The following is a 72,089-nucleotide window of genomic DNA, read 5'->3' as shown; positions in this document are numbered from 1 at the left end:
TTTCCAAAACTTGCCCCAATTAGACTGTGGGGGGACAACTATGTGACCAGTGTCCTCTCGTGAGAGTGCATTGGATGACCTGCATTGGCCCCACAGGGGACACAGGAAGGGCCCCCAGGCCTGACGGGGGTCCCAGCTCTGGAAAGGAGCCTGCACCAGGTGCTGCCATCCCCACCCACCTCAGGTGCTGCTGGGGGGCAAGCCTGGTCCTCAGGAGTCCTGCTCAGGGTGGGGAGGCCAGAGCTGCTCCAGCCACTCACTTTTAGCCATGAAGTTGGTCTCGGGCCATTTCTGGGTAAGCAGGTTGGCAGGGCCATGGCCACCTGCTGTGAGGAGAGGACAAGCCGCTCCCATGCGGGCCTGGCTCAGGCCTGGGAAATTGCTGGGGCCCAGGTCGTGCCCCCACTGTGCCCACTCTGCTGGGGCCAGGACGGGGAGCTACAGTCCATCCTGCATGATCTGTGTGTCTGACTGGGCATCCCAAACACCCCATGAGTGTCTCCCGAAGTCCAGGGGCCCCCACTGCTGCAGTTGCATGGCTGTACACGTGGCACTCTCATTGTTTTGATCCAACTTCTTGCCTTGCTCCTGGGATGGAGCCTGAATCACTGGATCCCATCAACCTCTAAACACATGCCTGAGACCTGTGGGGGGTAAAATACCTGAATGGTCCAGAGCAACCCACTCTCACACCTTCTGATTTCCTTCGCTTCACCATTCCATCAGTCGGTGGGTCATTCTTTTTGGCTCCTTTTTTAAAAGATCCCTTCCCATTCTTACTATGACATTGATTTTTCCCTGATTCTGAGATAATTGCAGTAGATACAGAGGTGAAGATATGCGCTCTTTCCTGAGGAAATATGCTACAAGGGAGGCAGGCATGGGTGCAAACACTGAATGCAATGCAGTCTGCACTGAAAATTACAGTTATAAAGTGAAATGAGCAGCTCTCAGCAGCAAGGCAGCCTTGGAGAAGCTCACATGCTCACTCCTCAGGACTTTGTGTGCCAACTGATGAACTGATTTAACCCTCACACATGTGATGGGCCAGATGAAGCCCACATGGTGAGCAGCACCCCATGATGACACCATCTCATGGAACCCGAGAGCTCTGCAGAGGAGGCAGGTGTGGGCCAGTCCCCACGCCAGCTTGGCCAGCATGTTCTCACTAAGATGCAGCTGTGAGCTCCTGGGGTGGCCCGAGTGTGTAGGGGATAAGTGGGTGGTGGAGTCTACTAAGAATCATTTAATGAGAACCACTAACGCAAAGGGTCCTAAAAGAAATGGAATTTGGATCAGGGATAGATATAAAAAAACAGGCTCTGATTGTTTTGAAAACATGACTGCCACTTGTCAGGGGAGAAAAATGTCAAGTAGAGAGGGTGTAGGTTTCCAAACTCCCCATTACAGTTCTGGGTAATTTTCATTTATGTGCATTTCATGTCATTTCCTGCCTTTACAAAGACTTAGCTTTGCTTTAAAACCTTAATGTGACCTTGCTTTAAAAAGAACAACAACATAATTTAGATTCGGTCAAAAAAATGGGAAGAGCAAATCTGAACTCCAAAAACAGATACCTGGCTCTCCCCTACTGTACTTGAGCCCATTCGCCCAAGTGAACTAAAGCAAACATGTTTGCAAGTACTGAGAATTTTAATGTATTTTCTATGAGAGCTGTTTTCACCAAAAACACTTCTAAAGATTCTCAAGAATATGTGGGATTTGATACAATTAAAAGAAAAACCTGTCTTCTAAATGATTTCCTGTAGTACCATGCTGTCTTCTAACTGATTACTCTGAGGAAAGCAAAAAATCTACCTCTCTAGACCTGAGGGTTTCCTTCCCCAAACACAAAGCGCATCGCTCCAGGCTAGCCTTCTTCTGGGCACCAGCATCTGCTCTAACTGAAGGTTCATCTGAAGACATCAAGTCCAATGTGATTCCAATGACTCTGAGACAGCTGCCAAAGCTGGAGGGAAACATGCTCATCCCACAGGTACTTCCTGCAGGTGACCCTTGTTTGGGGTCAAACCTGTGAGGGCCTTGCATGTGATAAACCAATCAAATTAGCAAGAACAAAAGGTTATATATATATATATATATATATATATATATATAGAGAGAGAGAGAGAGAGAGAGAGAGATTGATAGAAGATGCATGTTCTTCTCTGCAGCTCTCTTCATCAGATAAACCAAAGGATTCGATGAATACTTTCTTAAATTGTAAAATGTCAGTCTGTTTACAATTGCCTCAAAAGAAACAGGAATTGTGGTCAGTCCATAGAAGCATTCCATTTTCAGTCATATGTCATGTGCTTTCATTAGAATCACATGGTGGTGACACTAGATGAAGAGGTGGGCTGCCATCTACTGCCCAGGCATACTTTCCCCGACAGCTCCATGTTCCTTATCTGAGAGTGGGTGGAGTGAATGCCCTCTACCATCGTTGGGGAGAGATTCATGGCAGATATTAATATGATGCTCCCATGTTCTACCTTATCAGTGGAGGGAGTTGCAAACCTTTTTTGGGACAAAGGACCTTCCTTGCTGATGGACCTGAAATCTAAACTGTCCATACCTAATTCAGACCCTGATACCCCCTGACATTGAACCAGACTTGAACTCTGTGCTCTAGGTGAGAATGCACATCCTTTTATGTAGGTTGCAGATGTTTAGAATGAAGTGTTGGAGCTCCTGTCTTCCCTAAGGAAAGCCTGAGCAAGCAGACAAAATCAACATAGGGTCTTAGACATGGAAATCAGTTAGCATTGACTTGAAAAGCCCTAGCTGTCTAAAATAAGGGCCTTAAGTTTGACTCTAAGCTTATAAAAAAGTCCCTTATTCTTCAGAGCTCTGTGCAGGCTGTGACTCTCAATGACAACATCAGGAGTTTCTGTTGCCCATTTAGGAATACCGCATCTGGCAAAATCCAAAGGAGTCCTGGAGACCCCTTGTTTTAGTTTCTTAGGCTGCTGAAACAAATACCCCATGAGATGGGTCAGGCTAAACAATCTGAATTTATTTGCTTATTGTTTTGAAGTTAAAAGAAAGTCCAACTCAAGACACCTTCAAGGTGATGTTCTCAAAGACAGCTGTTGGTGATTCTTGGGTCTTAGCTTTTCACACTGCGATGCACATGGCGACCTCTCTCTTCTCTTCCAAGTTCCATTGAATTTCAGCTTCGTGTTTCCATGGCTTTCTCTTTCTCTCTCATCATTTCTGAATTTCATTCTGCTTATAAAGGGCTCCCATAATAGAATTAAAACCCATCCTAATTGGGCTGGCCATACTTGGAGGGGGTTCACACCCATAGGAATGGATTGGTAAGCACATGGTTTTCTGGGGTACATACAGCTTCAAACCACTATACCTAAAAGGGGGGTGCAATGAATTGCCCGAGGTGTGATCCCAGTAAAAAGCAATCAACAGTTTCCTTACTTCCATCTTCATGAAAGGTTTGACTCATCACACCAATCACCCCTTCCCAAGTGGCACATGACTCTCATTATATATTGGGAATCCACAGTAAAATCTAACACACTTCAAAAAACTTTTTGGAACACTTAAATCTATAAAATAAGACATACAACTCTCTTAAATATGTTTCATATAAATACAATGCATTCTATTAGAAAGGCTGTTCTCTGCACTGTCTCTATTTTTTACTCCAATTAGATTATAAGCTACTGAAAGCCAAAAGCCCAGCCTTTCATTTTCAGTATTCTGTGTAGACCTACTATATTAAGTGCATCAACCTGACTGACCTTTGGTAAATATTGATTGAATCAAATTAAATTGCAGGAAAGTCTCTCTCCAAGAGTGATTTCAGAATTAAAAACAGTGTCTACCTTGTGAATTTAAGAAACATATTTCTAGGGACTAGAGTACCAATGTGCAAATAGTGAATTTTATCCTGAATTTATGATCAATCATACAAACGCTGAGATCTGGGCCAGCCAGATTATGAGTTAGTTGTCATTATCAACTATACCCTATTAAAGTTTGAATAATATTTGGAGTCTGGCCATTTCCACACGGTAGCCCATGGTTATGTCTGCCTCAGAACATTCAAAGCTTAACCAGATATCTCCTTCAAAACCACACCCATTTTCTTTGCCCCACACTGGCTCACCCTTCACTGATGTCAACTTTAGGATGCACTGATTCCCAACCCACCCCAAGCTCTTGCTCCCTACCAAATTTTCATTGCTTGGAAACATGGCTCCCCATTGCCAACACGATGACCACTGGCATGACACACAGACTCCCCACAGCCAGGGACTGCCCACTTGCCCAGCCTTTTCTTTGTTGACTTGTTCTCCATTCACCTGCTTACATACAAGTCCCACAAAGGCTCTGGCACACCCTCAGTGCAACAGGGCCCCCTACACCCCTCTGCATTTGTGTGCACCATTCCTCAGTGGGCTGATGTGCTGTGATGACCCACCTGCCAATCCTGTCATCCAACACAGTCTCGCAGACCATAGTTCTTCATCCTTCCCAGGCATGGAATCTGCTCACAAAGTCCCCTTTAGCTCACTCTCAAAGCTTCTCACCAAGAATATCAAATATAATGTCATGTTTCCCTTTAAACACCATTAAAAAAGGCCAGTTCTTTTTCCTCCTATGTGACTACATGCAGGAGGTTGTTCAGTTGACTTTGGATATTTATCTCCTAGATACTGAAGAACAATGAAGTTGCTAATATGTCTGTTCTCAGAAGCCATCATAATGCTGGACAATGATGGCCAACTGCAGCAGCACTGATGGAGGTGGCATTGTTGATTGAGCTGTGCCCCTCAAAAAGACATTCAAATCCTAACCCCTGGTCTAGCAAACATGACTTTATTTGGAAATAGAGTCTGTGAAGATGTTATTATGATGAGGCCAAACTGGAGGAGGGTGGACCCTGATGTGACATGGCTGGTGACCTTATATGAAGAAAAAAACTGAAAACAGACAGAGAAGAGAACTCTGTGGGTCACTGGGAAACCACCGCCAGACATCAAAGGACAGACATGGAGCAGAGTCTTCCCTGGAGACATCAGAGAACACAAGCCCCCTTGCCAACACTGTGATTCATGACTTCTAGCCTCCAAAACTGTGGAACTATAAATATGTATTATTTTAAATCAAACAAATGCAAATACTTCTTAAAAGAAAATAATTTGCACCAATCCCCACTCCAAAAATTGATGTGAGGAAAGCACAATCTCAGTAGAGGGGGCAACAGTCTCCAAAAGGACCATCAGTCCATTTGCCCTTTTTTTCCCTGTTTCACTGTGGACCAGTGAGAACCCATCACAGGTAGTCATTTGACCATAGCCCTGTGCTGACACATTCCTGAAGCAGGAAAATGGGATGAATTGAAACTGGGAGATACAGACAGTGGGAGCAGCATACGTTCTGATTGGAAAGGAAAGGGTGTACATGAAGGGTGATCAGGAGCTTCAGCGATGGTAGCATAAGGAGTGCATCAGTGTGCACTGAATACTCTCCCTTTGGTCCTCAAGACTCATCTCAGCATTCTTTTCCCTGATCTGTGCCCTAGGAAGCTGTTCTTTACTGAAAGCTTCAGTGGACTCCATCCTCTGGTTTCTGTGGGTTGAGGCCAGTGGAAAGCACGTACAGAATGTCTGAAGGGAGAAGGCATGTGAGCCCCTCTTGCTTGCTCTACCAGGCTACAGGGTGCAGAGACTACATTCTTTTTAGAAAACCATAACTCCTATCTCAGGACTCTCTCTTCCATTCTCTATACACTGATAGTCATTCCCTTCCCTGGCTTCTTCTGGCCTAAAATTACAAAACTTCCTTTCTTCTGCTAATCCCAGGGTGTGGCACTATCTCTTGTTGACTGTCCTTAACTCCACCCTCTAATAATCTTGTAGATATTCCTCAATTACCCCATTATCATGCAGCAGGGGGGTTCATGCAAGGACTTGACAAACATGGGTAAGACTGTGGTAGAGAGGAAGAATAGGTGTGGAGCAAAGACATCCATTTATTACTTGTGCTGGAGATGACATTCAGCAGAGAAGGAGAAGACACAGGGGAAAGGGTAGTTGAGTGAATTTTATATCTCATCCACATGAAGATACAGCTTCCTCATTAAACACACACGCAGACACACACCCTAATCCCAGAACTCCAGCCAACCCTCAAGTTCAGGAATGGACATTACAAATATACAAAGTAGGGTATGTGAAGATGAACCATCCCTGAGTGCTTACTGTCTGCCTGGCACTTTTCTAGATAGATACATAGACCAATAAATACATAGATGAATAAGATAGATACAAGTAGACACTTGTGGATAGACAGTTCATACAGATCAATACCTCATTGACAGATGTACAGATGGATATTGTATGTGTAGATATCCATATACATATATGGAAATATAGATGTTATATATGTTTATTTGTACATCATCTGAGTTTACTCTTCCAAGTGGGAATTATAGTCACTATTGTACATATTAGAGATTCAACAAGATGACAGAGATGTAGCCATTTAGTGTGGAAGTGAGGTTCAGAGGCTGCCCCAGGGATATTACTATCCTTCCAATGCAATTGCTGCATTTGCTTCTATCAATTAAACATTATTATTCATACATCAGTTTTATTTTGACACATGAATGTCATCATTAAGCAATTACTGGAAATCTATGACATAAGAGGCATTTAAATCATGATTATCAAACCCTTCAATTCAACTCAATGTGATATCATTGAGCATCTAATTTGAAATAAATAAAATCCTAGGAAGATGTACAAACAAAATGGAAACAGACTGACTATTCAGGAAAGCCAATAATATTGAGGAAAGTTTCAAAGAGGCAATATTTAAGATCATCCTTGAAGATTTCTCAGACTATGAGAATTTGTGAGTTTATAAAATAATTCCACCCTATTGTAACACCTGGAATTGGTGTGGTATATTTGTTACAAATAATGAAAGTATACTTTTACAAATGTACTATTAACCTTAGTCCATGGTTTACCTCAGTGTTCATGTTTGCATTTATTCGAATTTTGACATGCGAAGTTGGAACAAAATGGCAGTAAATGCAGAAGGATCATCCTGAACAAAGCTCTATAGTCTGAAAAGGTAAGTTTGGTTATAGATTCAATGGAAGGAGTCCCTTGAGGCACAGACTTGGAAATTGTAAGTGTACACCTGGAAATGCTACCCAGATGGGGTTGGAAAGAGCTCCTTGGTTTGGAGTTTATCCTGAAGACGGTAGGTTAAGAGTCCAGAATCCAGCATTGTATTTGCACTTTAGGAAACCCTGTATGGTGGTCCTGTGGAGGACACATGCAAGGGAAGAGGGTGTGGGCAGAGGCTCTCCTGGGGATTGCACTGTGACCAGCAGCCAGAGAAGACACAAAGAAGGCCTGGGTTAGGGCAGGGGTGCTGGGACCTGAGAGAGGAGAACCAATCGTGACATGTTTCAGGTACAAAAGACTGACATGTTGTGGAGGGAAAAAGAGCAGAAGTCTAGGATGACTTCCAGGTTTATGTCTTGACAGACAGATGGTCCCTACTGGTGCTTTACAGAATCAATTTAATAAGAGATGAAGATTTAGAGGGATGTAATGAATGCTTGAAGAACTATCAGATTGAAATATCTTGTTCTGCAGGAAAATGTGTGTGTGTGTGTGTGTGTGTGTGTGTGTGTGTACAGAGGAGGGCAACTCACTCTAGAGCAGTGATTGAAAACCAGAAGCAATCTCATCCTTCAGGTGACATTTGACAATGTCTGGAGACATTTCTATTTGGGATGCCACTGGCACCCAGTGGACACCCAGCATCTCCTAATGCACAGCAAGGAACTCTCGAGCCCCAAATGCAAAAAGTTCAAGGCTGAGAGCCTGCTCTGCAATTTAAATGGAGCAGCGGAAAGAATGCTGGCCCCAGGGGAGGCATACCTGGATTCAGATCTACCACATGCAGGCTGTGTGGCTTGGGATGAGGTTCCTCTACCTGGGGTCTCAATTTCTGCACTTGGAAAAATAGAGTGAGTGCTAGCTTTACAAATATTGCATGGGATTACATACGCTAGGTGGTTGGATGCATAATAAATGTGTAGCTAAAGCCACTTTCCCTGCCCTTCCTTGAATATATTATCTTCTCTCCTGGTGTCCCCTGTCGATGCATTCAGCACCTTGTTCATAGGGATCATGTGTTTGTTTCTCAAAGTCGAGATGGTGGGTCAGGAATATGGTCCTACTCAGCTCACATTTCCATGACTTGGTATGAGGTCTGGTATGTAGCAGGCATTTAGCAAACATGTATTTAATGAATTATTAGATATGGATGGATAAAATGGTATTCTCTGTAAATGATTGTCAAAGGCCTTCCCAAACCTTCACTGCTCTTGTCTCCAGTCCCATTTTATCAACTTAATTTCAGACCTGAACATTTATTCATCTCATGTCATACTTGTTTGATATCTTATATACAATGTTTCTGAAGTTAGCCTCAGGATTTTCTCTACTGAACTTATTTCCTGAGTCCCTTGTCTATATTCATAACAGAACCTTTTCCCAGTTATCTCAACTTGGAATTTTAGGGAATATATATTTCTCTCTTGTGATGGCAGCACACATTCAAACAGCCAACCCACCTCACGCTGGCATTGCCCCTGCCTTCTCCCCCATCCCCACCCTCACTGCCATCACTATGGCTCATGAACATAAACCACAGCTTCCTTTCCTAGAGCACTTATTCTCCCAGACACCAGAGACCCAGCTTTAGACTGCAGCCACCTCCATCAGGACTTCATTAAACTGCATGGTTTCCTCCTGGGGACTCACCCCATCCTCTACCTCCTCACTTCAATCTTATTCTTCTGCTCAAAATCTTTCCCAACTCCTCCATAGACTTTAGGGAAAAGCTTGAACTCAACAGCCTCTCCAAGCCTCACAGCTGGACCCTATCCTGAAATTTTAGTCTCAAACCCCTTTCCCTTCATGATTGAGCCCTTCCATCTGCCAATCTGCTGGCTCTACTTGCTCTTCTTCAACCCCATTTCTCAGTAACAACCGTCCTCAGGAATGGCCCTCTTCGCACTGACTCCTGCTCACCCTTCCAAGTCAGGTTCAGCTGCCTCTTGTACTGTGTTCCTGTCAAAGCTGGTAACTCTGTGAGGCACCCACACCTAACTGCACTAGCCAGCACTCAGGCCACCAGTACTATTTATCGAGAGGAGGAAGAATACACCTAAATATACAGACCTGTTTCACTTTGGATTCGTGGCTCATATCATAAATGGACATTCAAATATTCTGTTATACAACTGTATCTTCTTTTCTATAACATTTATTTCACCCAAACAATTGCATAATGCACATCATATTTTCCCCTTTTTGTTCCCCACCCCAAGGATGATGATACTGCATCATTCTTCCTTGAGTGAATAAAGCTCTCAGATTTACCTTTCCATGTCAAATGTACAGTCTATTTATATTTGCATCCATATTCTCTTCCTTCCCTCCTTCAAGACAAATTAAGTTTTCCTGTTTTTAACAAAGGCCAATTGACCAGCTTTCCCAGCTCTACTCTGAATCCTATCAGATCTTCAGTCTCAACAACTTTGCCCCAGAAGTTATGGCTTCTCTCTCCTGTGCCAGTGAATGCATTTTTCTCAGTTGTATCCACTTCAATATATACAAAGCTTTTTCATCAAGTATCCAACATTACAAAATATTCCCTTGACTGCAGTCCTGTTGCCAGTCTGGTTTTTCTGCATCTCTTTCCTGAATTTTTCTAAAGACTTTTTGATAGTTTATTGTCTCTATCTCTTTGTTCCATATCCCCTCCTGAGCTCTAAATAAGGCTTTTCTAGTAAAGCTTCTTCAAGGAACTTTTAAAATCATTTTGCATGTAGTAAAACACTAAATTTTAATAATGCTCATATTATTATCTCTAGTACCCCAATTTTACAGTGGAGAAAACAGACAGAGGTTAAGTAAATTGATCAAGGTCCCCAAAGTCTCCATACCCACCCCACCACTGAGGCTCTATTTGGTAAGGTCAACAATGCCCAGTGATGACCATTTCTATACTGTTATATTATTTCATCATCAAGCAACATTTGAAATGATTGGCCCTCTCCTCCCATTGGTAACATTTTTCTTGGCTTCAGTGACAAACTCTCTTAATTTTTCTCCTTACCTTTTTGGCAGATCCTTCTCATTCTCCATTGTCAATGTTGCCTCCTCTCCAAACATCTAAGTGGTGGGGGGTGTCCAGCTTTCAACCTAGACCCTCCAACCCTCTCTGCCTATAGACTCCCTTGAAATGTTCTCATTCTCCCTTAGCCTTAAATGGCCTCTATTTACCAATGTATTTTCCTCCTCTGTGTGGAGGAAACTGATGGCTATCTACTCAGTAGTCAATTGCCCCTCTTGTTTACAACAGAATACTGAACATATTTAGCGTGGATATATACGAAAAATGCAAGCTGTGCTCATGAGCCTTCCTTGCAGACAGACATGGCTTTTAGGACCAGAAATTTATTGAGTTGCGCTTCCAAGAAAACTTCCTTTATCCCATTACGTCCTTCTTCCTCAGACAAGATTGTTGAAGCTTCATAAACCATCTTTGACTATGAAACCAACTTAATGGTTGAAACTTCTTAAAGATTTGTAGAAACGAAAGACACAAGAAACTTAGGTTCCCAATAACACTGATGGCTAAACTGGCTCAAGATTTCTTTCTTAGGGGTATTGTTAATAAGGGAAAACAATAAATTTATGTTTTGTTTAATTCATTGTTATTTTCATCTCTGTTAATAGCAGCCAACAACAACATCTAGCTGGTACAGACTCCAAGTTTTATGTCTATAGCCCTAATCCCTGTCCAGAATTGGTCTTCATAGATATCCAATGGACACTTCAGGTAAAATATGGCAAAAACAAAACCTTGTCTTTCTTCCTGAACTCTTGCTCCTCTTACAGTCTTCCCAATCTTGGCATAGTAGGCCATCCCTCCTACTACTCAAGGCAGCTGCTCTAAGGGTTGTTTTTGATTCTTCTATTTTGCTCTTGTTCTTCCTAGTATTTTCATCAACAAGCCATCACACCTCATTCATTGCCCAAAACCCATCCTCCATTGATTGATTTCTTTGTGATCACTTCTACCCACTAGTCCAGACCATCATTCTCTTTTCTTGACAACCATGATAGCCTATTAACTGAGCTCCCTGCTTATGCTTTTCCTTGATGACATTCTGATATCCGTGCAGCAGTCAGAGTGCCTGTAACAAATGTATACCCACTTTTTACAATCTCCTTGCTCGAAATCCATCAGGGCCCTTCCATGGCAGTCACAATGGCACAGCCCCAACTGTCAGAGTCTGCCCCATTACACCTCTTAGACCTTATCCCAAACCACTCACCTCCACTTATATTCCCAAACCACTCACCTCCACTTATATACCCCAGCCATGTTGGTTTTCTAAGGATCATTTGGAAACTTAAAATTCTTAAGTTTAACTCTTTTTAAATTTTTTCCATGGCATTCATGAAGAATGCATGCATTTATGCCTATTTTTCCTTTATTTTCCAACATTCATTTTATCATTTTTAGTATCTTTATCTCTCCATTGACATAGAGACTTTGCCTCTGCCATTGGTTCCTATATTGCTGTGTGCTGGAATAGGCCTATCATATTCATGGCACCACACACAGTATATTTTGATTAAAGCAATGAAAACAGTTATCTTTGATTATGTCAGCTCTTTGGCCTCCAAAACCCCTCACTTTTCCTCTCTGTATCAGAAATTACTTGAGTTGGTCTCTCAACTTCTATCTCACCAGCTAGGTTGCAAGCTTCTTTAGGATGATAATCATGCCTCATGTTTCCCTGTACCCCACATGCCTCACACTGTACCACACTCCACCCAACCCTATACCTGACCATGCATAACTTACCTTCTCCAAACCCAATTGTGCCTCAGTTTCTCATGCTTCTCTGCTTTTCATGTATTCTGGGTCCAGATTTCTCTTCTCCTTCCAGCCCAGAGGAAGACCCCCCTGTCCTTCAAATCCCAGATGAAACAATTGCAAAATCTCCCCTTATCCCTTCAGCAAGACAATCACTGGTGTCTTTGATTCATATAGCACTTTTTCCTGCTGCCTTATTATTGTACACTGTTCTTATATGCCTGCCTTTTAATATGCATGCCTACTTCTCTAACCAGATTGTAAGCTCTTCAAGGGCAGAGACATGCCTCCCTCATTTCCCTAATTCCACTTCCCAGCTTAATATCTGTCACATGGTCTCAATGCTTCTTTTTTGAATATTGTTGGATAATTATGTTCTGATTTGTCCTTCTCATACATTTTCATTGAATCATACTTTTTCTAGACTAAATATATTTCCAGTGACTCTCTTAAGAGCTCCTTATTTTGTCTTAAGACTATTATCTCTGACATCCATTTCTCTGGTGACTTACTTTTGGACCTCTGCATGGCAAGATCCATTTCCAGATTAAGAATGGAGAATGAGGGTGAGGGAACATATATCCTCCTTCCTTTTTTTTCTTTTTGCTTTAGCCATAAAATTCAGAATGAGTTGTGATGTGATTACAAGAGACACAAAATTAAAAAATGAATCACATACTTTTCACAGACACTGATTTCATCTTTTGCAGTAGTGAATACTGACCCAGGGCTTGCTGGCATTGACTGAAAGGTGTCTGTCCTATAAAGAGCTGCGGTCACCACAGACACACAGTCACATCAGGAAGCCTCTTTTCCTGCAACCATGAGAATCACCTGCCATGTTGAGATCTAGAAAGAAACTTCAGAGTCACCTGGTTTAACCTTCAGAAACAGAGGAGGTGATAAGAGTGCCAGCCTAAGGTTTACTGTCAGGTTAATGGTGCAATGAGGACCAGAACTAAGTCCATTATGTCCTGCCACTCTTTCTACCCCATCAGGCTCCTCACGTAGCTGAAATTCTCTTCTGAGGTTTATAATCACTTCAATTCCATTTCTTCCATACTAGATTGTAAGTTCTTGAGAATAAGAATTGTGTGTGTCTTTTTCCTCTAGACCCCACATGCCCAACATATTGTTTATCTTGGGGCATATACTTGATAACTATTGAATGAATGCAGGAATAATAAACTTGTGTTCACTTTTTTGAGATAGAAGACTAAACTAGACTATGCTTCCCTAAACTGCCACAGAGGAGAATGTGAATTATCAGCCTGTTCACCCCAGGGAATGCATGAATCTGTCTAATTAGAACTTTATATTTAATAAAACTTCAATCATTATTACCTATTTCCAGTTTTCCTGGAGATTAGGAGCAGGAAGGTACTATTCTGGAATCATAAGCTACTTGAGAAAGTAACCAACTATTTGATAGTGTCCAAAGGCCCTGGGTCTGCCCCTGCCATGTGACTATTTTCTCCCTGTAATGGGAAGAGAGGATATTAATAGAGTAAGACCACTATTCTTAGGCAAAGTTGAACAAGTGGCACACATATTTCCCCATATAATATCTACCAACTGAGAAAAACGATTAATGCATGAATAGTTTAGTTAGTTCACTTGTTTAAGCACATATTTATATAGAAGCTTTGGGGGAAATATGTCATTTTAATTCCAAGTAAGGCAAAAAGGAAGTTGATCATGGAGCCCACCATGAAGCCGCCATTTCCACCTGGGATAAAGTAGTGATGGCTTCTCAAAGACATCCACAGTGTAATCCCCAGAACTTATAACTATGTTACCTTCTATGGCAAAGAAGAATTAAATTTTTGTGTGGCATTCAGGTTGCTCATTGCCCACCTCTGAAATAGAAAAATAGCCTGGATAATCCTGGTGGGCCCAGTGCTATCACAAGGGCTTGAGAGCGGGAGAGGGAAGCAGAGGAGGTCAGGGTGGTTCAGTTGAGAAGAACTTAAGATGCCACTGCTGGCCTTGAGGATGAGAAAGGATGGCAAGTGACCTCTGCAAGCTAGAAATGGCAAGAAAATAGATTATCCCCTAGAACCTCCAGAGTGACTCGGCCCTGGTGATCCTTTGATTTTAGCACAGGGAAACCTTTGTTGGATGTCTGAGGTACAGAACTGTAAGATAATACAGAAGAGTAGTGAAGATTCAGGGAAGCTGCTGTCAGTGCTGGAAGGACAGTGGAGACTGATTGGGTGTGCAGCTGTTAGGCCAACTGGCTGAGGACAGTTCCTCTGTAACAATCTACAGGCACCCAGGGAGCAAGGTCAGGCCCCAGACCAATTCCAGTGGGCTGAGATTCTCGTCTTCAGATCAGTGATGGAATGTAGAGGGGGCTTATCTGATTGACTGCACCAGGCAGGGACCGCACTCTCCTTTTTATCTCCACTGCCTAGGTCAGCGCAGGCAGTGTATACATAGAGAAGTGCTGTGAATGAATGACCACTATTTGATCACCCCAATGGGCCTGTCATAAGAAGTGTGTAAAACTCTTTGACTCATCTTTGTCATGTGATGTCCCTAAATTTTGGTCTTTTATATTATTAAGAAAAATCAAAGCCAGGTCACCACTGGGGGGTGGGGGTTTGAATGTGTGTTGCGGGGGAGATGCCTTCCCACTAATCTGATATCTCAGAAGTCAGGAAATTGAAACTTGCAATAGGTGTGTCTTTGCAGAGCGGTTACAATGCAGACACTCACCCTGTCCTCCAGCGAGTCCCCTAGCCCACTGCCCTCTGGGGCTGGCCACCAATGAGGCTGTGAGGTCCAGCCACACAGCACAACCCATGTCACATGGCCTCTCATGATGTCTGGGTCCTGCCCCTGAGGCACAGGGATGGCATTCTCCTGCACAGGCCCCCCTGCTCTCCTGCCTCCTAGATTGCTCCTGGACTGGCTATGTGCATATCCATCTCTGCCAAAGTAGAAGCTCTGGAAGCTCAGGGTCACATCCAATGAATACCTTTAGACACCAGCGTTTACACACAGCCAGGCAGAGACTAAACAGTGTTTAAAAGAAAAATGTTTTCAAGTTGAAGATGGGATAATAAGGAATGAAAGTAAATTCACAGTTTCATATTGGTACAGAAAGAGAAGAGAGCATCTGGGATAGAACGAAGTGCCTCTCTAAAGTGGGGAGTGAAGACTTTGGCACAGGTTACCTGTACAGGTCTTGGCTAACACTTGACTTCCTCAGGGCAAGCAGGATGATGCAGGGGGCTTTGCAGTCTAACCTTGTGCTGACAGAATTTCAAGAAGTCCTTGCAGCTTGAAGAAATGCAGAAGATTCTCTATGACATTTACAGAATTCAAGCTTACAGACACCTTAAATTAGATGTAACATAGTTCTCCACTGTGCCATGCTGTGCCTCTGCTCAACTCTCAGCTTGACAGTTGCTTCCTATGTGCCCAAACAGGAAGATATTTTATTACATGCATCCTCCAACCATGCCCTGAACTGACTCTGTAAAACTTCACTTCGGGGCTCCTGAAGTCAAAATGGAAGAGCTTGATGGCAGGAAGCATAAAAATTTAAAGTTTCAACAAGATCATCTCCTTCAAGATTAAATGAAATAATACATTCCTGAACTATTTTGAGTTCATCTGCAAAATCTCTGAATTTATTACAATCGACCTTTACAATGTCCTCAAGCTACCCACCAAAATGTGTCAAACTCCTTCCCTCTGATAGGTATGGTCCCAGACACGGGTTCCTTTCTTCTGCACACCCCCAGCTCCTTCCCCATGCATGTTTTCACACCTGTTTCACAGAATATGAAACTGAGGTCCAGAGATTGTTTCCTCCCACTACTCAAAGCTATCTCTCTCTCTCTTCTGTCGTGAACTATTTTCCTCTTGGAAATTCAGAAGCTTAGAGGGTGACCATGAGCCAGTGTTAAAACTTTTCTGCATTAGAACCAATTGCTGTGGGTGGAATGAGGCTAGAGGGAAAAGCAAAAGCAAAAACAGGAGCTTGAACAGAGCAGCTCACCCTGCCCAGCAATACGAATTAACACTCATTGAACCTCCCTCTGTGCCAGGCTGGGTGGAGAAGCAGGGATACATGGAGTGATTAGACATAGCTCCTGTGAGCCATGTTAAAATGCAGGAGACTTCTAGGTGCACAGAGAAAGACATTGCAGATAGGGACGAAGAACAAGCACTGAGCTCCCATGTTAAGGTGCTGGGCCCAGATTCTCCCCAGGTAAGAGTCTCCACACCAAGAACCATTTAGTCCAGGGAATTGACCCCAGGTGCATACGATCAGACACTCCTAATGTGGGAACAGCAGACAGAGATAGGTGTGGAAGGAAGAATGTGCTCAGACACAGCTAAAGGAAGACTTTGGGTCAGGAGAAACAGACTTTGGGCTATGTATTAGTTTGCTAAAGCTGCCAGAATGCAATATAACAGATACAGTACTTTAAAAGGGAATTTATTGTATTACAAGTTTACAATTCTAAAGCCATAAATATGTACAAACTAAGGCAGAGAAAGACATCTTGGCTCAAAAAAGGCCAGTCTGGGAGGGCACATGGCTGGTGTCTGCTGGTCCTTGTTCCCAGTTCCATTGCTTCCAGTTTCTGATGCCAGTGGTTTCCTCTCTAAGCATCTGTGGGCCTTCACTTATCTCCTCTAAGACACAGCTCTGGGTTATGGCCTGCTCAGCATCTCATGGGAAGGTGCATGGTGGTGTCTGCTGGGCTCTGCTCATGTTTAGGCATCTGCTCTCTCTGTTGGCACTCCAAGCATCTCCAAACATCTGTGTCTCTGTCAGCTCTGAAGCAACTGTTCTCCAAGCATATGTATCTGAGGCTTCTGCAAATTATTTCCTCTTTTAAAGGACTCTAGTAAACTAATTAAGACCCACCTTGAATAGGAAAAGTCACATCTCCATCTAATCTAAAGGCCACACCCACAACAGGGCATGTCACATCTTTGAGGATATAATCTAATCAAAAGTTTCTGCCCTACATGTTGAATCAGGGTTAAAGGACATGGCTTTTCTGGGGTACACAGCACTTTCAAACTAACACATTCCACCCTCTGTCAATAAGCATCATTAGATGATTGGTGGGCTGTTCCATTCCTGGTTGTTCATCCTGGTTGTTCCTGGTTGTTCATCTGTGTTACCCAGTTACTATGTCTCACGATCCTCTCTTCTCCTCCTTTTTAAAGATCTCTCCTCTTGGCTTGGTTTCTCTAGAGAACCCTGACAAATACATATAGATAAAATATAGGAACTAACCTGGTTTAGAGATTAACAAAGCATTACCCAGCAACACTCACTTGTTTCCAGTTCCATACTTGTTTCCAGATAGCATCAGGGCTTTTCTCTGTGTAACAGCAGCAGGTACTACAGTCTCCCTCAAACTAAAATTGGTTTAGAGAGTTTGGGCCAGTGCAAATAAGGGTATCATTACTATCTGACAAAAGAACAGGCACTGGGAAGTGTTCAACAAATCTTTTTTTCTAGGTTTCCATAGTGTCTTCCATCCTAGTATCCCCAGCATAATTCCCAGACTCCACTGAAAGCAAAGTTAAAAAGGCAAAAAAAATAAAATAAAATAAAGTTTTAAAACCTGAAAAGGAGGAAGGGACATAGAAAGAGTTGGGAAGTCATCTTAAAGATTTTGAAAATCTGCATGGTAGTATGTCTTTATATAAATTTTAAAAAACACAGCATATTCTATTGCCTGCAATTTCACCATCATTACAAACTTGCTTTTTCATACTTGGAGACCATTTTGGTGCAATTCAGCAGAGTCCTGATTAAACAAACTGTTATTCCTTTCCCAATTATGAGATTCCATGATTAAAATTAAAAACTAATGGTTACAAATAAAATGTTTCATTATTCCTCTGGATGTTTAAGATTTTGTGATTTGTATTTATTCTCATTAGACCAGCACAGTGTTCAGTACATAGCAGATGCTCAGTGACCCAAGCCTGAGTAAGTGAGACAAGAATGCACAAGTGAATGAGCACATTAAAAGATTGATCCGGATGCTCGAACATGGTGCTGGGCTCTGCCAGTTACAGACCAGCATCTGCCTTCCCCGTGATGTCGAGATAGATGCCTTGAGAAGGCTGGAAAGACACACAGCCCTCCTCCTGCCTGGCGTTTCCCAAGCACTCACCGCACACAACCCACGAGGCTGCAGGCAGAGCCCTGGCTACTGCACATGCTCAGACATATATTCTGAAAAGCCAAAGCAACAGCAGGGAAAGCAGTAAGAAATAGAAACAAAGTGGCAACTGCATCCAGGGACCTTGCCCACCCCTAACAGCAGGGTTTCTAATCTATCACCAGTTGCTTGGACTGCAGGGAGAGGTACATGCCATCACCTTGCACACCTGAGGGCGGAACTGCCCACCTATCCCAGGCCCTTGCACTTGTGGTTTTTCTTCCTTACAGAAAAAACAGCATCATATGTATGATTTCTCGTTTGTTCTTTGCCATTAATTTACTATGTTAGTCCTCCCATTGGTTTATCTCGGACCTTGGTCTCTGCCACATTCGACATGCTCCTGCTCACCACATCCCCCTCCATAGCATGCACTCCATGAGGATGTGATGACCTCCTTCCTCCTTCCTTTTTTACTTCTGAGCAGCAGCTGGCACTTGGCCTTTTGTCAGGACATATCTGATGTATGATGGGCTGTAGTTCTGGGCAAGTCACCACAGGCTGTCTAGCTGTGCATTGGATTAAATAAGTGACTTCCCTGGGTAGTGAATGTAGGATCCAAGAACAGTTGTCATGTTCTCTTTAAATATCAGCCTAGGAATGCCACTTGCTTCCATGCAACAGAACCACCACCATCATCATCACCGCTTTAACCCCATCCCCTCCATGTGACCTTGAGTGGCATCACTTGTTCCCACATCTCTCCAGAAGCACAGCCCAGCAGACCTCTGGACCAGCCTCCTCAGAAGGAAATCTCAGGAATGCATGAAGCAAAGGTGGCCCCGTCTTCTCACAACATGGAGGGGCAGGTCTCCGAGGAGTCCACCTTTGACAGGAATGGATGGAGAGTGCAGATGTGTCTCCCACTCTGAGTGGAAATTTCCCTATGAGTTTTAATAGAAATTTTCCCCAGAAAAATAATGCCATCTATGACTTCTCAAGCCTCACTTTTTTCACTCTTTCAGATGAACATAATTCACATCTGCCATTCCAGTCCACCCGCTGTTCCTACTTCTTTCTTCACCTCCAGGCCTCTGCTCACTCTACTGCCCCCTGAAGGGTCCTGCCCCCAAGCGTGCCTTCACCTGGGCATTCTCATTTTTCCCATGTCCACCTTTGACCCCAGCCCCCCATGAAGACTGTGCTGGCCCCTCCTACTGCTCAGTCCATGGGGGCTGGAGGCCGCTCCTCTCAGGTGTGCTCCACTTTTGCACCGAGACCCCACTTCAGGCAGCAAAGCAACTCTTCTCGGGCCACCTGGGGCCCCAGTGGGGTGTCCTGCAGAGCCCTAGTTCTGTCACACTGTAACCAACCTGGGTCTCCCCTGAGCAATTTGGGCAAGGCATTTTGCATTTACCTTTCTGTGCACAGATCATAACTCAGTAAACATCTGTGAACTGCAGAATCCAACAGAAGATGCTTTCTCCCCTTCCCTGATGCCTCCCCCACCACTGAGGCATTTACCCAGCCCCAGGGGAGCCTTCCATCCACATCTGCTTTGCTGAACTTATTTGGATCTTGAGCAACAAATATCAATTAATCTCAATATTAGTAATGTTTATTCTTAACTGGTTTGGAGAAACTTCACATATAATAACAAAAAGCAAAAATTATGCTGAGAATGAAGACATATTAGACCATTATTTTGGCAGGCATTTTGTTTATAATTTTTATAATCAATAATAGAACGTCCCTGCTTTACAGTATATTGCATATATTTATTTTATGTATATAAATCTAATATATATTAGATTTCTATACTTCCATAGAAAGAGACATAAAAAAGGCTTTTCAAATGAGGTGTGACACACATCTGATGCTCTTATTTACAATATAGAGATCTACTTACCACACAATTGCAATAGAAGCTCAGAAGCCAGAGGGGTTACCAAGACAGCAGAGCACCCCCCTAAAAAGAGGTGCACCACGCAGCTGGACGCTTATTGCCATAGTTCTCCCTATGCCCAGACAGCACGTTGAAGTTCAAAATGGTGTCGGGCTGTCTGCAAAGACGACCATCGCTGATCGGCTCCATGATGCTGGCTACAGGTCTCTCACATGACAAGGGATGACCAGTGTCACTGGTGGGAATTGGAAACGAAAGGAAATGAGCTCCTTGGGGATCAGGGCTCTTCAGGTGGCCACAAGGAAGATGCTATGAATGACGACCCTGTGCGGGGCACAGGCACTGCTCTAGGCAAGGGGACACAGCAAATCCCCGGCCAGAGGCCAGGGGGCTCTGCTCACAGCCAGAGTCTGCATCCAGTACAAACTCAAGAACCTGGAGGGTCACCTGGTGGGAAAGTGGCCAGAGGACTTGCACAATCCACATGTGCTCAGACTAGGATACAGGGAGCATTCAGAGCAGACTCTCAGGGAAACCCTAAATCCACCGGCAGAAACTTATCTCTGTAGAGGATCTGACCTGCTCCTGTCTTGCTTTTCTTCCTGATTTTATTTTAAAGCCTTCCCCAAGCCTTCCAGAAGAAGGCTGTCCTGTGTCAGCCACCCCAGCTGTCCTGGCACACCTTCTCCTTTAGGGCAGCCCCATCTCTCTTCAGTCCCTTTAGCTCAGAGTGTGCTCAGGCACCAGGACATTTTCCACCCTTCTTCTTGGGTCTCTTGCCAGTAAAGGTATAAGCTGAGTCCCGGATCTGGCTCTTGTTCTCTCCTCTGATCTCACCTCTGTTCCTGACATCTCTCAGTTTTGATCTATGTTGACCATTCATAGCCCTTTATTTTCCTAAGGCAAGGAGACATTTCGATTGAGAGATAACCAGCATCCTTCTTAGAGCCCCCTGAGGTTTCAATCCAGCAGTCCTCCATTGAGATGCTTTCTCCTTCCATGCAGAGGAGAAGTGGCTGGCCATGTTAATGGTTTTAATTTTTTGCAGTTGCATCAAATGCTAACAGAGCATTTCCTTGGAAGCATATCAGCAGGAGCTTCACATGTGCCTGCATTAAGCTCAATGTCCCCTTCTGCCAGGTTTAGTTTTGAATCCACATCCCTACTGCAGACAGAGATGTGAGCAATCACAGAAATCACCTGCGACCAGGGTTCTGCATAGAGAAAGCCTGAGGAAGGAGGTGAAACAAAAGTGTTACCTATGATTATTTTTGTCCATAATAAACTTGAATTTACCAATACCAAACTCCTGCTTACATTAAATCACCCTTCCTCACTGCTTTTATGAAATAAAACTGGGATTTATGAAGCATTCCTTTTCCCTTGTTGAGAAACCACAAAGAGAGGACGCGAATGGATAGCGCATTGTCTTGAACAGGTGGCACATTTGAATCTACTAAGGATTATATTTACAAAAATATGCTCCACTTCTGCACAGAGTTTAACCTGAGTTCTGAAATGCTTGTGTGCACTTGACTTAATCCAAAGGATGAAGCCGTGAGTTAGTGACATGTTGGAGAAATCTGGTTAAATTGGAGCATCCATCCATGAGTCAGTGGTGGTACCCGCTGGCCTGGGCAGTCTCTCCTAGCACTCTGCCTCCCTCTTTGGTCACATCCCCTAGAGAGGAGAGCATCTTGCAGGCAGCTCTGCTAATCTGAGCCAGCTTGTTTTCTCTTCCCATTGGCTCAGCTTTCCCAAGTCTCCAAATGGAGAGGGCTCTCGTGCCCAGCCCCACCTGGCCACCCCCATGGCACCTGTGCTCGCATGTCTACACCCTGTGCCGGCCTCGGAGCACACCTCCATGGGATATACAGCTGGCTTTGCACAGCTCTGGCCAGTCCCCACGGCCTGGTCCCCAAGGCTGCTACTTGAAGTAGTTGAGTCCAGCCACCAGGAAGAACTTCTCGAGGAAGAGCTCGGAGTCCAACATGGTGATATGGGCTGCTCGGCTGATGAGGGCATATTGGCAGTGCCGGGCAGCATGTGGAACACGTTGTGTTGGATGAGAGTGCAACCCTTGGCCTTGGCCAGAAGTGCCAGGAGGTTGTTGACCATCTCGGCATAAACCAGTCCTGTGGGAGGGAGGGGGCACAGATTCAGTGTGGACATCAGAGGAATGAGGGGAAATCCTGGACACCAGCAAGTTCCTATTCCCGGGGTAGACCTCCTAAGTGGGTTTCCAAACTGCTCCTAATATTCATGAAACAAACAAGAAATAAAACCAAAGTCCTGTTTGTCTAGGTATTTTGCAAAACTGTTGATGTTTGTGTGTGCATGCTTTTGTGTGTGTGCATGTGTGGGTAGGACATACCAGGCTGTGCATGTACGCCTGCTGATGTTTGCATGTGTGTGTGCCTGTGAAAGTGGTGTTTGGCAGGTGGGTGATATGTGGGCTCACTGCTGAAAGCTGCACTCAGTGATGCTCCAACTTTAGTCCAAATCTACAGACCTGGGTGCTAGAGCAGAGCCTCCCAGAGGCCTGGAGAAAGCTCCTCCACACGGGGCCTGAAAACTAGGAAGTGATGGACACCTGCTCTCCAAACTGAAAAGCCTGAATGGATGGGCAACCAAACCCATGTGAAAGGAGAAGTGACTCAGCACACCTGGTGCTCGTTCACGCTGACTGCATCTCAAGCCTCAGAAAGGGAGACATGGAACAGAGAAGTGGGGGTGGGGGGTGGGAAGGTGGGCTGGGGGTCCAGGAGGTGTACCCCTGGCCTCCACCACCTGCCCCTGTGGGTGGGGGGCAGAGGTGACAAGACCCCCTTTAGGTCTGGGATCTCTGAGTCTGCTTCACTGCCCCTTGCCCCAGAGCCCAGGCACAGGCAGCCTCCCTGGCAGCCCCTGGGCTGTGATGTCACCTGAAATCATGGACATGGGCTGGAGTCCCCACTGAGGGAGGCTGTGCTGCCATCTACACTGGTCTCAGAGAGGAGACAATGACCAGGCAACCCCTTAGCATGGCCGAGCTGAGGGACCCCCAGGGTCAGGAGGATGCATGTGAAGCAGGTGGGCTGGGCTCTGATCCCTGCAGAGGCAGGAGGTGGGGTCCCTGGGTGCATGCCTGAGAACAGAGGCCCAGACCACCTGGGGGCCTCTGATCAGGGGCCAGGGAGGAAGGGGCATGCAAGGAGTACACAGGGTCCACCGAGTTCTCCTTGATGGAGAAACAGAATTTGACACACACACACACCCTGCGTGCCTGCACACATCCTGCAGCATTTCACAACTGCACCCACCTGGGAGACCAGGGGGGGCAAACTTTGGGGGGGGTTTATCTTTCTAACTGAAAGTACGATGGACTTTCCCACCTTAAAGTGACTCACTCATGTTGTGGCACCTGCAGCAGGTCTCGGAGCTGGGCAGTTTAACTGCACCCCTGAGAAACAATGCATCTGCCCGCTGAGCCTACAGGTTGCCCCCACCAGCCTCATGCACTTTCCTTCTGCAAAACCATTGATGAAACATTTATATTGCACAGAAGTCTGTGGAGGCATCCCAGGGATGGTTTCCTTTGACTTTCTGGAGTGACACTAATATGTGTGGCAGTGAGAAGCTCCCTGGGTGCCAAGTGCCAGGCCTGTCTGGAGTGCAATGTGCAGTCCAAGCCAGAACTTGGAGGGGCAGCTCTGGCCCCAAGTCCACCCTGGGAGCTCCCCACACCTGCAGTACCTCAAGGAGTCCCGGCAAGGCCTACAGCACCCCAGCCCTGGGAGGACATGTGAGGTGGAGGAAGCTGAAAATGTAAAACTGAGATAACAGGGATTGGGTTGTGAAAACCTGTATCCTGGCCATGCTGACTGGGCTGCAAAGAACGTGGGGTGAGAGTAAAGGCATGAGCTGTCCCAAGAACACACTGATTTTAGAATACTAGTCACTACAATCCAAGAAGGTCCTGGAAGATTGTCACCCCATACCACTTTTGTGCAGAAAGTGCTACTTTCAAGGACGGGGAACAGAAGCCAGCATCACAGGAATGGGGAAGTAAAGCACACTGCAGGGACTTGGTAAGGGCTGTGTGCCCCTTAAAATGATGTGCATGAAAGCTGTATAATCATAGAAACACTATGTGACCTTCCCCAATAAGTGGACATCGTCACCTCACCAATATGAAGATTTGTTAAAATTGTATAAGCAATAAAGACCAAAAGGTTATTAAAACAAACAAACAAAAGAAAAGAAGCTGCTCAAAATGGAGTGATTTTTCAACCAGCTCACTTTTTGCTGAGAAGTTATATGGTGCCCCAGGCCTTCCAAGGCAACCCTCCGAAATACATCACATAGATGCCAAACTCTTATTATCTTTTTCTCAAATGAAGTCCTGTTTTCATTTGGACTGACTTTCAGGGTGGGGCAGATTTTGTAAATGAAAATGTACCAGATAATTTGGGGGTCATGGAGAGAAAGAGTTGGTTAGGAAGCATCTTATTTCAAAATTTGAAAAATAGAAACATCTGTTTGTCTTTAAGGAAAAAGAAAACAAAAGCAATAATGACATATAAAGTCAACTCCATATCAAACTCCCCTAGATGTTTAAATGAATTCATTAATTAAACCATACTTCTTTGATGCTCATTAAAAGCTACAGAAAATATGATATTAGGAAATGGAAGAGGCCACTCTTTTCTTTCAGTAATGACTGCCAGGGTCATTACTCAGTTAAAGTCATACATGAAATCCTTTGAAGAATAGCAAGTTTTGGGAAAAAGACACGAGCTCTTTAAAAATGGAGCAAAGAGTCACAAACTAATCTTAATCCACAAAAACACCAGGCTGTATTTCAGGAAAAATGTCACAGAAGCAGGGAAGGTGGCAACTGGTCAGAGCCAGGGACACATGGCCTGGGTTTAGGGCTCGGCTTCAGACTCTGTGTCTGCCCCAGTCTCAGTCATCTCATCTGTGACACAGGGACAGCAGCAGCCCCCTCTGGGATGGGATTTGCAAAGGCTAGATGAGATGGTGCAAGCAGAGGGCATGGTCTATCCTGGAGCCTCATCCCTGATGCAGGACTTCACTAATCTAGAGACAGGGTCACCAAGGTCCTCCTGGAAAGGGCAGGCAGTGAATGTTCCAGGCTCCATCCTTGCCTGGAATGGCCTGGGAGCAGCCAGACACCCCATAAAGGGGTGTGAGTGTGTTACACCAAGACTTTATTCACACACCTGGGGAGGATGAGTTTGGCTTGGGGCCATGGTTTGTTCAACCTTCTTAAGCCTTTACCACAGTTAAAATGTCACCAAAAATGCTGCTCTGTGGCAAGGAGAAGGGAGAGTAGACAGAGAGGTCAGTAGGTGCCCACAGAGGGGAGAAGGTTTGGGAGCAAACTGTACAGACTGTGTTTTTTAAAATTCAAACTGAAAACCAGGTCACTGACTCTTTGCTTATAATCTTGGATCTCAGTGTATAATAGAGTCCTGAAGGCAACTGGAAAAATAGAAATGGCCAAAAAAGAAAAAGAAAAGCATATATGTCAGAGAAGTGAAGCTTAAAAAAATTATTAGCAATTATCTTTAAATAAAGTTTAAGCTCAGACATGAGAGAGTCACTGACACCCAAAGGGTAGAGCTACAGCTGCTATTATCTATTTAGAAGACAAGACATCAAAAAACTTCAAGAGTACTATTAATCACTGATAGTTTTCTTCTAACAATACTGCTACTAGGAATCTATTCTAGTGAGATCACAGAGATTTGTAAGAAATGTGCACAGAAAGGTTTCCATCCCAATGTGATTTATTATTTTAAGAAAACTTCTGAAGCAAGCTGTATGTGCAACAATAGGAAAATTGGTTACTAAATTGTAGTATAAACATAATAAGGTAAATAGTCATTAAAATATGTTTGTATTTGTGACATTTTATTAACATGGTAAGATGATTATGACACTACACTAAATAAAAAAACAAGATACAAAATTGTAAATATGAAAGAAAAATAAAGAGATTAGTAGTGGTAGAGGTAGAATCTCTTGAGATAAGATCAAGTATGAGTACAGTTATTTTAAACAGCACTATCTTTTCCACATGCTGTATAACTGAACACTTTCAATCAGAAAAAATATTATTTTGTAATGTGCCTTAGGGTATTTTTCAGTACATGTACTAGATGGTAAAAAGCACAATATATTTTATGTGGTATAGTTAATTTTTTAATACTGTTTCATCAAATCCTTATAGGATTTCCTCTGTTCTGGTAGAAGTTTTGAATACACCCACATACACATTAGTACCACATCTCTGGACCTTTGACAGACTATTTTTAAAGGCCTTAAAATATAACAAAAATACTATTTACTTAAAATCTCAAAGTGCCAGATAGAAGTAATTAATTCATCAAGGGCATCCCTAAATGTCAGCCTATCTGCCTGTCTTGATAACCTGGAAGACTCCTAGTCACCCGTTAAAACCTGACCCAGATGTCATCCCCATGGATCCTTGTCTGGCTCTGCTCTTGGCCCTGTCCCACCTGTCCAGTGCCCTGAAGCACGGTGCACCTTGTACCCAGTGACTCAGTGCTTTGTACTCCTTGCTCCCCACCCAGGCCACAGCACCCAGGCAAGGCCTGCCTCTCTCTGGTCTACACCCCAGAATCGATTCTGGCACACGACAGTTTCCCCAATCTAATAAGCACACAACTTTTCATTGCACATCAGTTTATTCATCCCTCAAAATGAAGCTATCCTAACGCTCAGCTCCGGGATTAAACACAGCCCTATGCTACCATTTTCTGAGAATCTCTAAGTGTCCTACTCATTTTTATGACCATCCTTTTACTTTTCAAATCAGAAAATCCTCACCAAAGGAAGTGTGGCTTACCTGTGTGTCTGTCTTTGAGGGCAGTTTTACACATTTCGATACTGGCTGAATGAAATGGCACATAGCAGTCTTGGGGAGAAGCGACCAGCACATTTTAAAAATACTGCAGCCCTGTGACAAGAAGTTGGGTGGGTGCTTTTGACCCAGTAGTTTTGACTCACATGCTCTGGTGTGCACAAGGACCTAGGAAACACACTACTTGTGTCTGGGATCTGATGTGCAGGGGCAGCCAAGGGCAGGGGGTACAGTCCATGGCTAAGGGAGGGCAGCAGGTGGCAGGGAGGGTTCACTGCATGGAGGCCCCTGTGTCCTGCAGGGAAGAACTTTTGATTCCTGTTGGCCAGGGATGCTGTGCAATCATGTGGAAGGCCACTCTCCCCAGGATGGATAAGCAACAATTAAGTGGCAAGTAAACCTTCTGAGCTTCCTTAAGGAGCCCCTCAGGTGATGAATGTGAGAATTCTGCTCTCCCCCAGCATCCTCTGCCCTCGGAAAGCAGCCCTGGGGTGCCCCGTCTGCAGTGCCACCACCTACCCTGCTGCAGAAGTGGGTCTTGTGCTTGGCCTAGGTGCATGGCCCTCATGCATAGGGACTTGGGACAGCAGCAGTTCCCTGGCCCAGCCACTGGTCAGCTGCTCCCGACCTGGGCCTGAGGGCCCGAGCTAGGCACCTGCTTCCCAGGTGGCTGCTTCCACAACCTTGGCTGACCACTAGTCTAGGGCAGAGTGGGCTTAGGTGTGGCATGAAGCTCAAATAGCCTCCAGCCAGCAACCTCGTAAGGGACACACTGGACCACCTGGGCAGGGACAGCCCTGCAGGGCAACATGGTTGGACATGCATGTGGTGGGACCTGGGGGAGGGCAGCGGTGGGGTGAGGCAACTCCAGGTGGAGATGGGCATGTGGGTGGGTGGGGGGCCTGCAGCAAGAGGGCAGAGCTGTGCATATGGGGCCTCCCAGGGCCTCCTAGGGTCTCCCAGGGCCTTCCAGCCATGCACATGGGACCTCCCGGGGTCTCCCAGCCATGCACACATGACTTCTCAGGGCCTCCTGGCCATGTACACATGGCCTCCCAGGGTCTCTGGACCCCTGCAACAGTGCCTCTGGAGGCGGGGTGGATGGCAGTGGTGTGGGTCAAGTCTCAGGCTGGCCATAGCTGGGCACCATGCACGGAGCACCCACCTGTCTTCTGGCTCAGCTGGTAGAGGAAACACTTGCACAGATCTGCATTATCCCTGAAGGTCAGCTGCAAAAGGGACCCAGACTTCTTTAGCTTCTGCATGAGCCACAGACCTGGGGAGCCCCGAAAAAGAGTGGGAGGAAAGGATGAGTTAACTGTGGTTTTAAGGCAGACATGTCAGTAAGCACTGGGCAGGTGGAAGGAAATACTGTTGGGCGGGGGCAGGGAGACTGCGGCAGCCACGAAGTCCCATCTACACCCGCTCAGACACCCGGGCACTGAGCCTGGGCTGACAATCCTTGGCACAGGACCTCAGATGCCCCGAAAGGCACACTGAAGATTCCAATGAGCAGAAATGCTTTGTCCACATCATCCCTGGCCATGTTGATGTGACATCCCGAAAGGAAAACAAATGTGCCAGGAACCAGGGAACCTGAGGAAATGAAGGTACCTGGAAGACACACGGGCACCAGGTGGACACGCAGGCACCAGGAGGACATGTGGGCACCAGGAAGACACACAGGCACCCAGATGACACGTGAGCACCCAGAGGACACGTGGGAAGTGGGAGGACACCCAGGAAGCAGGAGGACACACGGGCACCGGGAGGACAAGTGGGAAGCAGGAGGACACGCGGGAAGCAGAAGGACACACGGGCACTGGGAGGACACGTGGGCACATACACTGTTGCTGCAATACAAGTATGTGCACGTGAAGAGAGTAAAACGGACTCACACGTGAAGAGACATGCTAGAAGAGAAGAATTATTGGCAATGTCTTATTTTTAACTTTGTGATATTGAACCATTACTTCGTCATTATGGAAAAATTAAATGTGGTTGAAATCATGTGTTTCTGCCCAAAGACAATGTCCTCAGCTTGAGGAAAGATGAGAAAAGGACTCCGCTCATGGTGTGTGAGCAGCTCATGTCCAGACGCTAACCCGAAGCAAACCAACAACCTCGTGTGGAAGGGACAGCAGGCTGCAGCCTGGCAGGTGGCAGGACAGGGCTTCGGGCTGAGGGGAGCACAGGGCCTCGCTGGGACATGGGAGGGATGGCAGTGGTATGAGAGGGGCGGCCTCATGACGATACTTGGCCCGCTGACCTCCTCCACTCAGGCCACTTCCTCCGTCAGCCCCCTCGGCAGCACCCACGTGTCCCAGGACAGGTGAGAAGCCCCTAGTCCTGCAGCCCCTCCCAGCCCCATGGCCCCCAGCCCTGCAGCCCCCCCGCCTTATAATATTTACATTATTTCCATACATATTATTAGTTTATAATGTTTCTATTATATCCACACACACTGGTGACTTATGATCTATGTATTTCTCATTTAATCCCTAATCCTATCACTCATGCACCCACCGCTCATGCTCATAGGTGCGTATGTGTGCACACACACCTCCACAACCACACACGCTCACATACCTGGACTGTGAGTCACATATACATGGCACACTCACACTCACATAACCTCATTTTTTTTTTTTTTTTTTTAAAGGAAGGAAAGACAGAGAAGGAAGGAAGGATGGAAGGAAGGAAGGGAGGAAGAAAGGGAAACATTTTTTAAACATTTTCTTGTTTTATTATATTTTTGTTTGTTTGTTTGTTTTTTTACATGGGCTGGGGCCGGGAATCGAACCGGGGTCCTCCGGCACGGCAGGCAAGCACTCTTGCCCGCTGAGCCACCGCGGCCCGCCCACATAACCTCATTTTATAGACACCTGAATTGGGGCTCAGGGGCGGTCAAGGACTTGGGCAGCATCCCCTCAGTGTCAGGGTCCCACCTTGGCCCCAGCTTCTCAGGCTTCTCCTCCAGGGGAGCCCCTCCCTGCCCGTGACCGACTGTGGGCCAAGGATGCTGGGGAGGGCCTTACCTGTGCTACCCTATGTGGCCCAGGGCCTCACCTCTGCTAAACTGCATGGTCCAGGGCCTCACTTGTGCTGCCCAGGGCTGCCCAGGGCCTCACCTGTGCTAACCTGTGCTGCTCAGGGTCTCACCTGTGCTGGTCTGTGCTGCTCAGGGCCTCACCTGTGCTGGTCTGTGCTGCCCAGGGCCTCATCTGTGCTGGTCTGTGCTGCTCAGGGCCTCACCTGTGCTGGTCTGTGCTGCTCAGGGCCTCACCTGTGCTGGTCTGTGCTGCCCAGGGCCTCACCTGTGCTGGTCTGTGCTGCCCAGGGCCCCATCTGTGCTGACCTGTGCTGCTCAGGGCCTCACCTGTGCTCACCAGGGCCTTACCTGTGCTCACCAGGGCCTCACCTGTGCTCACCAGGGTGCTGCTGTAGTACAGGGTCCCCAGGTGGGACCCTGACAGGGACAGGAAGGTGTGCAGCTTGCTGAGGTAATACCAGAAGCGGGGCTGCATCAGGACCGAGCAGACGATGATGGTGCCCAGCGAGTGACCAATGAAGCTCCTTGAGACAGACGTGGCCGGTAAGTGTGCAGTAGGGACTCACTGCTGGATGGGCTCTCAGGGAGCCTAAGGGTCGGCCACTCCCCCACATTTAGGGTAGCTGGCTGGGAGAACAGGGCCCTGACTTGTCCTCGGCGGGTCTCTGTGGTGCAGCTGGCATGGAGGGTGGGCTCCATGGCCAGCTTTGGCCATCCAGCGTGCCCCTCGGCTGTCTCCCACACTGACATCTGGGCCCTGCACTGCCCCACACGGTCACAGGCCAGTCCCCAACCTCAGGACTGAGGGCACTCCAAGAGCTGGCCTGGCTGCCCCCAACTTCCATCCCCGTGAACTCCTCACATGTCCCCTGAGCTGCAGCTCTCTCAGCACCCATGTCTGGACACTTCCCACAGCCCACCCTGTCGCACTGCTGCTCACAGGTCCAAGGGTCCAACACCCTAAAAACCCAGGAGTTCTTTACAGAGCCCCTGGCATAGGAGAGGTGTGCCAACCCCCTCTTCTGGCAGCAAACAATGGACAAAGAGAGGACATGGACCTCAGACTATGAAATCGCAGTGTCTCGGTGGTGTCCCTTCATTTAAATCTAAACTCTGTAAGTCTCAGATTCCTCATTTGTGAAATGAAGAAATTATTTTTTTATCTCTGAGGACTAAATGGGATGGTGTGTCAAGGTTTAGTATTGTGCAGTGTACAGAAGATGCAAGCTATTTGCTATCCTCATCATTTAAATATTTAAAGCAAGGAATGTGTTACAGTATAGAGGCAAATTTAGAACGGATTGAAAATATCCTATTAGACAGGTAATTTCTTCAGCTCTTTCAAAGGTTATCTTGGTGCATGTCCCATTAACAGATGGAAACAGAACCTCAGTGGCGTGGAAAGCTGCAAATTCTAAGGCCAATCTAGAATTCCCTTTCAGTCACAAGTTAGCTTATCCTAGCCGTACACTTGTATACAGCAAGCCCTCACAACGCCACCTCTGTCCCCTGCATTAATGGCCTGTGGTTCCCTTACCTAATTTGGGATATGGAGAGACTGTACAACTGGATGTGCTGAATTATTTCATCCAGTAACTGATCCATCATGGTATTGAAATCTGCAAATGTGTTCATCTGAAAGAGGAGAGGTGAAGGGTCAGAGCGAGGGCAGAGCAGGGCCTGCTAGATGACCACTGCCTTCTCAGTGCCACAATGTCTAAGCTGAAGTGACCCCACCTCAGGGGAAGGACCCACAGACTGAGATCCCCAGTTGGGGGTGGGGGGTGATGGAAAACTAAAGGGAAAGGTGAGGAGGTGGAGAAATGGAGCAGGAATGGAATACCTGCTGTAAAACCCATGCTGGCACCTCCCGTGGCCCTGGTCTTGCCCTCTCACCTCATGGGGTGGCCCCACCAGGTGCATGAAGCCATGGGGTGTGGGAGCCAAGATCTGGGCCCACACCCCATGCCTGCCCCTTTAGACTGAGCCACGAGGCCGGGAGAAGGTGCTGACTTTCAGGAAGGACCACAAAGCCACCTGTCTGTGCAGGAATGGCCAAAGAACTCAGGGGCAGGAAGGGGAGAGTGCCTAAATCACACCTCCAAATGTCTAAGGGCAGGCACACAGGAAACCCATCAGACTGGCCATGTAACTTCAAACATGGCACCTCAGGGGATGCCCCGGGCAGGCTATCTCCTGGGGGGCTGTCCTACATGCCATGGCTCCCTAGGCTCTCAGAGGTCTCATGAGCCCCTTCTGGGGTGAGGGGAAGCACCTGGGGAAGGAGAGGAGAGGAGGGAGAGAAAGGGCTTGTAGGACATGCTGCCACCTGTGGCCAATGGCTCAGAGGCACAAAATGATACAGTTTCTCAATCTCTGTGGGGCAGGGATGAACGTGTGCAGACAACAGCTGCCCTACTTAGGTGCCCATCGCCTTGAGCCCACTGCTTCCCCTTCTGAGCTGTCCCCTTGTCTCTGGAAGGAGTGACACAGCCTACTCCTTGAAAGGAGTCTGAAAGATTAGGTAACAGATGTGCCGTGTCCCTGAGATGGACCCTGCCATCGTTAACTTCTAACCTTTCCAAGCCTGCCTTCTCATCTGTAAAGTGCTAATTCAATTTAATGTATAGACTGTTAAATCAATGGAATAGTAATAAAGCCTGAGTTGACCATGATGAGAAATGACTTAGAAGTGAGAGGAGGTTCCAAAAAATCTACAACGCCCAAGAATTTCGCAGTGAGGATGTTTACCAAGGAATACACCAAAAATCTACCTTTGTACGGGATTTACAGCTTTCATGAAGGAACGGAAAGTAAGGGAACACAACTGTTTTGGGTGACCAGTGTACTGAGTCCCACCAGTTATGGGTCTCATGTAAAGACCAGGATCTTAAGTCCCTTTGGTGTCCAGATTAGACCCAACAACAATGGGCCTGCTCCTAAGATGGATGTACACGAAGAGAAGGCTGCTTTCCTGTCTGGATTGTTCTTGCTGGGAACACTCATCTTCCGGCAGAGAAAACCTCACACACACCCATCTGGCAGGGCTGGGTGCACAGGTCCCTGCTTCTCCCTCAATGTCCTGGGCAGCCAGTGTCTCTTCCTCTTGACCTGGCCAGATGGTACAGCTGGGTGTGTACTGGACTGTTGCCCTAAGGGTGGTTGAGGTCTTCTCACCTAGGATGAACTGACTACGGGGCCCTGAGTAACTCTCAGAGCTTCTGTTTCTTCTTCTGTAAGAAGAGGATAAGGGCATGAATGTCCACATAGTAGGATTGTTGTGAACACTAAATTACAGAGCAAGTACAGAGGACTCAGCAACAACAGAAGCTGCATAACCGCTTCTCCCTCCTCTTCCTCACAAGTACACCTATTTGCAATGCACAGCACATGGCCTCAAATGAGCAGCCACAGAACTGAGCAGTAATGGCACAGGAATGAACAGCACCATCCACTGCCTGTTTGTTAATTATTAGTAGTAAACCCCATTTCCAGTGCTCCCAGGACCCTCCAGCTACAAGCAGTTCCATGTCCCAGATGCTCATAGGGCCCATCCATCTCAAGTTCCACGGTGGGAACCGATACCTCAACAACACCCTCTCCTGGTGGTCCTGGGGCCTCTCAACCATCTCCTACATTGACCCTCCACCAAGGCCCCAGGCTCCAGCTATGCTGAAGTGGCAGAGACCCCACATGTCCCTCTGTCTGTAAAGGGGTTGTGGCCATGTCCCACCAGGCACCTGACACTACTTTCCCTTGGGTGTGCTAGGGATGCCAGGTCCTTCTACATTTCAAGCTGCCACCCGTGAGGTCTACAGCTCTGGTCAGCTCATGTGGCCCCACATCTCACCCTCTCCTCACCTTCCTGCAGGAGCACATCCACCTCCTCTCCAGGCTGTGCTCTATGGAGCATGCTTCTGTGCCTCAGGGCAGGGACCCCACCCGCGTTTGTCCATGGATGACCGTGGTCCCTTGGCTCCTGTGTGCCATGCTTCAGGGAGTGGTGTCATTGTCGTACCTGATTTTTTTCAGACGTCAGGAAATCCAGCTTTCCTCCAGGGAGCCCTAGTTCAGTGAAAGTCTTTACAAGCCAGAGATCTGTGCTGTTCCCTGCAGAAACCACAGAGCCCCAGAACAGCCCACAGTTAATCCAATATGAGCTGGCGCACAGGGATGCCCCTCCTCTCCTCCTACTGATTTCCCCTTTTATTGTCACTCTTATTACTATTGTAATCAACTGCTGAGTTTTCTGAAATAGTGAAAATATTGGTGAAGCATCTCCATATTTAGAACATTTTTCCTCTCCCACCTGCAGGAAGGGACAAGTAGAAGCATTTGACCTGGCCAGATTCTTTTTTGCCTCCTTTAATTGACCATGGCCTGAGTGAGAGGTGCATGCCACATGCTGTCCATAGACCCTGGGAATCTACCTAGAGCTGATGAGCAACAAGGGTCTCGGTGCAGGCCCCAGTCAGAAACCATTGTGTCTTCCACAGCTTCTTCCATCGTGACTGAGAGAGCAAGTCTCAGGCTCAGAGCCTTTGGGCAGCAGGACTTGCTGAATTTTAGAAAACATTTCATTGGACTCATTTTCCAATATCACCATTAGAGGGTGACACATCATCCTGGTATTTAATTCACAGCACAGGTGGTTGAAAGTTTCTCTTTTAAACAGATGTTCAAAACTACGCTGATTTAAATAAAAATCCTGAAATCACAGCACATGGCATATGGGGAAGGGAATGTGTAGAGGCTGCACGTGCAGAGTCAATGCAGGGAGAAGGGTGCTCAAGGAAAGCAGATGAGGCCCAAGAGGAGACAGGTGGGAGGAGCAGCCTGCACCCCTGCAAGGGGAGTGAACTGACATAAAAGGAACAAGCATGCATGAAAATAAAGAGCAGGGGCTCAGAATGCAGAGGGTCAGACCATACAGAGCTTTCCATGTTAAACCAGGAGCTGGTTTTATTTTCTGAGAGCCACAAAGAAAGCTTTCAGTAACCAGACAGCCAGACGAGGTCTGGGAGGATTGTGAGAAGAAGATGCAAGCAGTGCCTGGATAAAGGGTCAGCTGGGAACAAGACAAGGTCCAGGATTCCAGTCAGTTGGATTTGACTCTACGAACAAACCCTGGCTGTGAACGGGGTGAACACAAACCAAACGACGGAGGGGACATCCAGGGATTGCCGGGTGACCCGACAGCCTTCCTTTAAAGGCAAGAAGCACCTGCGTTCTGCGAGCTCAGCCTATTCAGAGCAACAAAAACACCGCGATGGTGCGCAAAGACCCCAAGACAGGCTCGTGTTTGTAAGGAAAAATAAAACCCTGGGCTCTCCAGCCTGACAGCCTGGGCTCTCCCTGGCTTCACCCTGCCGGCGGTGAGACCCGGACGCGCTGCTCAGCCTGCTTCTCGCTCAGTTTCCCCATCTGTGGGCGGGGAGCGTGGCCTGTGGGCAGTGACACCCCAGTTCTGGCTGTCCCCCACTCTCCCGCTCCTCGTTCCCTCTCACTGCACCGCCGCCACAGACCGCGCGTCCTCCACCGCTGCTCCCACACCCCTGCAGGGCAGACAGAATGCCCACTGCTACGTGCTCGGCCCGGCAGGCCACCTAAGCTCAGTGACCGCCACTCCCTGCCCCACTGCCCTCACCCGCGGGACCGCGTGGATGGACCCCCTCTCCTTGGCTTTACACCAGCGCCCACACAGCGAGGACCGCGCGCCCCCAAGAACTCAGGCCACATTCCAGTGTCAGTTTGAGGCGAGGTAAGAGGAGCTCGAGAGCCAGAGCCGGAAAGACCCAGACCCCAGCCCCGCTCCCTGCAGGCCCGCCGGCTCAGGAGGGCGCAACTTCCCGCGTGGGGCGAGGGGCCGTGAGCGCGGCTGTGGGCGCGCCCCGCGTCGGGGCTGATCACGTGGCGGCAACACCCGGGAGTGCGGCGCTCGCGGGGCCTGAGGCTCTACCGGATCCGAGATGCCTGAGAAGCGGATCGGCTACCCCGCGCCTCGGCAGCACCCGCAAACAGCTCCTCCGCCTGGCTCAGCTCATGGGCCTGTGTTTTCTGATTTCCCTCTGCTGAGAAGTTTCCCAAATCAGGAGCCTGATGTCTGCAATCCCAGAACATGCTGGTGTGTCTGATGCTAAAAGGGGCCCCACAGCGAGTGGAGACTAAAACAGACAGCAAAGCAGGCTTAGGCTCTCGCTCGCAAGCCCACAGTTCACTCTCCTGTGTACCTCACCTTAGGCGAACCATTCTACACAGCCATTCATTCCATGAATTAATGCAACCTGATTAGCCATGCATCACATTCATAATTTCATTCCATCCATCCATTCACTCCACCCCTCCTTTTATTTCATTCATTCATTATTCCACTTTTTCCTTCCTTTATTTTTCATTTATTTATCTCACTTATTCTTTCATTAAATTCATTCATTCATTCATATAATTCATTCATTCAACACATTCTTTGTGTCAGAGAGATACTTTCTTAGGGAGTGAGCCCACACCATTTCCCTGTATTTGGCAGCATTACTGACATTCCAGGGCAGCTAATGGTACATAATCTACCTTAATTCTGGATGCTAGAAACCCCCCACTAGAGCACTTTGAGGGAGAAACTGTTACAAGAACATACAATCCAGGCCATGAACACAGACAACCAGGTGAATTCCATCTCCCAAATTTTCTTCCTCTTCCTCTGGTGGGAAATATGGTATATCAGAAGCTATACTCAGAAATCCTGTACAGTTAAGTCACTGTACAGAAATCCTTCATTCTTCAGTTTTTTTTTTTAATTTTTCTTTGGCCTGATAAAAATTGGAGAATATACCAATTAATCACAAGCTGAACTGGGTATCCCGCATTGAACAAGGAATGAGTTGGGCTGGTGGGAGGGAGTGAGGAACTTGTGCAAGAGAAGGAGCCACAGAGTAGCAGGGGCTGCGTCTGACCCCACAGGGAAGAAGCAGGGACTGAAGCTCCACTCTGAAGGTGGCAGAGAACCCCCAAGACATCCAAAAGCTCTACTGGTTTGGGTTCTGGGCCTGCTTCTGTGGTTCATGCACTGATTCAGAGACTGGATGACTGAACTCCTGAGATTCCATCCAGCCCTGGAGACCCAGGCAATGTTTGAAAAGGCCACCATGGACTGACCATCCCTGCTTCTACTGCGCCCTTTCTCCACTCCCAGTCTCCAGAAACAACACGTCATGCAATTTCCTGCCTAAACTCCATGGTTCGGCTTCGCATGGGGGCCTCTCTCTGAAGCACCTTTCCCACCTGCCCAGGGCACCATCTCCTGGTCCCTGAGAAGATGAAGCTCCCAGGAGACAGGCCGCCTGGTCAGAACCCAACTTTGGCACCTCCCAGGCATAGGCAAACTATATATTCTGTCCATGTTCAGTTTTCTCACTGTGAAAAAGGAATAACATTTAATTCAGAATTGGTTTTACAACTAAGTGATGTAATTTATGCAAAGTGCTTAGGACAGGACCTGGAGTAACATCAATTGTAAAAAGTGTGTTCTCTATTATCTCCTCTTCCTCCTCCTCCTCCTCCTCAACATCAGAGCTGCCTTTATATTCCACACCTGGCCCAGGGGCATCTTCTCAGGAACCTCTCTCAGCTTCTAACCCCATTTCACCCACTGCCTCCAGCAAAGCCAGGAGCTCCTGCTGCAGGCCTCACCGTGAACACTTACCCACCCCTCACTCCTGCTGTCTTCTGTTTCCCTGCTGGATTGTGAGTAAGTAATGGCCAGGCCTCAGACAGGGCCCAGTACAAATAATAGAATTGATGACAAGTGTCACATAATGAGTATTTAAGGTTCTTTATGAAACAAAACTTCCAATGTTTACCTGCCTGTGCAATTGCTTTTGGGAACATCAAACTTTGTTAGCATTTTCAGAAAGAGTAGAAGAGATGGATATTAAATGATTCGGTATATGTTTAATCAGATATATAGTTTATAGTAGGGGAGTGATATGAACACAGAATCAACACACAGACGAAGACGGGGAGCTTCTGACACCACAATGGGGCAGCAAAGTTAAGGACCCCACAAACTTAACCGGGGCTCAGAAGGTAAGTCTTATGAAGAAGTCCTATTCCCAAAGGCCCTTAAAGAGTTGGCTTCTTGACATGGGCAAAGATAGAGGGACGAAGAAGCTCATCAGAGGTCATTTATCATCCTAAAATCTGAGCAACGCTTAAATGCCCATCACTAAAGGTTTAGCTGATAAATCATGGTCCATGCAGTGGAATGCTATGAAACCCTAAATTGGTTATATAAAAAGATGTATAAACATGGAGCAATGTTTCCAATATATTAAGTAGAAAGAAATATATAGTGTTTGTACAGAATGATCCTATTTTGCATAAAAAACACATGTAGATAGAATAAAGTTGCATATAAAGAAAAGTGTGGAAGAGTATACAGGGGTAGCTATTTAGGGGAGTTGGGATTGCTGATAAATATTACTTCTTACAATGTTCTGCATTTTCTGATTTTTACAGTAGGATATTACTTTACTTAAATCAGAAAATTATTTCCATTTTGAAATGATATGCATGAAATTGAGCAATATGTGTAAAAATATGAAAATGCTGGTCAGCAGCTTACCTTAACATCCTTTCACTGAGCTCTTCCTCCCACTTGCTGACTTGGGTGGAAATGACTCCAAAGGAGCCCACTGTCTGATGGGTGATGGGCAAGGGGGTCAGCTTGGAGGAGAATCTGGCCCTGCCTGGGGTCTCCTTGGGCACAGATGAGAAAGGGAGGCACGTGGTGGTGCAGGACACGGACAAGTTCAGGACCTCTGCTGTGTTCCGGCCACCCAGGGTGAAGGTCTCGGGCAGGGGCAGCTGGGCCCTCACGGCAGGTGGGCCTGCCATTGGCTCTTGGCTTCCAAACACTTGGGGGGAAGTGGAGTGAGTTGCAGTGAGGGCTATAGTTCCTGCCTCAGGTCCAGGCTCCTGCAAGGCCTCAGCTGCCCTGTCCAATGCAGGGCCATCAGTGATGCAAGGCAAGCTGCTCTGTGCCCTTGCTGGGCCCAGGCCAATGGCATGGGGTGCCGGGGTACATCTGAACTCAGGCACCTGACAGTGGGCCATCTCCTCCTCTCCTATGATGCTGCCATCACAAAGTGTACCTCTCCCCACATCTGAGTCCTCGGGCTGTGCCTTCGGGGTTTCCCAAGATGCTCTATGGAAAAACCTGCTGCCCAGGGTCTCAGATGCAATGGTGCATGGCACTGTGAAATCAGGGCCTCTGGACTCCTCCCCTGGAGGGGTCTCGGCTTTGCCGTCCCCACTGCCAGGTCTCTGGGGGTCAGCCTGACTCTGTGTCTATAGAGCCTGGAGCCTGATGGTCACCAGCACCTGAGACTACTTCTACAGGGGAATGAGTAGCCGCAGCCCCCTGGAACATGGGGCCCCCTGGATGCTGAGAACAACTCCCCGGGACCCCTGCAACCTGGCTGTGCATGCCTGTGGCCTGCGGGCCTCCACCCTGCTGCCCGGGCTCCACCGCCTCAGCCACCTCCTCTGGGCTACTGATGTGGGGAGTGGACACAGACTTGGTCAGCTTGGTGAGTGCCAGCTCCTGCTTCTTGTCCTCAAAAGGCAAGGAGCTGATGGAGATGAGAGAGGCCTGGATGCTGCTGGTCAGTCTGGCCTTGCTGTCCGTGGGCCCATCCTCCAGCAAGCGCCTGTGCAGTGTGTTTTATAGGGTCAGCCCCTCAGTCTCGGTCGTCAGCTCCAGGGCCCGGCTGTGTGCCTCTGACAAGGTCACCAAGCTTGGCTCGCTCTCAATGCCCGAGTTGGAGATGAGGGAAGAAGACCTCTCAAGGGTGCCAGGAAGCACAGACACCTCCTTTGGGGAAGCCCTAATGCCCCCAGGGTCACAGGGCTTGGAAGGGCCGGGGTTCAGACTTAGCAGCACCATCCTGGCCTCTCGGTCTGCACCCTTCCCAAAGGTGCCTGGCACACAGGGTGTGGTTTGGTCTACAGGGATGGCCTTCTGATGGCTTTTCCCCATGGGCCCTGTGCAAAGCACAGCCCTGAGTGTGCTGCAATACTGCCCGGGGACCCCATGCTCACGCTGAGCACAGACAGCTGCCATGCACACAGCTCCACAGGGATTCTCGACGTTGGGGCTCATGTCAATGTAGGTCGGGGCTGGGCCCTGGGCAGCCTCTGGGCCAGGCACTTCCCCGTTGGCTGGCAGGCATGCCCCAATGTCAGGTAGATGCTCTTCAGGCAAACCTGCACAGTCCTGGCATTCCCCAGTCATCAGGTACGCCTTGACTGAGCACAGCGGCACGTGACAGTGTGTGGTGACATCACCTGGCTCTGGAGCCCCAGGAACCTGCTCTTCAGAGGCCACATGGGGTCATTTCCTGGACAAAAGATGAGGTCTTCCCTGAATGATGATTTGTCATTGACAATCTGGTTCTCTTTTCTGTCTTGTAGAGTCGTTCTCGTGGGGCTTCTTGCTGGAACATCAAACTCAGGGTAAGCACTCAAACCATGCCCTATGGAAAGCAAAAGGCAAAAGGGCAGCACGGCATGAGGACCTGTGCTCAATGCCACCCATGGGCCAAGTGCTAAGCCATCAAACCCTGCAGCTCTTGATATGTCCTTTACTACTTAAAGACTTTTTAATAGTTTCTTATTCTAAGCATTAAAACATCTCCCCAGGCCAGATTATGTAGGTGTTTGCAGGATGTCAAACCTGGCAGGGACAGTCCCAGCTGGAGGCTGACGCACAGCCGAGAAGCTCAGTGAGCTCCTCTCCTCTCCAAGTGCACGTCCCTCACCCGAGTTGGGCGGCCCACAGTGCAACAGGGCAGGCACGTAGCCACCTCACCCACGGGAAGTGAGTTCTGCTCCCCATGAAGGACAGTGTCAGGCCAGGTATCAGGCCACAGGGATGCTGCTAAGAAGCACATCCAGCCAGCAGGGCCTCCCCACAGGGCAGGCAGTGGCAGGGGCAACGCCAAGCGCTTTTGCTCACGTCCCTTTGCGTAAACCATTTTCTCTCCATCTCTGTCTCTCTCACTCTGTCTGCCCCACCATCTCTCACAAAATTGGGCAAAAATCAATGCTTTGCTTGTCTGTCTGTACCACAGGTCTTTGGAGGAACTGGACAGAGAACCCACAATATGGACAACCATGTGAATAAGGAACCTGGTACCTACAGGACAGTAAGGGGTGGACAGGTGGACTGGTGGAAAATAAAGAAGGGCTTTCCAGATTTACCACTGGTAGTAGAACTGGACACAGGCAGATCAGTGAGGGAGTGGGTCATCAAAAATGTTGAATTTAATATTACAACCATGGGAAAATGAGTAAGAAAATGATCTAATACTAAGAGAAAGGATTTGCAGTCAGATAGTAATGGTATTAGTTAATATGTATGTGCAACGTCCTTTGTTCCAGGCCCTCTTTTACATGCTTCTACAGATTGGTGTGTCACCACTTGCAAAAACCCTGTAGAATAGAAAACATCACTCCTTGCATCAGATCTCACAAATTGTGAACTCTACTAAGTGTTGGAAGAAAAATTCAAACCCAGGCAGTTTGGACAGGGGCTAAGACTTTTGGGAAACCACGGACTCACCATGGGGCAGGGAGCAGAGTGTAAGTGTGCGGGCCCATGGAGGACTGGGCCACAGATGAGAGAGGATGCCAGAGGGTCCGCCACACAGTAACGCCAAGTGATGGTCGGGAGCAGGCCAGGGGTGAATGTTACACTTTCAGGATGGAAGTGGAACTCTTTTATTTCTCATTTTTCACTGCAATACCTGAGTGGAATGCAAATTTATTCAGTAAGCTCGAAGGAAAATAAGAGTACTAAATCAGACAGAGTGAGGAAAGGGGAAGCAGTTCTTTATTTACTAATGTTCTTAGCCAGGGATCCTAAAATATCAAAATACACCAGGAAAGACCAAGAAGGTCAAGAGAGCCTTGGTTTTGAGTGGGGGAGGGGAAAACTCTGGAGGAGTCATCTGGGGCAGGAGGGATGTGGGAAGGGACATGGGGAGGTGTGGGGAGGAGTCAGGGAGGGGTGTGGGGAGGGGCTGGGGAGGGGCATGGGGATGGGCCAGGGAGGAGCTGGGCAGTGTGGGGAGGAGCCGGGGCCTGGCAGGTACCCCTGGGTGCGGACAGCGTGCGCAGGCCCAGCTCTGGGGGTCTCCCGGCCACATCTCATACCAGCCTCCACCCCAAGGGGGTGGGAAGGAGTGGGCAGGGCCAGCAGCTGGATTCCCAGCAGGTGAGGACCCAGAGGTGCTTTGAAGAATAAAGAAACAGAGGGCTGGTGCCCCATGGCACTAAGGGGCTGAGATATATGTCCCCTCCTTCTATAAATAGGGTTAGACAAAATGGCTGAAGACAAAATCCACAAGACCTAATGGTGATACAATCAGGAGATCTGATAATGATTATTTTAAATCCCAAACACTTCACACTGTCTGTGATGAAACATATTACTGTGAAGGATCTGAGCACATGTGCATCATGGACACACTCCCAAGCTGGTTTTCACCAGCTCCATTCTACAGAGCCTCACCTCGTATCAACACTAGATGTTGGGTACAGACCAGAACCACAAACATGGAGTGCCTGCGGGCTGCAGAGTCCCAGAAAGTCACCCAGATGTCTAAAACATCCCACACACCTCACACTGCACAGATTCTGAGATTCAGCCATGTTGAACCATCGTTTAAATTTTGGGGCCTCCAAGCAAAATAGTTCAAAAGCTTTCATAATAAGATGGCAAGGTGGGGCGTGGGCTTTTGAGCCAGAGTGAGTTAACTCGGAATTTGACTTTTATAAGCTATGTGATATTTAGTAAATACTCTTACTCTGTGTCTCTGTTTTTCATCTGAAAGAGGGCTTGCGAGTTTCTAATAGCATTAAAGCATAAAGCACAAAAAACTTCCGCAGAAGGCTTAGCACTTTCTGGTCTTCTCCTGGACACGGGCCTCTTCAGCTGCTACCTGCTGTGGCTCCATAGGTTTCCACAAGCAGGGCTGGCAGGGGGCAGGGGAGCTGTGGCTCATGTACCCAGGGTACAAGGTCCCCCAGATGCCTTCTCAGTTCACTGACAAACTCAGTGCAACACCAACAAAGCGTGGTTCACAACAGTCAGCTCTGTGGGTGCACATGTGTGAACACATGCCCTTGTGGGTGCCGTGTGTTTTCTCTACAGTGGGCACTTCCCCCTGCATGCATGCAGCTTCTCCAGCACTGCCTGGCCTGTGTGAGCCCTAACCTCACTCCACAGGGCTGAATCAGCTCATTAGAGGCAGCAAGAAGCAACTTCATAACACAGTCACACCCTGAGACCAGAAAGGTCCTTCGGCTGCTCTGCATGGCCTGCTGAGGTGGAGACATGGCTCCCAAGTTGTGGGTGAAAACCGGGGTCCTGGATGGAATTGCAGCTGGAAGGAGGCCCACCATTCCCTGACACCTGCATTATGTGCTGACCTGTCCATTTCACTTCCCACAACCAACCGCCCTCAGCTCCTGCTTCTCCTCTCCGAACTGACCAAACTCTCATTCATTTGGCCTGTGGGGCAGCTGGGAAGCAAAGGAGATGCCCGGTGGATCCCACAGGTTCATGTCCCCACCCTGTACACCCACCCACTTGCCCACAAGGCATCCCCACCCTGCACGTCCACCCACCTGCCTTAGGACTGTCCACGTAGTGGTCCTCAAAGATGACAGGCAGGCTGCTCCCGTCGCCGTCGATGTCCAAGCACTCTGCGGGCAGTGGGGGCAGGCTGCTGAGGTAGTCCAATTTCCACACACGCAGGGACAGCTGGCTGTGGGCCTGCGTCCTGCAGAGGCCAAGCCAGGAAGGTTAGGGTCGGGAAGGTGCCTGCTCCCCTTCAGCCCCAGGGAAATGCTTGAGACATGCTCACAGCCCCACAATCCAGCTTGTCTGAGGCCCAGCCTCTGACCCCTGATCCCCAGTCCCCAGCCCCAGGCCCAGCCCCAGCCCCAGGCCTAGCATCTGGCCCATGACCCAGCCCCCAGCCCCAGCCCCAGTCCCAGCCCCAGGCCCAGCCCCAGCCCCAGGCCAAACCCCAGGCCCCACCCCAGCCCCAGGCCCAGTACCCAGGCCGAGGTCCAGCCTCTGGGCCCTGACCCTCAGCCCCAGCCTCAGCCCCAGCCCCAGGCCCAGCCCTAGTCCCAGTCCCAGGCCCAGCCCCAGCCCCAGCCCCCTGCCCAAGCCTCAGCCCCAGGCCCAGGCCCAGGCTCTGGCCCCTGACATACAGCCCCAGCCCCAGCCCCCAGCTCCAGGCCGAGCCTCTGACCCCTGATCCCCAGCCCCCAGCCCCAGGACCAGCCCCAGGCCCAGGCCCAGCTTCAGGCCCAGCCGCAGCCTCAGCCCAAGGTCCAGCCCCAGGACCAGCCTCTGACCCCTGACCCCCAGACCCAGGCTCTGCCCCAGCCCCAGCCCCAGGCCCAGGCCCAGGTCCAGCTCCAACCCCAGCCCCAGGTCCAGCATCTGGCCCCTGACCCTCAGCCCCAGACCCAGGGCCAGCCCCAGCCCCAGCCCCAGGCCCAGGCCCAGCCCCAACCCCAGCCCCAGCCCCAGCCCCAGGTCCAGCCCCCAGCCCCAGGCCCAGCCCCCATCCCCACCCAGCCTCTGGCACCTGATCTCCAGACCCCAGCCCCAGGCCCAGCCTCTGGCACCTGATTCTCAGCCACCAGCCCCAGGCCCAGCCCCAGGCCCATCCCCAGCCCCAGGCCCAGGCTCAGCCTATGGCCCCTGACCCCTAGCAGCAGCCTCAGGATCAGGCACAGTCTCTGGCTCCTGATCCCCGCCCGCAGCCCCAGGCCCAGCCTCAGCCCCAGCCCCAGCCCCAGGCTCAGCTTCTATCCCTGACCCTCAGCCCCAGCTCCAGCCCCAGTCCTAAGCCAAACCCCAGGCCCAGCCCCAGGCCCAGCCCTAGGCCCAGCCCCAGCCCCAGGGCCAGGCCCAGGCCAAGGCCCAGCCCAGCCCCAGTCCCAGCCCAGGCTCTGGCCCCTGACCCCCAGCTCCAGGCCCAGGCCGAGGCCCAGCCCCAGTTCCATCCCCAGCCCCAGCCTCAGACCTAGGCCCAGGCCCAGCCCCAGCCCCAGGGCCAGGCCCAGGCCAAGGCCCAGCCCAGCCCCAGTCCCAGCCCAGGCTCTGGCCCCTGACCCCCAGCTCCAGGCCCAGGCCGAGGCCCAGCCCCAGTTCCATCCCCAGCCCCAGCCTCAGACCTAGGCCCAGGCCCAAGCCCAGCCCCAGCTCCATCCCCAGCTCCAGTCTGAGCCCCAGGCCCAGCCCCAGGCCCAGCCTCTGGTCCCCGAACCCCAGCCCCAGGCCCAGGCCGAGGTCAAGGCCAAGGCCAAGGCCCAGCCCAGCCCCAGCCCCAGGCCCAGCCTCTGGCCCCTGACCCCCAGCCCCAGGACCAGGCCCAGGCTCAGCCCCAGTTCCATCCCCAGCCTGAGGCCCAGCCCCAGGCCCATCCCCAAGGCCCAGCCTCTATCAATGACCCCCAGCCCCAGGCCAGGCCCAGGCCCGGCCCCAGCTAAAGCCGCAGGCCCAGGCCCAGCCCCAGGTCCAGGCCCAGGCCCAGCCTCTGGCCCCTGAACCCCAGCCCCAGGCCCAGCCCCAGCCCCAGCCCCAGGCCCAGGCCATGGTCCAGCCCCAGTCCCAGGTCCAAGCCCAGCTTCTGGCCCTTGACTCACAGCCCCAGGCCCGGCCCCCACCCCAGGCCCAGCTAGAGCCCCAGACCCTGGCCCAGGCCCAGGCCCAGCCCCAACCCCAGCCCCAGGCCCAGCCCCAGCCCCAGCCCCAGATCGAGGCCCAGTCCCAGCCCCAGCCCCCAGCCTCAGCCCCAGGCCCAGCCTCTGGCCCCTGACCCCCAGCCCCAGCCCCAGGTCCAGCCCCAGGCCCAGCCCCAGGCCCAGACCCAACCCAAGGCCCAGCCCCAGGCACAGACCGAGCCCCAGCCCTAGCCCCATGCCCAGACCCAGGTCCGGCCTCAGGCCCAGCCCCAGGCCCAGTCCCAGCCCCAGGCCCCGCCCCAGCCCCAGGCCCAGCCCCAGCCCCAGCCCCAGCCCCAGACCCAAGCCCATACCCATACCCCAGCCCCAGACCCAGCGCCAGGCCCAGCCCAAGCCTCAGGCCCAGCCCCAGGCCCAAGCCCAGACCTATACCCCAGCCCCAGACCCAGCGCCAGGCCCAGCCCAAGCCTCAGGCCCAGCCCCAGGCCCAAGCCCATACCCATACCCCAGCCCCAGGCCCAGCCCCAGGCCCAGCCCAAGCTTCAGGCCCAGCCCCAGGCCAAGCCCCAGCCGAAGCCCCAGCCCCAGCCCCTGGCCCAGGTCCCAGCCCTAAGCCAAGCCCCAGGTCCAGGCCCAGCCCCAGGCCCAACCCCAATCCCAGGCATAGCCGCAGGCTCAGCCTCCAGGCCCATCCCCAACCCAGCTCCAGCCCCAGCCCCAGGCCCAGCCTCGGGCCCCTGACCCAGCCCCAGACCCAGACCCAACCTCTGGCCCCTGATTCCCAGCACCCAGCCCCAAACCCAGCCCCAGGCCCAGACCCAGCCCCAGGCCCAGCCTCTGGCCCCTGATCCCCAGCCCCAGCCCCAACCCCAGCCCCAGCCCCAGGCCCAGCCCGAGCCCAGCTACAGGACCAGGCCCAGGCCCAGGCCCAGGCGCAAACCCAACCGAAGCCCCAGTCCCAGCCACAGGCCCAGCCCCAGCCCCAGGCCCAGCCTCTATCAATGACACCCAGCCCCAGGCCCAGCCCAGCCACAGCCCTAGCCCCAGGCCCAGCCCCAGGCACAGACCCAGCTCAAGCCCCATCCACAGCCCCAGGCCCAGGCCCACTGCAGCCCCAGCCCCTGGCCCAGCCTCTGGCCCCTGACCCACAGACCCAGGCCCAGCCCCAGCCCCAGCCCCAGCCAAAGGCCCAGGCCAAGGCCAAACCCCAGGCCCAGCCCCAGCCTCAGGTGCAGTCCCAGCCCCAGCCCGAGCCCCAGCCCCATCTCCAGGCCCAGCCTCTGGCCCCTGACCCTCAGACCCAGCCCCAGGCCCTGGCCCAGCCCCAGCCCCAGGCCCAGCCTCTGGCTCCTGACACCCAGCCCCAGGCCCAGCCCCAACCCCAGCCCAAGCCCCAGCCCCAGGTCCACCCTCTGGCCACTGAGCCCCAGCACCAGACCCAGCCCCAGCCTCAGCCCAAGCCCCAGCTCCAGCCCCAGCCACAGGCCCAGCCTCTGTGCCCTGACCCCCAGCCCCAGGTCCAGCCCCAGCCCCAGCCCCAGGTCCAGGCCCAGCCCCAGTCCCAGCCCCAGGCCAAGCCCCAGTCCCAGCTCCAGGCAAAGACCCAGACCCAGCCCCAGGCCCAGCCCCAGGCCCAGCCCCAGGCCAAGCCCCAGTCCCAGCTCCAGGCAAAGACCCAGACCCAGCCCCAGGCCCAGCCCCAGGCCCAGCCCGAGCCCCAGGCCCAGCCTCTGGCACCTGACCCCCAGCCCGAGGCCCAGCCCCATTCCCAGCCAAAGCCTCAGGCACAGCACCAGGCCAAGCCCCAGGAACAGCCCAAGGCCCAGTCTTAGCCCCAGGCCAGCCCCAGCCCCAGGCCCAGTCCCAGCCCCAGGCCCAGTCCCAGCCCCAGGCCCAGCCCCAGCCCCAGGCCCAGGCTCAGGCCCATCCCCAGCCCCAGCCCTGGGCCCAGTCTCTGGCACCTGACCCCCAGACCCAAGCTCAGTCCCAGCCCCAGCCAGAGGCCCAGGCCCAGGCACAGCTCCAGGCCCAGCCCCAGCCCCAGGCCCAGTCCCAGGCCCAGCCCTAACCCCAGCCCCAGCCCCAGTCCCAGCCTATGGCCCAGCCCGAGGCCCTGCCTCTGGCTCCTGATCCACAGTAACAGCCCGAGTTTCAGGCCCAGTCCAAGTCACAGGTCCAGCTCTAGCCCCAACCCCAGGCCCAGCCTCAGGCCCAGCCACAGACCCAGGCCCAGGCCCAGTCCCAGGCCCAGCTCTAACCCCAGCCCCACACCCAGCCTCTGGCCCCTGACCCCAGCTCCAGACCCAGCCCCAGTCCCAGCCCCAGGCCAAGCCCCAGTCCCAGCTCCAGGCAAAGACCCAGACCCAGCCCCAGGCCCAGCCACAGGCCCAGCCCCAGCCTAAGCCCCAGGCCCAGGACCAGGCCAAGTACCAGCCCCAGCCCCAGGCCCAGCCTCTGGCACCTGACCCCCAGCCCGAGGCCCAGCCCCAGGCCCAGCCCGAGGCCCCTGACCCACAGCCCAAGCACCAGGCCCAGACCCAGGCCAGCCCCCAGCCCCAGCCCGAGGCTCAGCCCCAGCCTCAGCCCCAGGCCGAGCCTCTATCACTGACACCTAACCTCAGGCCCAGCCAGCCACAGCCCTAACCCCAGGCCCAGCCACAAGCACAGACACAGCTCAAGCCCCAGCCACAGCCCCAGGCCCAGGCCCAGGCCCCACCCCAGCCCCAAGCCCAGCCCCAGCCCCAGGCACAGGCCCAGGCCCAGCCCATGGCCCAGCCCCAGGCCCAGGCCCAGCTCAGCCCCAGCCTCAGGCCCAGCTCTAGCCCCAGCCCCAGCTCCAGCCCCATGCCCAGTCCCAGGCCCAGCTCTAGCCCCAGCCCCAGGCAGAGCCTCTGGACCCTGAACCCAGCTTCAGGCCCAGCGCCAGCCCCAGTCCCACGTCAAGTCCCAGTCCCAGCCTTAGGCCCAGCCCCAACCTCAGCACCAGGCTCAGGGCCAGGACCACACCTAGGACCAGGCCCAGTACCAGCCCCAGCCCCAGCCCCAGCCATGGGCCCAGCCCCAGCCTCCGCCCCAGGCCCAGGTCCAGGACCAGGCCTAGGACCAGGCCCAGTACCAGCCCCAGCCCCAGGCCCAGCCTCTGGCCCCTGACCCCCAGCCCCAGGCCCAGCCCAAGTCCCAGCCCCAAACCCAGCCCCAGCCCCAGGCCTGCCCAGGCCCAGCCCCAGGCCCAGCCCAAGTCCCAGCCCCAAACCCAGCCCCAGACCCAGGCCCAGGCCCTGCCCAGGCCCAGCCCCAGGCCCAGCTCTAGCCCCAGCCCCAGGCCCAGTCCCAGGCCCAACCACAGGCTCAGGCCCTGGCCCAGCCCAGCCCCAGTCCCAGGCCAAGCTCTAGCCCCAGCCCCAGGGCCAGGCTCTGGCCCCTGAACCCCAGATCAAGGCCCAGCCCCAGCCCCAGCTCCATGCCCAGCCGCAGTCCCAGCCCCAGGCCCAGCCTCTAGTCCCTGAATGCCATCCCCAGGCCTAGCCCCAGCCCCAGGCCCAGCCATGGGCCTAGCCCCAGCCTCCGCCCCAGGCCCAGGGCCAGGCCCAGTCCCAGTCCCAGGTCCAGGCCCAGCCCCAGTCGCAGCCCAGGCCCAGTCCCAGGCCCAGCCTCTGGCCCCTGACCCCCAGACCCATACCCAGCCCCAGTCCCATTCCCATCTCAGCCCCAGACCCAGCCACAGACTCATGACTCTCAGGCCCAGCCCCAGCCCAGCCCCAGCCCCAGGTCCAGCATCTGACCCCTGACACTCTGCCCCAGGCCCAGGCAAATCCCCAGCCCCAGGCCCAGCCTGTGGCCCCTGACCCCCAGCCCCAGCACCAGACCCAGGGCCAGCCCCAGCCCAAGCCCCAGCCCCAGCCCCATGCCCAGTCCAGCCCCAGTCCCATGCCCAGGCCAGCCTCAACCCCAGTCCCAGTCTCTATCTCGGACACCCAGCCCCAGGCCCAGCACCAGTCCCAGGCCCAGGCCCAGCCCCAACCCCAATCCCAGCCCCAGGCCCAGGCCCAGTCCCAACCCCAACCCCAGCTCCAGCCCCAGGCCCAGGCCCAGGCCCAGCCCGTGGCCCAGCCCTAGACCCAGGCCCAGCCCCAAGCTCAGCCCCAGCTTCAGCCCCAGGCCGAGCCTCTATCACTGACACCTAGCCCCAGGCACAGCCAGCCAGAGCCCTAGCCCCAGGCCCAACCCCAAGCACAGACCCAGCTCAAGCCCCAGCCACAGCCCCAGGCCCAGGCCCCGGCCTCGCCCCAGCCCCAGGCCCTGGACCCTGATCCCTAGCCCCAGGCCCAGGCCCAGTCCCAGCCCCAACCCCAGCTCCAGCCCCAGGCCCAGGCCCAGGCCCAGCCCGTGGCCCGGCCCCGGACCCAGGCCCAGGCCCAGCCCAGCCACAGCCTCAGGCCCAGCTCTAACCCCAGCCCCAGCCCCAGCCCCAGGCCCAGCCCCAGGCCCAGCCCCAGGCCCAGGCCCAGGCCCAGCTAAGCCCCAGTCCCAGGCCCAGCTCTAGACCCAGCCCCAGGCCCAGCCTCTGGCCCATGAACCCAGGTTCAGGCCCCGCACCAGCCCCAGCCCCAGGCCCAGGCCCAGCCCAGCCCCAGCCCCATCCTAGCCTCTGGCCCCTGACACCCAGCCCCAAACCCAGGCCCAGGCCCAGCATCAGGCCCATCCCCAGTCATAGCCCAAGGCCCATGTCCAGCCCCAGCCCCAGGTCCAGCCTCTGGCCCCTGACCTCCAGCCCCAGCCCCAGGCCCAACCTCAGTCCCTGGCCCAGCCCCAGGCCCAGCCCAAGGACCCTGACCCCCAGCCCAAGCAGCAGGCCCAAACCCAGGCCAGCCCCAGCCCCAGCCCCAGCCCCAGCCTCAGCCACAGCCCCAGCCCCAGCCTCAGCCACAGCCACAGCCCCAGGCCAAGCCTCTATCACTGACACCTAGCCCCAGGCTCAGCCAGCTACAGCTCTAGCCCCAGGCCCAGCCCCAAGCACAGACCCAGCTCAAGCCCCAGCCACAGCCCCATGCTCAGGCCCAGGCCCTGCCCCAGCCTCAGACCCAGTCTCTGGCCCCTGACCCCCAGCCCCAGGCCCAGGCCCAGTCCCAGCCCCAAACCCAGCCCCAGCCCCAGGCCCAGCACCAAGCCCAGTCTCTGGCCCCTGAACCCAGCTTCAGGCCCCGCCCCAACACCAGCCCCAGGCCAAGTCCCAGTCCCAGCCGCAGGCCAAGCCCCAGTCCCAGCCACAGGCCAAGCCCCAGACCCAGTCCCAGGCCCAGCCCTAGCCCGTGGCCCGGCCCCAGACCCAGGCCCAGGCCCAGCCCAGCCCCAGCCTCAGGCCCAGCTCTAGCCGCAGCCCCAGCCGCAGCCCCAGGCCCAGGCCCAGGCCCAGGCAAGCCCCAGTCCCAGGCCCAGCTCTAGCCCAGCCCCAGGCCCAGCCTCTGGCCCCTGAACCCAGCTTCAGGCCCCACCCCAGCCCCAGCCCCAGGCCAAGCCCCAGACCCAGCCCCAGGCCCATCCCAGCCCCAGGCCCAGCCCCAGGCCCATCCCAGCCCCAGGCCCAGCCCCAGGCCCAGCCCCAGCCTCAGTGCCAGGCCCAATCCCAGGACCAGGCCTAGGACCAGGCCCAGTAGCAGCCCCAGCCCCAGGCCCAGCCTCTGGCCCCTGATCCCCAGCACCAGGCCCAGCCCCAGCCCCAGCCCCAGGTTCAGCCCCGGGCCCAGCCCCAGCCTCAGCCCCAGGCCCAGGTACAGGAGCAGGACCAGGACCAGGCCCAGTACCAGCCCCAGCCCCAGGCCCAGCCTCTGGCCCCTGACCCCCAGCCCCAGGTGCAGCCTCAGCCCCAGGCCCAGCTTCAGGTCCAGCCGCAGCCTCAGCCCAAGGTCCAGCCCCAGGATCAGCCTCTGGCCCCTGACCTCCAGACCCAGGCTCTGCCCCAGCCCCAGCCCCAGGCCCAGGCCCAGGTCCAGCTCCAACCTCAGCCCCAGGTCCAGCATCTGACCCCTGAACCTCAGCCCCAGGCCCAGGCAAATCCCCAGCCCCAGTCCCAGCCTGTGGCACCTGACCCCCAGCCCCAGGCCCAGCCCCAGTCCCAGTCCCAGGTCCAGGCCCAGCCCCAGTCGCAGCCCAGGCCCCTGACCCCAGCCCCAGTCCCAGCTCCAGGTCCAGCCCCAGGCCCCTGACCCCAGCCCTAGCCCCAGGCCCATCCCCAGGCCCAGCTCAGCCCCAGCCCCATCCCAGCCTCTGGCCCCTGACACCCAGACCCAGGCCCAGCACCAGGACCATCCCCAGCCATAGCCCCAGGCCCAGGTCCAGCCCCAGCCCCAGATCCAGCCTCTAGCCCCTGACCTCCAGCCCCAGCCCCAGTCTCAACCCCAGGCCCTGTCCCAGCCCCAGGCCCAGCCCGAGGCCCCTGACCCCCAGCCTAAGCACCAGGCCCAGACCCAGGCCAGCCTAAGCCCCACCCCAGCCCCAGGCTCAGCCCCAGCCACAGCCCCAGGCCGAGCCTCTATCACTGACACCTAGCCCCAGGCCCAGCCAGCCACAGCCCTAGCCCCAGGCACAGTCCCAAGCACAGACCCAGCTCAAGCCCCAGCCACAGCCCCAGGCCCAGGCCCAGGCCCCGCCCCAGCCCCAGGCCCAGCCTCTGGCTCCTGACCCCCAGCCCCAGGCCCAGCCCCAGTCCCAGCCCCAACCCCAGCCCCAGCCCCAGGCACAGGCCCAGCCCCAGCCCGTGGCCCGGCCCCAGACCCAGGCCCAGGGTCTTCCATTTGGCCCTTCCTACCATTATAGACCTCATCCTGCAAGTCAGAGAGCCAATGTGGAGATTCTACCAGATACTCGTATGTCTATACCAATTATGCATACTGGAATTGGAGAAATGAATACAGAATAGGTCCTGAGACCCACTGAATCAACTGTGATTTGGACCTGACCTAAAGCTTCATTGATCACCTGACCTCCATAAGTCTCCTCTTTGACTGTGGGCCAGAGTGATGTTTTCAGTCTCCAGGATTTAATAACTCTTCTGAACCAGTATCTCAACAATCTCTCAAATATCTAGAAAAACATATTCAACAAAAGATATCTGAAGAATATCATTTATAAAAGTGTTTCATGCAACTGTGACAATGTAAGAGCCCAAGATCTGTAGGGCAGGCCATGAGCTGGCAGCTCCAAAGTAAGTCCTCAATGACCTCTCGGGACAGCTGACTGACTGAAGCAGGAAGAGTGATTGTCTCTTCTGAATCCTCCTCACAAGCCTTCCAGTGGTTAGATTAAGCATCACTCATTGCAGGAGACACTTGCCTTAGCTGACTGCATTGCAGCCAAGGCTGTCATGATTTAAGTACATGAAATTTCCTCAAAACAACAAACAGGCCAGCACTTGCCCAACCAGACAACTGGGCAACATCACATGGGCAAGTTGACGCATGAATCTGACCATCATATCATTATAACAAAATTCACATGGTAGTCTTATCTATAAATATATGTCACAAATATTAAAATACTATGTCAAGTAAAACCAACAGTGAACTAAATATAATTTATCAAAACATATTTCCCCAGTAATGCCTTATTCATTTCTTATAAAACTTCTAATATGTAAATGAACTCTTTGAGTAAATGTGGACAGAGACTCTGATACCTGCAGGTATTACCCACCCATGAGGGAAGAAGCAGTAGATGGCTCAATCCTTGCCTGGGGGATGGCTGTGTGCATCTTCTACCACAAGTAGAGGTGAACACAACCCCAACTGAGCATGATTTTCACCAGTAAATTGTGAGCACAGCAACTCTACAATTTGAGCGTCATCTAGTCAAATACTACAGGGATCTAGGAGGTAACCAACCTCTGAGGACAAATTAAGTTACTGAAGAGCTCCATCCTCTTTGCAGGCTGGAAAGTGTAGGTGAAACAGGAGGGCTTTTCAGAACCTCTCTAGGCCCTATCCCAGGGCCATTGTAACTGATCTATACCCCTGCATATGTACTGTGCTGATTTGAAAGGAAGTTCTTCCTTTGTACGTTGGCAGCAAATAACTTGTCTTGAATTCTTATAGGTCCAGAGCCAGAGAATAATTTTTTCCTTAGAGCAGACTATGCTTGCAACTAACTTTGATAGGAATTTGGACTGTTTCTAACTTTGTATTTCATTTGTATTGCTACTGAAATGGTTTAAGGATTTCTGATATTGTGATGGAATTAATGTGTTCTGTATATGGGGAAAACATGTCTTTTGTAGGGTTCAGAGGGTGAAATGTGTGGTTTGAAAGGATGATTGTACCCTTTGAATAGCCATATTTTAATCCTAATCCCATTTTGTAAAGCCAGCCATTTCTTCTAATCCCTATTCAGTATGGTATGTTTGAAACTTTAATTAGACTATCTCTCTGGAGATATGACTCAATCAAGAGTGGTTGTCAAACCGCATTAGGTGGAGATGTGTCTCCATCCATTCCAGGTGGGTCTTGTTAGTTTACTGGAATCCTATAAAAGAGGAAACATTTTGAAGAAACAAGAGATTCTGAGAGAGCAGAAAGATATAGCCATGAGAAGTAGAGAGTCTACCAACCATCAATCTTTGGAGACATAGAAGGAAAATGTCTCCCAGGGTGCTTCATGAATCAGGAAGACAGGAGGGAAAGCTAACAGATGATGTTGTTTGTGCATGCCTTTCTAGATGACAGAGAAACCCTGACTATGTTTGCTATGTGTCTCTTCACTTGAGAGAGAAACCCTGAACTTCATTGGCCTTCTTGAACCATGGTATCTTTCTCTGGATGCTTTAGATTGGACGTTTCTGTAGGCTTGTTTTAATTGTGACATTTCCACAGCCTAAAAATTGTTGTCTTGCAACTTTGTAAGTTCCCCCTTTTAAAGGCATTCCACTTCTGGTTTATTGCATTCCACAGCTAGCAAATAAGAACATGTATCAAACTCTGTTTTGGCTGAGAAATACAGACAATATGACTGTCAAAATACTGCCCTTCTAAAGACTCAGGAAACAACTAAATCCTAGATAATAGAGAGAAACTGACTTTTTAGGATACACCCATGAAGATAATCAAATGATCAGATACCAGTAAAAAAATCACAAAGCATGCTAAAACTTAAGAAGAAAATGCCTAGTCAAAGAAACAGATCAAAAGTCAGAGGAGATTGAATGTGGTATAACTAATCAAAGATGTGCAAATATCCTGAATCAATTCAAAGAAAGATAAAGAAAATGTGCATAAATATATAAAAGATATTAACAATACATTAGAAGAGCATAAAAAGGAGTTTGAAATAATGCATGGAAAAAACCCAGAAATTATGGAAATAAAAGACACTGAAGATGAAATTATAAATATTCTACAGACACACTATAACAGATTTGAAAAGATGGAAGAGAGAAACAGCAAGATAAAATGCAGATCAATCAAATTAAAAAGACAAAAGAACAAATGACTCAAAAATGGAAAAATTTGAGCAGAGTCTCCCAGAAAGGTGTGACAACGCAAAATGTTCATATATGAATCATGTATGTCCCAGAAGAATAGAAAGGGATAGGGGCCAGAAAGAATATTCAAAGAAATAATGACTGAAAATTTCCCAACCCTTATAAAAGACATAAATATTCAAATACAAGACGTCCAACATACTCCAAGCAGAGTAAATCCAAATAGACCCACTCTAAGCCACATAGTACTCTGAATGTCAAATACCAAACAGAAGTAGAAAATTCTGAAAGCAGCTAGAGAAAAGTGGTTCACCACATACAAAGGAAACAAAAAAAGACTAAATGCTAATGTATCATCAGACACCATGGAGGTAAGAAGTTAGTGGTATGATTTAACTGAATTAGAGAAAAATTTCCAGTCAAGAATATTCTATCTAGCAATCCTGTCCTTCAAAAATGGGGGACAATTAAAATATTCTCAGATAAACATAAGCTGAGAGAGTTTGTTAATAGAAGACACCACATATTAATAAAAGGTGAATACTTGGTGAATGCCAAGAAGAAATAACAGTAAAAAAAATCTATGATCCTAAACAAGGTGACCCAAAATATATGACACAGACACTGGCAAAACTGAAGGCAGTTAATAGACAACATACCATAATATCAGGACACTTCAAATACCACTCTTTCCAAAAGATGGAATGTCTAAACAGAGAATCAATAAAGAAACAGAAACTCTAAAAATATAATAAATAAACTAGCCCTAAAAGATATGTGTAGAAGATTGTACCCCTAAAGATCAGGGTATACATTCTTCTCAAGGGCTTGTGGAACAATCTCCAGGATAGAATTTATGCTAGGGCAGAAAACAGATCTTAATAATTTTTTAATTGAAATTATACAAGCTATAAGTCCATAACAAACAGAACCAGAAAATACAACGTATATGCAGGTTAAACAACACAATCTTAAAAATGTATTGTGCCAATGAAGAAAATGCTAGGTAAATTAGTATATAACTTGACACGAATTAAAATGAGTCAGTGCTGACGGTGACATGGATAGCCTTAAATGCCTATGTTAAGAAGGAAAAAAGAGCTAAATTGTATGCTCTAATTGAACAACTGGAGAAACTAGAGAAAGAAAAGCAAACTAATCCCAAAGCCAATAGAAGGAAGGAGATAACAATATTAGAGCAGAAATTAATGAAATTGAGAATGAAAAATAGATTCAGTAAATTCAAAATGTGGTTATTTGAGAAGATTAATGAAAATAAAAAGAAACATTAGCTAGCTGACAAAGACAAAAAGAGAGAAACTGCAAATAAAATCAGAAATGAAAGGGAAGGCATCAACCCAGACATTGAAGAACTAAAAAAGATCATAAGTGGTTACTATGAACAGCTTCCTAAAAATGCACTTTTGTCCTACACCAACTCAAGAAATAGAAATCCTTATCAGATCAACCACAAGTAAAGTGATCAGATCTGTCATCAAAATCTACCAACAAAGAAAAGCTCAGGACTAGATAGCTTCAAAAGCAAATTTTATCAAGTATTTCAAGAATAGTTAATATCATTCCTGCTTAAACATTTTTAAAAAATTAAAGAGGAAAAACTACCTAACCCATTCTATGAAGCTAATGTCACTTAGTACCAAAGCCAGGTAAAGAAGCTACAAGAAAAGAAAACTCAAGACATATGTCTCTAATAAATATAGATAAATGTAGATTAAAATTTCCTCAGCAAAATATTGTAAATAGAATCAAACATCATATTAAAGAATTAAATATCATGACCAAGTGGATTTTACCTCAGGAATGCAAGGGTGGCTCAACATAGGGGATCAATTAACATAATACACCACATTAGTAAATTAAAAGGGAAAATCCACATGATCATCTCGACTGACTCAGAAAAGGAATTTTGGAAAATTCAGCCTCATTTCATGATTAAAGCATTTCAAAATATACAAATTAAAGGAAACTTCCTGGACATGATAATGGGTATATATTTGAAACCTACAGCCAATATCATACCTAATGGTAAGAGTCTGAAAGCTTTCCCTCTAAGATCTGGAACAAGATGAGAATGCCAACTGTTACTACTACTACATTGCACTAGAAGTCTAGTTACAGCAATTAGGTAAGAAAAAGAAATAAAAGATATCCAAATTGGAAATGAAGAAGTAAAAGTGTAACTATTTGCAGAAGACATGATCCTTTATTTAGAAATTCCATAAAAATTACAAGCTACTTGAGCTTATAAAACTTTCAGGAAATTGGCAGGATATATTATCTACATGCAAAAATTCTATGATGTTTTACAAACTGGTAATGAGCTATCTTGGAAGGTAGTTGTGCTAATTTGAATATGTGTGGATTCTAGAAAAGCCATGACCTTTACTCCTCATTCAGTATTGCTAACTTGGAGGTAGCAAAATAGGAACGTGTTTTTATTGTTCCCATGTAAACGTGACTCACCGGATTGTGGATATTAACTTTTGATTAGAGGGAGATATGACTCCACCCATTCCAGGTGGGTATTGATTAGTTTACAGGAATCCTTTAAAAGAGAAAACATTTTGGAGGGAATCCCCTTTTACAGCCATGACAGAGCCATTAGAACTTCAGGAGTCCACCAGTCAGTGACCATTGCAGATGAAGTAAGAGAATGCCTCTGGGGTAGCTTCATGAAACAAGAAACCTGGAGAGAAAATTAGCAGAGGTTACCTTGTTCACCATGTGCCTTTTCAATTGAGAGAGAAACCCTGAACTTCATCAACCTTTCTTGAGTAAAGGTATTTGTTGGTACCTTAATTTGGACAGCTTTATAGATGTGCTTTAATTGGGATATTTTCATGGCCTTAGAACTTAATAAATTTCCCTTTTTAAAAGCTGTTCCATTTCTGTATCATATTCTTACAGCTAGCAAACCAGAACAGTAGTCAAGGAAAAAGATTCAATTACTGTAATGTCTAAATATCTAGGAATAAACTTATTTTTAATGATCTCACATCATCTAGAATGATGATGTGAGATGATCTCACATCATCTAGAATGACCATTATTAAAAAAAAAAGAACTCTGCAAGTGCTGGACAGGATGTAGAGAAGTATGTACACTCATCCACTGTTGGTGAGAATGAAAAATGGCACAATTGCTCTGGAAAGCAGATTGGTGTTTCCTCAGGGAGCTAAATATAGAATTGCCACATGGTCTAGCAATCTTAATGCTAGGTATATATTCTGATGAATAGAAGGCAGGGAAATGAATGGAAATTTTTCACATTGTGTTTATAGTAGCATTACTGACAATTGCCAAGAGATGAAGATGGCCAAAATATCCATCAATGATGAGTGATTAAACAAAGTGTGGGATATACATATGATGTAATATTACACATCACAGTACACTAAAGTCATGATGTATGCAACAACCCTTTGATAAGGTTGACAACATTATGTTGAGTAAAATAAACCAGAGAAATAATGTATGTTCTCACTAATATGAACCAATTATAATAAAGAAATTCTGAGGGTTAAAGTTGGGGACACTGATTAGCAAGAGATAGAAAGATGGTAGAACTTGATGCTGAAACATTACAGAACATTCAACCAGATTGATTGAAAAGATCCAGAAATAGCACAGTGATATGTGATGATTGCACATTATTGTAAGTATACTGAAGAAAACTGAAGGTGATTATGATTGAAAGAGAAAGGACAGGGGTTTGTATGAAGTCAGAGTGAAAAATAAAGGGTAAAAATTAGGGCTATATGCAATAATGAAACCTAGTGTGGGCAGTGATGGTGATTGTGCAAATATAAGAAAGTTCTTACTTAAGGATAACAATTAAAGGTTACCATTGTAAGGTCCTAAACAGTAGACAGTATATAGAAAAATACAATTAATGCAAACTAGGGTCTATGAGTAAGAGTAACATTGTAGTATTATTTTGTTATTTGTGACAAAGGCAACATACCAAAGCTAAATGCAATAATGAGGGATATATTGTGGAGGGGCATGGGATTCTCATTGTTGGTACTGTTTCTCTATTTTATTCTTGTCCATTTTTCTTTTCTCCTCTTCTTCTCTCTTTGTGGAAAGAATGAAAATTTTCTCATTTATATACTGGTGAATGCATAAGTATGTAATTATACTTTAAGGATAACTAGGTGATTATACCACAGAGAAGAAGAATGGAGTGACCCTTCTCAAGGTCAGTGTGGTGGGGCCATAGGAGAGTAAATGTCCTTCAACACCACTAGTAGACAAAAACTTAGAAGTAAAAGCAGGGACCAAATACACATTTGCACTCAGGCATTGATGGTGGTATTTTTTTATGATTTGCAATGGACGGGGGTGGGGTAAGGTACATTGACTGATGAATGGAAAGGTGATACATGCTTATACTACAGTGGAATAATGAGTGGCTACAGGAAGAAATGAATCTGTGTGGCATGCAAGTAGAAAATAAACCTTGTAGAAATTATGTGGAATAAAATAAGCCAGAAAATAAATGGACAAATATTATATGGTCTCATTAATATCAAATAAATATGAGCAAACCCTGAGAATTAAATTTGAGTGCATAGGTTCTCAGGGGATAGAAGTTGGCAGGGATTGGGCAATCAATGATTATGGAATACAGATGTTTAAATGACTCATTGTAAAGGATTTTTGATTGGAAGCTCTTAGAAGTCACATCTAATCCTGAACTTCAACTGTTATTTCTAAATTCTGAGGTGCTCTACTCCTTACATATAACTTGCATTTCCCTGGAACAGTGGATATTTTGGGGACACCTGAGACTCAGAATTCATGTTCTGCAACTCTGAAAGTCCACATTATTCCATAAAGCAACTGATAAAGAAGCAAAAATAGAGATCAGACTTCAATTGGTGATATGTACATAATGATCCTGGTTAGGACTAAGGTAAATCAAAATAAAAGTTGAAAGATGGTATTGTCTGTATTTTAAACTTTCAACCTCTGTTTGAGACCAAAGTTGAGATGTTTATTTGGTGAAATTTTAAATTTTCTGTAGCACATTATCTAATATAATCTGCCTAGTGAGTTAATATATACAACCTAATTTCATGGAACCTAGAATAAAGAATGAGTTCTTACTATTCTGAGAAGGATAATGCAATAAACAGATACATTCCAGCATATTTTGGGGAAAGATAAAAGTGTATTGACACAGTCACCTTAAGGAACTGGGTAAAAAGGTGGGTGAATTAAACATCCATACCTGGGGAAATCCTGATATTGTCTTAGGCAGTGTTTATCCCAAACTTAATAAACCAACACTTGATATTGAAGTCTGCCCTTTTGAAACTTATTTCTGGAATGACAAAGCTAAACCTGAATGCAAATATGCCTAAAAGTCACCCCTAGAGATCCTCTTTTGTTGTTCATATGTTGCCATCTCTCTTTAAGCCAACTCTGCAAGTTAACTATCCTCCCCCATGTGAAGTTCGACATGACTCATAGGGTATGTATAAGTCTCCCTGAAAAATGTGGGAAATGACTCCCATGTATGAGTCTGGCCCTGGCATCATGGGATTGAGAATGACTAAAAGAATGGAAAGAAATGGAACAAAATAAAGTTTCAGGGGCTAAGAGATTTCAAATGGAAGTGCCAGAACATTCTGGAGGTTACTCTTATGCAAATTTTAGCCAGAATTTCAAACGAATACAGTATGCCGTGCACAAACAAATAGTATTCCTGAAAACCCTAGGGAGTGCCCAGGGTACTCCATATAAGTCTCAATAAAGTTATCATTTAGTACATTTATTTTCTCAGAAAATTAATGCCTTCATGTTTTAATAGTCCAGATAAGTACTGAAACCCAGAGGTACCATTCTCTCTAAGAATGTTCATTACTACACCGCAGAAGTTGAACTCAAATTTCCAGCATGATGAAAGGAAAATAGTCATTGTTCAGAAATCCAAGAATTTTGAGAGAAAGATCAAAGGAAAGGAAAGAGGTTTAACTGGAAGGTATGACTGGGAGGTTAAATAATAAACAACTGTGACAATTGACTCATTATATAGATACTCTTTTTAGATTCTAGTGTTCTAGAATAGCCAGAAGAAATACCTGAATTTGTTGAGCTGCAATTTAGTGCCGCGTCCGGCTCTTGAAGCCGAGTCAGGAGAGGGGCGTCGAGGTTGACTTAAGAAATCAGCACTCAGGAGACAAGTATGGTTCCATCACTCAGGGCTCCCTGCTTCTTGGGAGTGAGCTCTTTATTAGTTCTTTCTTAGTAGTTCCCCATCTTAGTCGTAGTAGTCTTATGTTTTCTTGCCTCCCTTTTGTATCCTCAGAGCTTCCCTTATCTAGCGGGTCACCACCCCCAGGTCACACCCGTTTCCTCCCTACCCCCTTGACAGGGGGCAATCTTCTGGGAAACTTCTGCATGCGATATTCCAGGAAGTTTTACTCCCTCCAGCCCGAGGGTAAACAACAATTGCAAATCAACTGGAACATTTGTTAGCTGTTTGCTCAACAGAGCTTGTAAAAGAGCTTATAGAAAGGCTTAACCTCATGAATGCCTGCAACTTCTCAAGACAGGGGAAATAGGGGAATTACTTTATTCCCAGGCACAGATGTCCCTCTGGCTGGGAGGCAACAATTTAGTAGCCCTTATCTTTGACAATGATTGTATAACTATATTGCTGAGAAAAGGAAGTTGTTAGTTTTTGCATGAATCTGATTTGGAATGATTATTTTTGTTCCACTGATTTTATGTGTGTTTATGTCTGTGTGTGTATGTGTCAATACCACATAGTCTTAATTAACCTACCTCTATTGTAATTCTTAAAGTAGTTATATTTCAATACTAGATGTCAGTAACAGGGAGGGGTAGATTTCATGGGATGATTAGTGTCTTCTTTTTTCATTTAATTCATTTTTCTGTAGTAATGCAAATCTTCTAAAAATGATAATGGTGATGAATACACAGCTACGTGATGATATTGTGAACCCAACGATTGTATATTTTGGATGGTGTTCTAGTTTTCTAGCTGCTGGAATGTGATATACCAGAAACAGAATGGCTTTTAAAAGGGGAAATTTATTAACTTGCAAGTTTACAGTTCTCAGGCAATGAAAATGCCTAAATTAAAACAAATCTATAAAAATGTCCAAATTATGGCACCAACAAGAAGTTACCTTCACTCAAGAGAAGCTGATGAAATTCAGGGCTTCCCTCTCAACTGGAAAGGCACATACTGAATAAGATGACATCTGCGAGCTTTCTCTACAGGCTTTTTGTTTCATGAAGCTCCCCTAGGGGCAAATTCTTTCTTCATCTCCAATGGTCTCTGGCTCTGTGGGTTCTCATGGCTCTCCAAAATGTTTCCTCTTTTAAAGGATTCCAGTAAAATAATCAAGATCCACCTGGAATGGGTGGAGTCACATCTCCTTCTAATCAAAGGGTAATATCCACAGTTGGGTGAGTCACATCACCATGGTGATAATCTAATCAAGTTCTCAAGATACAGTACTGAATAAGGATTAAAAGAAACAGCTGTGTCCACAAGATGGCTCAGGATTAAAACATGGTTTTTCTAGGTACATAATCCTTTCAAACTGGCACACATGGGTTATATGACAGGGGAGAAAATCTCAGTAAGAATATATAAGAGAAAAAAAGGCAAAAAATACATTGCTAAAAGATATAAAAGAATAACTGAACTAATGGAAAGGCATTCCATTTTCATGTATTGGAAGGCTAAATGTCATTAAGATCTCAATTTTACCTAAATTGATCTACAGATTTAAGGTAGACCAATCAAAATCCTAACTGACAACTTTACAGAATTGGAGAAACTAATTTTCAATTTCATTTGGAAAGGTAAGGGACTTTGAATATCCAAAACTAACTTGAAATAGAAGAAGGAACTGGGAGGTATCATGCTTCCTGAATTTAAAACATATTATAAAGCCCCAATGGTTAACCCAGCCTTGTACTGGCATAATGATAGACATTTGCTTAATGGAACCAAATTGAGAATTTGGAAATCTCAGATATATGGTCAATTGATTTTTGGTCAGGCCCCCAAGTCCACTCAACTGGGAAAGAACTGTCACTTCAATAAATAGTGATGAGATAACTGGATATCCATAATCAAAGAATGAAAGAGGACCACTATCTTATCACACCCTATACAAAAAATTAACTCAAAATGTTTCTAAGACTTAGATATAAGAACAAATACCATAAAACTCCTAGAAGAAAATATTAGGAAACAATTTCAGATCTAGTGATCTGTGGTAGTTTCTTAGACCTTACATCCAAATCACAAGAAATGAAAGAAAAAAATATTTAAATGGGACTTCCTCAAAATCAAATACTTCCGTACTTCAAAGGACTTTGAAAAAGGGTTGGCAAGGTAGTCATCTCAATGGGAGAAAATATTTGGAAACCATATATCTGATAAGCATTTGATATCTAGTATGTATATAAAAAAATCCTAGAATGCAACAATAAAAAGACAAAGAACTTATTTTTAAAAAATGGGCAAAAGACATGAATAGATATTTCTCCATAGAGGAAAAATAGATGACTAAAAAATTATAGATGAAAAGAAGATCATCTCCACCAGCTATTAAGGAAATGAAAACTCAACCACAATGAGATACCATATCATACCTACTAGAAAGACCACCATTAAAAAACATGAAACTGCAAGTAATTGAGAGGATGTGAGAAATTGGAATTTTTATTCAATGCTAGTGGGAATGTAAACTATTACAGCCACTGTGGAAGACAGTTTGGTGGTTCCTCAAGAAGCTAAATACAGAGTTGCCTCATGACCTGAAAATGCCACTATGTGGGATATTGCCAGATCTGAAAGCAGGTACATGAACAGGCATTTGGACACTTGCTCCAAATGGCATTATTCACAATTGCCAAATGATAAAAACAGCCTAAGTGTCCATCAACAGATGAATGCAGTAAAGAAATGTAATATAGACATAGATCATTTTCAAGACCTTCAACACCCCTTCAACAAATGTTCATGGCCATCCAGGCTGTACTGTCCTTGTACACCTCCTGCCATACAATGGGCATTGTCATGGACTCTGGGAATGGGGTCATCCACACTGTGCTCATCTACAAGGACTATGCCATGCCCCACAACATCCTTCATCTGGACCTGGCTGGCTTGGACCTGGTGAACTACCTCATGAAGAGCCTAACCTAGTATAGTTACATCCTCACAACCACAGCCAAGCAGGAGATCATGTATGACATCAAGGAGAAAATCTGCTACTTCAACCTGGACTTTGAGGAGGAGATAGTCACTGATGACTCATCCTCTTCCTTGGAGAAGAGCTAAGAGCTGCCTAACAGGCCGGCCATCACCATAGGCAATGAGCAATTCTGCTGTATTGAGAACCTCTTCCAGCCCTCCTTCCTTGGCATGAAATACTGGGCATCCACAAGACTACCATCAACTCCATCATGAAGTGTGACATGTACAGCCACAGGGACCTCTACACAAACATGGTGCTGTCTGGCAGGCCCACCATGCACCCCAGCATCACTGACAGTATGCAGAAGGAGATAACAATGCTGGTGCCCAGGACAATGAAGATCAAGGTCATTGCCCTACCTTAGCGCAAGTACTCTGTGAATTGGTAGGCCATCCTGGCCTGGCTGTCCACCTTCCAGCAGATGTGGATCAGCAAGCAGGAGTATGATGAGTCCTGCCCCTCTATCATCCACTGCAAATGTTTCTAGACAGACTGCTAGCTGTGTTACAAACCTTTCTTGACAAAATCTAGCTTGCATAGAAAATGATATGAGATTGGCATGGATTTACTTGTTTCATTTTATTTTGTTTTTTGGTTTTTTTAAAATTTTCTGTTGTTTTTGGCACTTGACTCAGGATTTGACAACTGAAAGAGTGAAGGCTTGCTTGGAACCAGCATCCCCAAAGTTCTACAAATGTGGCCAAGGACTTTGTACATTATTTTTTCAAGTCCTTCCAAATACCATGAGATGTATTGCTACAGGAAGTTTCTTGCCTTCCCAGAAGTTGCCCACTTCTCTCCAAGGAGAATGGTCCAGTCCTCACTCACATTCACACCAAGGAGGGTGACAGCTTTGCTTTTCTCTAAACTATGTCATCAAAATCAAAGAAAAAATTTTCTGCCTAAATACTTGTCCTTTTCTTATTTTTAATGGTCAACATCATGCCCTCTCCTTTTTTTCTGCCCTAACATTAGATGTTTGAAGGCTTTTGGTCTCCCTGGGAGTTGGTCATGTTGTGGAGGCAGCCAGGGCTTACCTGTACACTGACTTCAGACCATTCCAAAAGAAGTGCACACCTTAAAGGGGGGGAAAAATGAATGAATGTACTTGAGACTATATAAAGCATTTTTAGAATGTATTTAAGAATATATAAAATACATATTATAAAAAGTGATATGAAGCATTAAAACTAGCAAATGCTATTTGAAAATATACTTTAAGACCTACTACAAAATGGAATAATTCATTCTGAAAAATGTGTATCCATAATAGATTTAAAAAATAATTTCTACATATTTCTGATGGTTAATTTCATGTGTCAGCTTGGCTGGATTATGGGGTGCACTTATTTGGTAAAGAATTTACCTGCTTGTGATGTGAAGGTATTTTGATATAGGATTTGCTGCCATAATTAGTTGATGGTGTCTGAGACTAAGAAAGGAGATAGGCCCCAGCAATGGGGGTAGTCTTCACTCCAATCAGTTGGTGATCTATTAAGAATTGAGGATTTGACAGGTCAGAAGAGGAATTCAGAATAAGGAATTCAGCATAATTTTTTGGAGTTTCCAGCTTGCAGCCTGCCCTATGGGGTTCAGACTTGACTTGCCAGCCCCCATGGTCATTTGAACCAATTCTTTATAATGAATCTCTCTCTAAGTGTGTGAGTGTGTCTGTGTATCTGTATCTTGTTGGTTCTATTTGTCTGGAAAACTCTGACTAATATATCATCTGAAAACAAAAGGAAGATAATCCACAAAAAAGGAATACAAATAAAGAATTGCATATTAGTAACCTCATGTGGTGAATTATATACTGTATTACATTATATACAGTGCTGTTTATAACAAAGTAAGTACAAGTATAAACAACACCAATTCTCATACATACAATAAATAAAAGCCCTGACAGTGCACAGTTAGACAATTATGTGGGGAATTGGCGGCTCCATTCAAGTTTGTTACTGACTTAATCCCTTCAGCAGGTGATAGTCACATTGGCTAACCTTGAAGATGTATGACTATGAAGATCCAGCAATTACGTTCTTTGTTTTCTATTCATAACAATGAGATTTCCTAAGTTTATTTATGGCAATATTGAGAGTGGAAAGAAAATATTGGAAAAAAACTCCCCCAAAATGTGGTAAGGGTTAAAGTTAAGTCTAGTGCATTTACACAAACAAATAATAAAATTATAAAAGTGAATGAATTAGAGGTACATGTGTCAGCAAGATTTTTCATAAACATTTATTTGATGGAAAGGAAAGATGAAGTATTTTGTATAATGCATATTGATATGTGTATACATATTTAAAACACAAAGTAAGTAATATAGTGCTAAAAGCATGTAAGTATATGCTAATTTAAAAATTGTATGTAATGGAAAACAAATGATATTTGATTGTATCAGGTATATACTTATATGTAAACTAAAACCCAAAGAAAAATGTAAGCACAAGATAAAAGTGCTCCATTAAATCTTTGGAGAGTTGGAGTGATTAGATCTCACTTGACTGATTTGTATTGATTAGGTTGGCACAACAGCAAGAATATCTTGATTGAATACAAAAGTCCATAAGACTAAGGAAATTCTCCCTAAACCTCAGCCTTCTTCATTCATCCTGGTAGTCCCACTGTGCCCAGTGGATTTTGCCCAGTCCACACACCTGAGCTTCTAGAGACAGGCATGGAGACAACAGGTTGAGAATTGTAACAAATTTGGAACTTGGTATTAACTTAGAGAAATAGGAGTAGGGAAAATATATCATAGTGCAATTTTGCCACTGAGGCATAGATTTTAATTGCTTAGTAGTATTACTTGAGACAGAGCTTGATTCAGTAAATACTTCAGAAATTCAAATAATTAGGTGAAAATCAGAATGTCCAAGAAATTCTCACCCAACATGTTTATATGTATGGGGTGATAGATGAGCAGTATTAGAGGCCTAATGCTTTTGACTAAGAATTCTTGAAAGACTGTGAGTGATTTATTTATTCATTCTTGATTCTAATATAGTCATTGTTCAATTGTTATGAGGTCATGGAAATGAGAGGTACTAAGCATAAAATAGAAAATAAAACATACCAAACCTCAGATGTGGAGCTCTAACACTAATAGTGGAGTCAAGAATTTTTCTCTCCTAAGTTACAGTTGGAACAATTGCTTGCACACATCTCAACTTTAGTAATTTAGATTTCGAAGTGTAAGGAAGACTTTATTTTAGATGTTCATGTATGTTTGCCATAGGATTAGCTACACCATTCCTCAATCTTCTTTCCTTTCCTATGGTCTTTCTTTTCCTAATACATCTTTTATGATAAATGCTCTTATGACCCCTTTTGTTAAATGTATTCAATTGGCTCATAGAAAGAGATAATACAATTTTCAATTGCATTCTATTTCCTTTTCTCTACTAGATCCCATTTACTTTAAACTAATCCACCCTCTCTTTTTGTTTCTTTTAAAATATTTTTTCCTTTCATTTTATAAGATGAATATTTACTATAAATGTCATCTTTCTTTAATAATGTAAGCATATTAGAGAAGGACATTTACTTTGGGCCTAGTATTTGTTCTGCCTCAAGTTTTGCCAAAAAGGGCATTTCTTTTCTGTTTTCTCAAGAAATGATGAGTTAAATTTGCATCTCATTTTCTTGTCTAGAACATTTAAGGACTGTGTTTTATATTAAAAATATAATTAAAGTATTTTAAAGACATAATATAATGTAATTGTAGGCAATTTTGTTAAATTATTGCTAAGAGGTTGTATAGGCTATAAAAGGTCTAGTGTTTTAATATATTGAATTTTCTTTGATACAAATTACATGATAAATACTTGTGAATAATTTGTAATACAATGGAAGTGGTGATTTGATAGGTGTATGTAAGAGAGAATTTTTTTCATAGTTGGAGAATTTACTGGGTACACTGGTCTGAAGGACCTAACTCAGAAGAGGTAGGGCATCAGGCAAAATTCTTAGGAAAAACAGAATTGAAGGAGCTTATTTTTTTTTCCAAGATTGCTGTGGTATGCTTTATTTATTTATTTATTTATTTTTTATTAATTAATGGAAAAGAGAAATTAACCCAACATTTAGAAATCATACCATTCTACATATGCAATCAGTAATTCTTAACATCATCACATAGATGCATGATCATCGTTTCTTAGTACATTTCCATCAGTTTAGAAGAACTAGCAACACAACCGAAAAAGATATAGAATGTTAATATAGAGGAAAAAATAAAAGTGACAATAGTAAAAACAAAACAAAAAAAAACAAAAACCTATAGCTCGGATGCAGCTTCATTCAGTGTTTTAACATGATTATTTCACAATTAGGTATTATTGTGCTGTCCATTTTTTAGTTTTTGTATCTAGTCCTGTTGCACATTCTGTATCCCAACAGCTCCAATTACCCATTATCTTACCCTGTTTCTAACTCCTGCTGGACTCTGTTACCAATGACATATTCCAAGTTTATTCTCAAATGTCGATTCACATCATAGGGACCATACAGTATTTGTCTTTTCATTTTTGGCTAGACTCACTCAGCATAATGTTCTCTAGGTCCATCCATGTTATTACATGCTTCAAAAGTTTATCCTGTCTTAAAGCTGCATAATATTCCATCGTATGTATATACCACAGTTTGTTTAGCCACTCGTCTGTTGATGGACATTTTGGCTGTTTCCATCTCTTTGCAATTGTAAATAATGCTGCTATAAACATTGGTGTGCAAATGTCCGTTTGAGTTTTTGCCCTTAATTCCTTTGAGTAGATTCTGAGCAATGGTATTGCTGGGTCATATGGCAATTCTATATTCAGCTTTTTGAGGAACCGCCAAACTGCCTTCCACAGTGGTTGCACCATTTGACATTCCCACCAACAGTGGATAAGTGTGCCTCTTTCACCGCATCCTCTCCAGCACTTGTCATTTTCTGTTTTGTTGATAATGGCCATTCTGGTGGGTGTGAGATGATATCTCATTGTGGTTTTGATTTGCATTTCTCTAATGGCCAGGGACATTGAACATCTCTTCATGTGCCTTTTGGCCATTTGTATTTCCTCTTCTGAGAGGTGTCTATTCAAGTCTTTTTCCCATTTTGTAATTGGGTTGGCTGTCTTTTTGTTGTTGAGTTGAACAATCCCATTATAAATTCTGGATACTAGACCTTTATCTGATATGTCGTTTCCAAATATTGATTCCCATTGTGTAGGCTGTCTTTCTACTTTCTTGATGAAGTTCTTTGATGCACAAAAGTGTTTAACTTTGAGGAGTTCCCATTTATTTATTTTCTTCTTCAGTGCTCTTGCTTTAGGTTTAAGGTCCATAAAACCGCCTCCGATTGTAAGATTCATAAGATATCTCCCTACATTTTCCTCTAGCTGTTTTATGGTCTTAGACCTAATGTTTAGATCTTTGATCCATTTTGAGTTAACTTTTGTATAGGGTGTGAGATATGGGTCTTCTTTCATTCTTTTGCATATGGATATCCAGTTCTCTAGGCACCATTTATTGAAGAGACTGTTCTGTCCCAGGTGAGTTGGCTTGACTGCCTTATCAAAGATCAAATGTCCGTAGATGAGAGGGTCTATATCTGAGCACTCTATTCAATTCCATTGGTCGATATATCTATCTTTATGCCAATACCATGCTCTTTTGACCACTGTGGCTTCATAATATGCCTTAAAGTCAGGCAGTGCAAGACCTCCAGCTTCGTTTTTTTTCCTCAAGATGCTTTTAGCAATTCGGGGCACCCTGCCATTCCAGATAAATTTGCTTATTGGTTTTTCTATTTCTGAAAAATAAGTTGTTGGGATTTTGATTGGTATTGCATTGAATCTGTAAATCAATTTAGGTAGGATTGACATCTTAATTATATTTAGTCTTCCAATCCATGAACACGGTATGCCCTTCCATCTATTTAGGTCCTCTGTGATTTCTTTTAAGAGTTTTTTGTAGTTTTCTTTATATAGGCTTTTTGTCTCTTTAGTTAAACTTATTCCTAGGTATTTTATTCTTTTAGTTGCAATTGTAAATGGGATTCGTTTCTTGATTTCCCCTTCAGCTTGTTCATTGCTAGTGTATAGAAATGCTACAGATTTTTGAATGTTGATCTTGTAACCTGCTACTTTGCTGTACTCATTTATTAGCTGTAGTAGTTTTGTTGTGGATTTTTCCGGGTTTTCGACGTATAGTATCATATCGTCTGCAAACAGTGATAGTTTTACTTCTTCCTTTCCAATTTTGATGCCTTGTATTTCTTTTTATTGTCTAATTGCTCTGGCTAGAACCTCCAACACAATGTTGAATAATAGTGGTGATAGTGGACATCCTTGTCTTGTTCCTGATCTTAGGGGGAAAGTTTTCAATTTTTCCCCATTGAGGATGATATTAGCTGTGGGTTTTTCATATATTCCCTCTATCATTTTAAGGAAGTTCCCTTGTATTCCTATCTTTTGAAGTATTTTCAATAGGAAAGGATGTTGAATCTTGTCAAATGCCTTCTCTGCATCAATTGAGATGATCATGTGATTTTTCTGCTTTGATTTGTTGATATGGTGTATTACATTAATTGATTTTCTTATGTTGAACCATCCTTGCATACCTGGGATGAATCCTACTTGGTCATGATGTATAATTCTTTTAATGTGTTGTTGGATACGATTTGCTAGAATTTTATTGAGGATTTTTGCATGTATATTCATTAGAGAGATTGGTCTGTAGTTTTCTTTTTTTGTAATATCTTTGCCTGGTTTTGGTATGAGGGTGATGTTGGCTTCATAGAATGAATTAGGTAGTTTTCCCTCTGCTTCGATTTTTTTGAAGAGTTTGAGGAGAGTTGGTACTAATTCTTTCTGGAATGTTTGATAGAATTCACATGTGAAGCCGTCTGGTCCTGGATTTTTCTTTTTAGGAAGCTTTTGAATGACTGATTCAATTTCTTTACTTGTGATTGGTTTGTTGAGGTCATCTATGTCTTCTTGAGTCAAAGTTGGTTGTTCATGTCTTTCCAGGAACCCGTCCATTTCCTCTAAATTGTTGTATTTATTAGCGTAAAGTTGTTCATAGTATCCTGTTATTACCTCCTTTATTTCTGTGAGGTCAGTAGTTATGTCTCCTCTTCCATTTCTGATCTTATTTATTTGCATCCTCTCTCTTCTTCTTTTTGTCAGTCTTGCTAAGGGCCCATCAATCTTATTGATTTTCTCATAGAACCAACTTCTGGTCTTATTGATTTTCTCTATTGTTTTCATGTTTTCAATTGCATTTATTTCTGCTCTAATCTTTGTTATTTCTTTCCTTTTGCTTGCTTTGGGATTAGTTTGCTGTTCTTTCTCCAGTTCTTCCAAGTGGACAGTTAATTCCTGCATTTTTGCCTTTTCTTCTTTTCTGATATAGGCATTTAGGGCAATAAATTTCCCTTTTAGCACTGCTTTTGCTGCGTCCCATAAGTTTTGAAATGTTGTGTTTTCATTTTCATTTGCCTCGAGGTATTTGCTAATTTCTCTAGCTATTTCTTCTTTGACCCAGTCGTTGTTTAAGAGTGTGTTGTTGAGCCTCCACGTATTTGTGAATTTTCTGGCACTCCGCCTATTATTGATTTCCAACTTCATTCCTTTA

General features: G+C 47.4%; 1 protein-coding gene and 1 pseudogene across 1 annotated transcript; one reads left to right on the top strand and one right to left on the bottom strand.

Annotated features, from left to right (window-relative positions):
* Positions 1 to 21,934: 21,934 nt before the first annotated feature.
* LOC143673072 (protein FAM135B-like) lies at positions 21,935 to 45,243 on the bottom strand. Its single transcript, XM_077147442.1, is given in 16 exon segments — positions 21,935 to 22,030; positions 22,033 to 22,142; positions 26,885 to 26,995; positions 28,065 to 28,175; positions 30,321 to 30,472; positions 31,489 to 31,586; positions 33,970 to 34,061; positions 36,586 to 36,691; positions 36,694 to 36,757; positions 36,963 to 36,971; positions 38,572 to 39,294; positions 39,296 to 40,361; positions 40,364 to 40,483; positions 43,641 to 43,795; positions 44,276 to 44,403; positions 45,148 to 45,243. Coding segments are annotated over 16 exon segments (3,237 nt in total).
* An 18,976-nt stretch (positions 45,244 to 64,219) lies between these two features.
* On the top strand, positions 64,220 to 64,950 carry LOC143673071 (actin, cytoplasmic 1 pseudogene; annotated as a pseudogene).
* Positions 64,951 to 72,089: the final 7,139 nt, after the last annotated feature.

Source organism: Tamandua tetradactyla, unplaced genomic scaffold (assembly GCF_023851605.1).
Source record: "Tamandua tetradactyla isolate mTamTet1 unplaced genomic scaffold, mTamTet1.pri scaffold_109_ctg1, whole genome shotgun sequence".
NCBI classification, from domain to species: domain Eukaryota; kingdom Metazoa; phylum Chordata; class Mammalia; order Pilosa; family Myrmecophagidae; genus Tamandua; species Tamandua tetradactyla.
Note: the sequence above shows the minus strand (reverse complement) of the source record. Positions and strands in the feature narration are given on the sequence as shown.